This window comes from Oncorhynchus kisutch, linkage group LG5 (genome assembly GCF_002021735.2).
Source record: "Oncorhynchus kisutch isolate 150728-3 linkage group LG5, Okis_V2, whole genome shotgun sequence".
In the NCBI taxonomy this organism is placed as follows: Eukaryota; Metazoa; Chordata; class Actinopteri; order Salmoniformes; family Salmonidae; genus Oncorhynchus; species Oncorhynchus kisutch.
The window spans coordinates 8,662,724-8,734,812 of NC_034178.2; the positions used below are offsets into that span (position 1 = coordinate 8,662,724).

The following is a 72,089-nucleotide window of genomic DNA, read 5'->3' on the forward strand; positions in this document are numbered from 1 at the left end:
GCGTTTCATCCTCCCAAAAATATTTGTTTTTCTACCTTGTCTGAGCCTCTGACGCTGCTTCCTTATTTCAAGTGCTATTTAGGACTGTGGGGTATGATTAAAATGCATGTGCCTATGCAGGGACATCTCATCCAGGGGACACAATGCACTCAGTGTTTCCTGGTCATGTGAACGGCATGTTTATGCCCCATGAATGGAGGAAGGGATCTGAGAGAGTCGATGCAGGTGGTTGTTGGGATATACGACCCGAGCCACTGGCAATCTGCCAAAATGGACCTTGCCCAAAGAGGTCCCACATTTAGCCAATACTGCTGATGGAATTTTGATCCACGAATCGTGATGCATATCAAGGCATTACCAAATCGTATGTTATTTGCAATGACTGCAATGACGTATATGTATAGTCTGTCATACCACTACAGACTGTGATGTCATTGACATTTTAACAGCAGTCTAACATCGCTAAATTCTAACAATTGATGGTTAATGTAACCAATCACATCCTAAATTGATGGAGAGTTTTGCATGTTTTATAAGTAGACCCCTTACAGAGGTGAAGGTGACACTTAGCATATAACACTTCTTTATTTATCTGGGGTGAAAACACAAAACCTCTCTTGGGCTTTTCATTGTCATCTCAGCAGTTAAGCTGGACATAGACCACACACTTCTAAACACTAAGCATTACCATATCACACCTGGGGAGATAATCAATAATGCCTCGAGGTCATGCACTGTCTGTTACATAAATGTGCCTTCCATCACTAAAACAATTAACAACAGGAAGAATCTGTCAGTCAACCTTCACCCTTCCCTTGCCTCAGCCCCCCTCCACCTCCCAACGCAATGCCCACACAATTGGGTAATGGTGGGTGTGCTAGCCAATCCCCTTCAATAGTCCCAGCCCCTGCATCGCCCTCAAATGAGTGCTGTGGCGCTAAGCCTCTGTTTGCCCCCACAGCTTAGCCATTAATAATGGGAAGGGATCCACCCCGCGGTGACCTGGGAGATGTAGTCTGTTCCGTCACAGTGGTGTTGCCAACTAAGTGCGGCTAATTGAGAGGGACGGATGGGGGTATCGCTGTGTCTGGGTGTGGGGAGAGGGAGTGAGTGTCTTGCTGCATTATGTGCTATGACGATCCTGGGAGCACTCTAAAGATGGAAAAATAATGATGATATTGTAGTAAAAAAAAATTGGGGGGGGGGGTAGCCCCAACTGGGACTCCAACCCGGATCTAGCAACTGTCAAGCCAACACCTTAAACATTATGCCACGATGTCTGAACCAAGTCACTAGGTGTTGGTTTAAGGTTGCTACACTGGTGTCAGAAGTGGGAAGGCTCCCATGATGACATCGGAGAGGTGTACACAAGGGAGGGACTATGTCCTTCCTTCAAGAGAGCGTGTCCCCATACCTCTCTGTACCAAGTCCCTCTCGTGTACACACCTCTCCGATGACCTCACGGGAGCCTTCCCACTTTTGACAACAATGTAACAAATTTCGGCGGTAGCCCTGACAGGGACTCAAAACTGGGTCCAGCGACCGTCAAGTCATCACCTTAACCATTACGCCAAGAGGTCAAAACCTCTTCACGAGGTCACTAGGAGTTAAAACTGCAATATGGACCTTTATGGAAGACCTGACCAAATTAGGCAAACTATTCTAATTTTGGCAACTAGGAAATGGCTGAACGAAGAAGCTACAACATACAGATTTACGAATGCGCACACACACGCACAAACACCCTCCACCCCACACACACTCTCAAAAAGCCTACACCCCACACACACAAACACTCTCCACCCCACACACACAAACATCCTCCACCACACACACACAAACACCCTCCAACCCACACACACACACAAACACAAACACCCTCCACCCCACCCACTCACACAAACACCCTCCACCCCACCACTCACACACACACACACACACAAACACACTTCGCCCCACACACACACACACACAAGCACCCTCCACCCCACACACACGAACGCACACACACACACACACACACACACACAAACATGTACATCCTCTAAATGCATGTACTTAGAGTATTTATATTCTCCACAGCCACATGGTAAGTGCTTTGAGCACAGCCACTACAGTGACTGATGTATTTATGCATTCCCTGACCAGGGTGCAAAGACAGGAGATGAGCCGCTATCCAGGGGAGCCCAGGCTCCAATGTACGTCCCACTTCCTCCCATCATTCACTCTGCTGCCTCTCTCATCGCTATGTGTTCACTCATCTGGGCACTCTACTTACAGCTGTACTCGGGCCAGTCACCATGAGCCACCAACGACTTCTGTAACATCCGTTTTGAGCAGTGCCTTCATCCGAAAGCTACAGTACCCACGATAAGGATGGCTGTATTTGTTTCTGTTGATGTTGTTTGTCGTTGAAGGAAATCCTGCTCACTACGTGAATGTGGCATTACAGGTTACAGTGTGGAATAGACTTGTATATTGTGTTGTGTTATCATCTAACTAATCATTGTGCAGGTCCTTTGTTATCTAGAGGGAAAACAAATGCAAACATCCAATCTGGCAATGCGGTAGGCTACTATATTTTATTATTCCTCACTCCATGGTCCCCACAGCATGACATACAGGGTTCCTTTTCAACTGCCGAGTGTCAGCAAACAGCTATGGGCATCTTAAGTCTCCAAACACCCTGGAGAGCCTAATAGCTGTCTGTCATCAACCAGGAGTGTGTCAGCTCTCAGCACTTAATCAAAGTGATGAAATCAAACTGGCTCTGGCCTGACAACGCTTATGCCTTAAGGGGAGGATGGTAACTGTCCTATAGATGCTCCTCAATGTCACCAGTGATGTGAAACTCAATTGTTGGATGTGTTTGATTTAAAACGCTGTCAGTAAAATTGGGGGAATTAAAATCTAATTCTAATTTTGTTTAGTTGAGAAAGGAAGATGACAGGGGGGGGGGGGGTTGTGTGTGTGTGTGTATGTGTGCTCATATGTGTGTACATAACATGTGTAGGGGAGGGATTTAATCCTCTATGACTTCATTATTTCAAATATTTTGGGAAATTCAACAGTGCCCTCTCCTGTACACTGATGGTATCCTCTCCAAAATGTCCTTTTCCAGGACAGTAAAATCACCCAACACATATTCGCTTAGGGTTTTGCTCAAGTGAGAAGAATACAAAACAAATCACATGAATGTAGCCCTGTAAATCTTCTAGTCTTAGGAAAGAACATAGAGGACTGAACAAGTGGGTCTTGTGTTACTGGTTGACCTGAACGAGTCGATCTTTAAAGCTCCATTTCCACCAGATGTAGCTGAGTACACTTCAGGTTCCCCCGTTGACATTGTTCTATTGAGCCACCTATTATCCGACAATGCAAATGTAGAAGATTGAAAGGATTCAAAGCCGCACAAAGGCAGAGTTGCTCTGTTGACAAATGGATACACTCAAGTACATGTCCTTGTCGACTATACAATTTAAATACATACTGGTAAGACAGTGTACCATAACATATGGATACATCTATGCAGACAAACCAAAAAAAGACAACAACAATCACTCGATTTGTCCTGAAAAAGCTCATCCACAATCTACTCTGTCCCACGTTCAAGACATAACAGATCACACCCACTGGACACAGACGTCAGTTCAACATCTAGTTTTGATTAACATTTGGTTGAGTTGTCAACTAACCAGTGAATTCAATGGGAAATCAACAACAAATGTCACCATGTCATTAGAGTTAGGTTAAAAGTTACGTGAAAAAAAACAAAATGCCCTTACTTTGATGACTTTTTGCAAATCCAATCAGTTTTCCACGTTGATACAACATCATCACATAGATTTGGGGGTTTGAAATGACTTGGAAACAACATTGATTCAACCAGTTTTTGCACAGTGGGCAGTGTCTCAAACTACAGAATATTAGATGAGGTAATTGACAATCCCTAAACCAGCATGTATCCAATTTGAATACAGTGTGAAAAAACAAAACATGAACTGTAGTGTTGTAGACAAACAGATACCGCTGTTGTCAGCCTGATCTGCTCCAGGCCCCAAACGCCACGTTTTACATCATGTTTTCCTGGTGTTCGCCTGTAATTAGGTGACAGATATCGGGCATTTGAAGAGGCTAGGCAAATCACCTTCATTACCAATGCTGCTCATTATCGTAATGAGCCGATTTCATTATCGTTTGGGGGACTTTTTTTTTATCTCTGCCACCAAACGAGGCTTGTTGTTCAGCTCTCCAGGGGAGCTACTTGAGTTGACTCACAAGGGGGTTCGGGTCATGGTGATGACAGGTGTTGTGAGGAGTTTCTGACTGCAAATAACTAACTATAATCCCCTCCTGTTGGACTCTAGTGACAACTGTACTGCTTTCAGCGGGAATAGTCCTACTACATTGGGCCCCGTTGAGCTCTCTGAGACTCTGATAAGTAGTCCATCTGTTTTATGACCTTTAATGGCAGATCAAACTGCTTAACATTGAACAATTTTCAAACCCCACCACACATGCCTCCAAACCAAATCTTTGGCTTAATCTCCTCTCCCCGACGACCTTTTCTCTTTGTTTGCCTCGTCTGTCGCTAATTGTCCTCAAAACGCTCTCCATTAGCATCACAAACAAATCACAGCCGACGCCAGGTCTTATCTTTTGGACTGATCTTTTCTCCCTGTGTTCCCATTCACTGGCTGGCTCTAAAGAGCAAGGCCTCAGCTGGAGTGACCCGCGCAGTCGTGCAGGGAACGCTAGGTACCAAAGCCGCTGAGGTGCATTTAGGAGGATTTAACATTTGATGGGGGCTCAGAGGAAGTGATGGGAAGCTATGGTAGACGACCTCTAAAGCCAGAACAGCCTGAGCCGGGTATTAGCATTCAACAGTGTGCCAGTCAGGGTCCCTGGGGATGACTTCCTGGTCACAGTCGGCAGATGAAGGTCATTGGTAATAGGAGGTGGAGGTGTACCTGCAGCAGAGGCCCTGTGTGTGTGGATGGAGGGGTAAAGAAGGGCTACAGGAGCTGGGACTCATTGGGCAGGTTTTGCAGCACAAGAATCTGAGACAAGGTATACATGCACACACAGACGGAGAGAGAGAGAGAGAGAGAGAGAGAGAGAGAGAGAGAGAGAGAGAGAGAGAGAGAGAGAGAGAAAATCACAGCGTGTACATTAAAATGTGCAGCAACTATACTGCAAATACGCCCTATATGGAACAGGTTGTGGGTGCACTATGTCAATGTAAACAGTAGCTAAACATTGTAATATTAGTTCAAATTGATTCAAGAGCTTTACCAAACAGAAGCAGCCCCTTACTGTGTACATATACTGTACGTATTTTAGATGAGGGCAAATACATCCAGAAATGGTTCTGCACACAATCACCATGCCTGAGAACATGCAGTATTTCCAGCACTCGTCCACAGTGTGCACTGTGCAGTGTATACACAGGTAATTGCTGTGATTAAGCTTTGCAGTTGACAGAGCTGTCAAAAGTGTGTATTTCCTCTCACTACGGGTCCCCTACACACATATAATGTATTTGAATGTAAATAGTATGGATTTGAAGGCTTTACTGACTCTTAACTTTAAGATTAGCAAATTGTCACATGATATACGGTATTGTGTTATATAAGTTATATAAAATGTATTTCTTCACATCCAACCCTTGTTTTTGTTTGACTAGCAACATCAAAATCAAATAGCAAACAGACAGACAGACAGACAGACACAATTAAATGGCAGGATTGAATTATTGGAATATATTAATAAGTGCATATGTAGTTCAGACACAAAGTTCTAAAAGCTCAAATGCTATCCCAAATAAACAGTTCTCTGCTGTGCTTTGTTTTGTACACTGTTTGAGTAGATACGGTTCAATCAGTAGGTGCAAGCAGCCAATGTAGTTTTGGATCCCTCACCCCCGAAACTGCTCTCTGTTTGAATTTGTACGGCAAATCACCAGAAGGGGGCAATGCAAACCAATGGAAATACCATGCTTCCTGTGAATTTGATTTAGAAATGTCAAGCTTTACAAAAGGGAGCATTAATCAAATCATCTGTGTCGTTGAGAAAGCAACTACCATACTACTGGAGACATGTGCCTATTGTGCAAGCTGACAAAAACGTTGAAAAATACATGTTTGCCCATAATGTCACCGACTGAACCTACAGTAGATGTACCTTTAGATAAGCAAGGTTTGTCTGATGTGGTCAACCACGGGCAGGCTCTCAAGACTATGGTGATTCAGTTGCAACCTAAGCCCCTTTAATTAACACACAACCTGTCTGCTTGCGGGACCGATGGTCCGCGCCGCCCCACCCATTACACAATGACCTAAATGGGACTGGAGAGGAGTCTATTACGAGAAGGGAGGACAGGCCAGGACCAACAGAGATCGAGCAGCATGTGGTGTGAGGCCTTACCCTGAGGCTGTCCAGCCCTTCTACACGACCAATACAAGCTGTCCACACTCACTGATCTGCTTCTGTCCACAATAGGCCACTTCCTGTCTAGAAAGAGGAAGAGGGTGATGGGGGGACACAAGTCAGTAAACAACGTAAAGTACACACAAAGGGCTTTCATTCACGTACAATAGAACACCAATTGTATTGGCGACCTTGGACCATAAAGAGGTGTTTATTTTTAATTAAACAAGCCTCAGTGGGACAATAAACAGGATATTGCCAGGTAGTCCTCTTTTGTCCTCATCGGTGGAAGGGGAGATATTGCCAGGTGCTCAAATTTTTGTTCTATTCAGTGAAAGGGGAGGTACAGTCTGTCACACGACTATTAGTGAGTAGCGTATCAAGTGAACGTCTCTGGGGTAATAAGTGTGTAGACAGGTGTCTCGTTGTCCAATCTTCTGGAAAATGACCACAAAAAAGCTATATCAATCTTACTTTACATGCTGTTCTTATTGTTCGCATAGTATGATTCAGCACATAGAAAGCCTATATGTGAGCTTGCTAAGTCAATAATAGTTTCATATTCAGCAGTGTGTAGCAAAGGTAATTTGGCGAACGAGGCCTGAATGATGACTATCCTCAAACCTGGAGCCTGGAGACTTTTGTTCACTTCAAGTCAGAGTTAGTCTGGAGTCGCCTGGGTGACTCTCGTTTGATATTCGGTCAGTCTCGTTGGTGCATGTGACTCAGATCACACAAGTGATATCTGTCAGCTGCTGCAGAGAGGGGGAAGAGATGAAAGAGGGTTTAAGTGTAGCACGGGGTGCTTCCAAGGCATAGGCATTAGCTCTGGGAGCTAAGAAGAGTCTTCAGTCCTCATGCAAGGTTACCCACCACAAATCTCAATTCTCTTTCCTTGATTCCACAAGTCCTCTCTCTCCACGCCTCCTTCTCAAATCGCATTGGAGGTTCCTTCCGTCTGGCCTTGTCCGACGCAATTTGCGAAGGAGATGAGGAGAGAGGACAGGAAGAATAAAGGAAATACAATTGAGATTTACCCATATACTCGTGTGGTGGGCAGCTTTGCATGAGACCTGAAGACTCGTGTTAGCTGCCAGGGCTAATGCTTACGTCTTAAATTGTTCAGGGTTCAATACATGCCACAGGTTTGATTAGTCACATTAAGCAGTAAACAAGAGCTCAACAGATCCAAAACTGATCAGCTGATGTGCAACAATATCCTGAAATAAGTCCTAACAGCCAACCTACTGTTTTGCACCATTGCAGCCTGAACATGACCTGAAAATATCACATTGTGTCCTAGTGTCAGTGGGCCTGTGTAATCATGCCTATCTATCCCTGTTGATGGAACAATTTTACCCAACTTCCTCTTTCTCCCCCTTGCCCGTTAATGGTATTCTACAAAATGCTTAATTTATTTCAAATGTTGCACTTCTGGTGATGTTGCTGTGTTTATCCATTTTGTCTTTAATGTTGTCATTTCCCAGTAGTGTCCTGCAATTTGTGTATGCTTTTGGCAATCATATTATTTGAGTGTTTTTCTACCTTGTGCTTTCCCAAATGAAAGCAGAGCTAACTTGGTCACACGCCGTGACGCTCATGGAAAACTTTTGTTTTCTCACAGGTCACCTACCCAAAGCTTTTCTGGACACAAAGATTGTTTTCCCCATAATTTCCCTTTATCTCTGTTCTCTATTTGCAGATAACATATTTGTTCTGCCAACAATTTCTCTCACTGAAGATTACATCCCAACAGATTCGCAACCACTGCAATGACCCAGACTGAAAGTGCAGTTGAGCTGATAGACCAGCCACACAAACTTCAAGGACAAATGTAGATGTTTTTGCATTATAGTATTATAAACACTATTTTCTCACAGCAGGTTTTCAAATTAATTGTGTAATTCCATACAATAAAGACAACAGAATCTTCTTAGAGTGCTATATTTTATCCACTCTTATCTATTAGTAATGTCTATATGATGCTGCCTATGTGTGCAAGGGGTTCTACAATGAATTGATGCTCAAAGGTAATACTGCATCAATGAGTGGCACCTCAAAACATATTGAATTACGACAACTAGACTTGCTTAACATCTGCATCTACTTAAAATGTTCAATGGGAATACTATACCAGATAAATCAAATAAAGTGTAACTACAAACAATCATGATACGAAGAAGGAGAAAGATAACTCTTAGAGATGTTATTTGCTATTGGGCAGGAAACACAACTCACTATGCCAAACCTTCACGTTCACTTCCCTCATCATTGGTAGCCTTTGAGCTCATTTGAACTTTGACACAAGCAACATCATAAAGAGACAGCATGCTACAGCCTAGTGTTTTGTTGATATGCATCATACTATAGTTAAATGCTTTAGATTTTTTGAAAACAATCAGAAAGCAACAAAGTCAAATTTCACATACTCTGTTGTAACTTTTATGGATTTAAGAATAGATCACAGAACAATCTGTTTACAATCTTTCAGAAATACTTTTTGTTTGATGCGGAGATGTTCCACTGTTTTATTCCAAATGGTCCTCAACTGATGCTTCAGAAAAAACTAATCAAACAAATCGAAACAAAATCAACCATATCAGTGACAAGGCAGCAGTAGGCCTGGGGTATATTCACAAGGGACCAAACTGAAGCAATGTGGCCGAAACGAGAAGGGAACTTTCTGACCTTTGTGGTCCAATAACAATAATAACGCTTGTTTTTTGATTTTCTGTTGCAAAACATTTGTTACGACGCAAAGACAAATGAATAAACACATGGGCCGGCAGAATCCCTTTCTTGAGATGTACACTGAGTGTGCAAAACATTAAGGATACCCCCACCCCACTTTTGCCCTCAGAACAGCCTCAATTCGCCAGGGCATTGACTCTACAAGGTGTCGAAAGCGTTCCACAGGGATGCTGGCCCATGCTGACTCCAATGCTTCCCATCAGTTATGTCAAGTTGTCTGGATGTCCTTTGGGCGGTGGACCCTTCTTGATACACACAGGAAACTGTTGAGTGGCACCTACTACCATACCCCGTTCAAAGGCACTTCAATTTTTTGTATTGCTTAAATCTTTTGTCTTGCCCATTCCCCCTCTGAATGGTGCACATACACAATCCATGTCTCAATTCTATTCAAGCTTAAAAGTCCTTCTTTAACCTGTCGTCTCCCCTTCGTCTACACTGATTGAAGTGGATGTAACAAGTGACATCAATAGGGGATCATAGCTTTCACCTGTATTCACCTCATCAGTCTGTCATTGAAAGAGCAGGTGTCCTTAATGTTTTGTGCACTCAGTGTTGGTCTGCAGTGCAACACATCTCCCATTAATATTGACATTGGGATTTACAATACAATTATGTGGAAGTCTGAGTCACATAATCACATCTTAAGTCGGTATCCACAAAGTGTCTCAGAGTAGAAAATTGGTTGTAAGTGCGGAAAATAGAGACATTGTACTCCCACCTCTTATAGGTGAAAATAAAAGATATGCGTGAAGCCTCTTTCGTCATAAGACTCCCACCCAGTCGACAGATATTTAGGAGCCCTCTTGACCTGGCCTAACCAGTGAAGAGTTAGCAGCAAGTGTCTTGATAATCGAAAAAGGGGGTGAGGCAGTGGCTCCTGTGGTATATGCAATTGCTTTGGAGTTGTTGACAGAACGTTTTGATATTTCTATATGATCAACCCATAAGTCATCTAGACCTACACGCAACACTTGTCTCTTGCACTTGACAATGATTACACACGAGGCCTGTTCCACACGATAGGCCTAAATACCTATAACCGCTAGGCTAATACATGAACAGGTAGATTATTTTTCATCAGATTATTGCATTTCATACGTTATGTTAATTCAAGTTATACCTCCTGAGTGCAATATCACATTGTTATAAAATATGCCTAAGTTGAGCATGCCAACTGAAGCCATCTATGGCTTATGTTAACTTTGATTCTGTTTGAAGAATATGATAGACCTTTCAAACGCTGTGTGTAACATTATCGGCTTGTTACTCGACGCCTAGTGTGCCAAAGCGATTTTAGAGTTATTCAATGGTGTGTTGTTTGAAGAGCGTCTTGTTGTATCGGTGATATTGTCAAGATTTCGCTTTTGACAACCATCAGAATTGGAACGGTAAAAAAGGTTATGCATGCCAACATATCAGGCAAGAATAAAGGGCAGGCACAGTGATCAACCAACATTATTGACCCCTTTAATGAAAAGAAATGTTAGACATTATGGACTAAATGTTTCAATCCTGTTGATACTGGATCATTTTTGCTGTGACAATACAGGGCAAATTAAGATCCTGTCACCGTGGTAACTTTGTGGTGCCTCAAACTGTCATGAGAGAGATGAGAGTCGACTTTACTGTCTGAGCAGTGTCTTAACATCCTCCTAAAACCTACTCTGAGCTGGGAGTTTTTTTGGTCTTTAAAACAGGTTTTAACAGGATTCCTGCTAGGACCTTTTTTTGAAACCGTTTTGTGGATGTGGCCCCTGGATTTATAGGACCTGTATGTCACATTGTTAGTGCCTGCCTCTGATGATTGAAACTGAAAAGGTCAGAATTTCAGGACATGTCTTTCCGCATTGCTGTGTGCTGAGAATCTGGTATTGCACCGTCAATACCCATAACCCATATATTTTGTTGTAATATTTGCTACTGGTGGGTGCATGATTTCTATGCGATTGGTATTAACATTTTTATCAAATATTACGGTAATATAATACCATTATGATTTTCTCAAACGTTTACATTGTGATGACAAATTCCATCTAATTACTACAATAAATCAAACGTTCCCACACTTCTGGCATCGGAGAGAAGTAAAGGAATGTTTATTTATCTTTTCCTACTCTACTGTAGGACCATCAACTACATAGAAAACAATCCTCTGTCAGTGTGGCTAATGCATTACTGGACTGTGAAACTCTGCCAGGACAGGTTATTCTGCTAGTTACTGAGAATGCGACAAGTTGGGACCTGCTTCCTGTGCATTTGTCTCTTATCATGGGAAATGATGTGCTCACCTCACTAACCTCACTCATCTCACATCCCTCATCGTCATAATTTCATGTTTGATGAAGGCTGGTTCTTGAAACCAGTTACGTAGACAGGCTCTCCGTCGTGTCACCAAGATGTCTCTGTAAACGAAACAGAGAAAATAAATAATGGAACTGTCAGAAGAAGCTGTCATCTAAAGCTTTGAACTGACATATATAATACTTAATGTATATAGGCATCAGTTGATACCATTTTTCATCACAAATAAAGACAGGCGACCACCTTGACTGTCCCCTAAAGATACATATATTAGTGCACATTCGGTACATACTGTAATTGATTGTCTGTGATCTCTACTATCAAAATGATATCTACAATATCAGTGTGTTAGGGCACAAGTTTAACATGCATACCCTGAATATGATCTCTGAACTCATTTGGGGGGGGGGGTTGACGTTATACCAGTTTACAGACACCTGTGTTGCCTACTCAGATTAAAATCCCAGTGTTTCCCAGATTGTCTTATTTCTACAGGGTAAACTTGGGTTCTCATGTAAAATGGCCAGTAGTGACATGCCTACGTGGAAGACAAAGAGGATCAGTGTGGGGTAACACGGTTGAGTCAGACTGTGACAGTGTGTGGGGAGAGTCAACAAAAACAATGAGGCCCATCGTGCCTTCAGGTCAAAACAAACAAACTCTCAACAAATGTAGAACTTCCAGTGAGATTCAGTTTTCACAAAGGTGCTATATTTGCATCACCATAAGAAAACACTGGAGCTAGACAGCTGGGCTCTAAACTTTCTGTGATACCTACATATTGATATTTTGTCAGATATTTACCTGAAAGACTGAAATTCAATCAATAGCGGATAATGCCTCAAACCACAGAAAACATAAACGTGCGTTAATGCACACAAACGTAAACAGTCCACATCTGTGATTCAAACGACAAGCCCCAATGGCTTACCGTGCAACTTTGATTGAATTCTAGCTATATCTTCAAATATTGAACCAGTCTCATTCAAATACCTCCAAGACCTCTACTTTCGAAAGCTGTTCATGAGGATTCGGATAACTGTAATTTACTTAACTTGGGGACCAATTCTGAATCAAATGAGATGTTTACGAAGCAGTAAACCAAATGAACAAATGTTGGACTAAATAATCTAACTACAGATTGATTATTCCAGGTGTTACCTAAATATCTTACCCCATGAGAGTATAATATTGTAAGTGAAGCCCAATGCATCTTCAGATCAGAGAATCATTCTTTGATCATCTTCAGATCAGAGAATCATTCTTTGAGCATCTTCAGATCAGAGAATCATTCTTTGAACAGTTTCCAAATGTGCCTGACACAATCAGACAGAGATATAGTAATGGTATAGAACTGAGGTTCAATTAGAGTCAGATCCCATCCAAGCTCAGGCACTACTGACCAGAAAATCTAACCATTGATCTTTCACTTAGGATGAAGTATGCACAGAGTTCAATCTGTTTGTGTGTATAGGCCATTGTATCATAGACTGTGTACGGACAGTCGTTTTAAGGATGATTCCTTAGCTGTCTTAGCTTCACACCTTCACACATAACTTCCCACTGTATGAGGCCTCAGTGAGTGACAGGTAGAATTGTAATGGAAAGAATACACTAAGTGGTAGTGTTGATGGAATGTAAATAACCAATAATGTGTATCTATGTGCTTTCAGGATGAGAACACATTGTCAATGCGGGTGTCCTAAACACATTTACATTGCATTATTCATGACAACTGTCAAACATGTCAACTGTCTTTAATATCTAGTGGGTGAAACCATATCCATTGTCTCCTGTTATTTTGAGCATGAATAAAATATGATGTGTTGAACACCTAGCATACTGCTAGCTTCCCTGATAGGAACTGTAAAAAGCCAGCCAAGGTGAGGCTTTATTTTACTGTAAAACAGAGAGTTCAAGAGACCAGGAAACATATGTAAACACCTTTACAAGGTAACCCCTGCACAGTAAACATTCCTTGTAGTTCACTTGAAATATTAGGTTTCATGCTTACCACACATAGCCATAAAGCACACGTCTGCACACGCCTACACACGCCCACACACACACGCCCACACACACACACACACACACACACACACACACACACACACACACACACACACACACACACACACACACACACACACACACACACACACACACCATTTAAATACTTTAGAATCTGCGATTTCTGACAGTTGCATGACCCAAAGTGATATTCACTGTGATCATGGCTCCCCAAAACAGTCATCTTCACACAAACAAAACCATAAATAAAGCAGATGAATAAGTGACATTACAGATGCAGGTGAATCTCCAATGAATCTATATATACACATTAGAAATAATTATATTATATCAACATTCGTAGGGTTACTGTGGGCAATCTGACCTTCAGAACCAGATACCTTCTCCTAAACGCGTTCCACAACACCATGCAATGCCATAAAAGTCCGTGAGTCTCGGGGGGAGGAGCCCAGAACAACTACAATACTTCGGAGCTTTCCACCGCTCAAAAGCATGCAAATTCTAAGGCTCAGTATTCCAAAAAGGCTCTACAGTTACACTCACCCTTTAGTGGCTGGTAACTTAGCACAGAAGAAGTTAACAGAGAGGACTGACCAGGTTAGACTAATAAGGATCTACATGAATCAATGAATTAATCAAAGATAAAGTGGAAAGGCCAACACATCCCAAATTGCTTCGGACGGGTCGCGTCGGGTTGAACTCTTTGCAATACCGGATTGTAAACGCCGACAGTCTAATACTAAAACAAGAGGTGACAAAAGTAAACGTTATTTACACCAGTATGCCTAGCCTATTCTCTAAAGAAGATGCTGTAAAATTTAAATAAACGGTTTGAGGGGACTTTTGATGCCTCGCATCCTTACGTCTCCACATGGATCAACCTCTCTAACCCAAGCATCATTTGGATTAGCCACAGTCTTTCCCACTCTGCACAACGGGTAAGTAGCCTATCATATCATCCGAATGAGAAGTCTCACAACTGTTATAAATTCGTTACTTTCTATAATTAGTTTGTTGACAACCTTTCTTTAGACTGGTAGGACATATAGTCACTTTAACTTCCTGCGTCTATCTTGTGTGGTATCCAGGTGTCCGTTCGATATGTCGAGGTTTGATCGGACTAGCTGAGGCTGTGAGCACGCTTTCCTCCAAATAACCTACATATATCAATTTTTATTTAAACGTCCGGAAGTGTTCTGGCCAAAGCGCTTGTGTTTTTAGAGTTTTAGAGCAGTTGGAAAGACAACTTCAACAATTGTTATCCTCCATTTGCAAATTGGATTGTCTGATTAAATAATTATTTAGTGTGTGAGGGCAGTTGAATTAGTCGAAATAAAATTGCTAAAGTAACGTTACACCTGGGTCGACAAGACACATTCAGGTATTTTACGCGCACCTGGCGCACCGCCATGCATTAAATTCAGATGCACGTACTACAAATCTCCAGCAACGCATTGATTTAGCCTACTACAATCAATCGTCCTTGGAACATGATTCAGCATATGCTCACCTAAACTGTTCCCGAGCGATTTCTATTGGTAATAATAGCACACACGAGTCTTACCAGCTTACTTGACTCAAAATGTATTTGTGCAGACGTTCTAATTTCAACATGTTTTGTGTGTAAATCAGTTAAGTTAGGCTACCTCATAACTGGGGGCATTTATGACATCGCTCTAACATGGAAGGTACCTCCATGCAACCAGAATGCAATTACTCAGCTGTGCACTGTAACTGCAGATGAAATATTGTTTGAGAATGTGTCAAATAAAATACACAGGCCTAGGTTTTAAATGTAATGACATTTTAGTCATATGTGTAGAAGAATATAAATAATGCATTGGGAACAGAATAAAATGTGACTATGGATTCCATGTAAGTGCATGGTCTTTGAGCTAAAGGATGACCAAGTTGAGTTGGTCATCACATTTATGCACTCACTGTGCATTGAAATCTAACTTAAAGCATGAAGAAAGTGGTTACAATATATGGTTATTGTGCTAGATTGTATTCCTGCTCTGGTAGGATCATGTAAATTCCCATTTGGACTTATCACCCGTGAACACCCACTAACTGTATTCCTGATTCGGCAAGTCATTGAGTATTAATTAATGGAGGTGCAAATCACCCCCACCCCCAAGAACAGGGGGGGAAAAAACAATCAAACACACACACATGCAGACCTTATGTAATAGTTGCAATGGGACAGAGTGAGTGACCTTTCGTCAGTCTTGAATGATCGAATGTAAATATCATCCGTGGACTGTGGGACTGAGGACCATGGTGACGTCTCTATAGATGTATGTGGGAGTAGTGGTTTCCCTGTAGGACAAGCACATCACTTCTAATACACTGGAATAGGGAACTGTCCTTCCATTAGTTGGCCTGGGAACATTGCGCAGAGGTCCTCCACCGGTTGCATTTTCATGCACTGCACAATATAGTGTGCAGAAGCTCCTAATTTGCTCTCATGGCTTTCGAGTTGAGTTTCTCTCTGCCTTGCCTCCCTTAGAGTCCTTCAGCCATGAGCGTGGCATCCGGTGTGCAGCAGTAACAACCCCTAGTCTAGCCTTCAGTCTACTGGCTAATCTACTTCTGTACAGAGACACTGTGGTCCTTAGCTTTCAACACTATGGCTCCATAATATAACTAAATAAGCAGTTAGAGGTCATATTGCAAATGGTGAACATACACTGAGTATTCCAAACATTAGGAACACCTTCCTAATACTGAGTTGTGCCCCCCCTTTTGCCCGTAGAACCGCCTCATTTCATTGGTGGCATAGACTCTACAAGGTGTCGAAAGCGTTCCACAGGGATGCTGGGATGCTCCAATGCTTGGCACCTACTACCATACCCTGTTCAAAGGCACTTAAATATGTTGTCATGCCCATTCACCCTCTGGATGGCACATATACACAATCCATGTCTCAATTGTCTCTAGTCTTAAAACTCCTTCTTTAACCTGTCTCCTCCCCTTCATCTACACTGAATAAAGTGGATTTAACAAGTGACCGGTCTGTCGAAGTCTTCATCTGGTCAGTCTATGTCATGGAAAGAGCAGGTGTCCTTAATGCTTTGGCCACTCAGTGTGTATGTCAATACACAAATGCCAATACCATACACCATGCAGAAATACATAATCATAAACTAACAGCACTTATCTATCCAGAGGGGTCATTTGAATCATGGTGTTGATTTGAGACTGTAAGGTGGTGTATGTGACTTGAAAATGTCATGTTTATGTTGTACAAAGTGATTATACTGAAATCATAGCCTTTTGTTTTGGGTTTAAAGTGTTCTAATCTTGGTTTGTGTAATGGATCTACACAGATTAAAAGGATACCAACGACTAGGCTACGTTAGGATATTTCAACATCCCGTCATTTTGGATGATGCTTCTGTAGAAAACCAAATTTGTTGTTGAGACTTTTACTCTCCCTACTTTGTGTGGCGGGGAAAGATAGTGACTTGTCAAAGTTATTTATCATGAGTCATTTAAAGTTGACTAGTTTTACAAGATCTCCCAGGTTTGGGCATGTCTGTGGTTCTGGTCATGTAGCTCAGTGCTATTATGGAAGATATTCTTCCCTTTTACCTTAATGACTTGAGTAAAGACAACTCTTAAACAAATCACGTTCCCTATATAACCCAATGACGGCTTCTGTAAGTGTGTGTGATGTTCTCAAATGGCCTCATCCAAAGTCTCCTTTAAAACAGAATAATAATACATTTCTGGTCTAACTAGAGAGTAAGGGAGGGGTATTCCTTTGGTCCAGATTCTGCTATGTACTGTTTTACATTACTGCAGAGCCAAGTGCCTTGATTGTGACAATGTTTCGCACGTCTGCAGATGTCTATCTTGCTAAACATATTTAAAGTCACTTGGTACATCTGACTGATAATCCTTGTGGAAAAACAATTGCACCAAATTAGTTAAAACAGACCTTTTGAAATGCGCGCCTGCTAAAATCGTCTTTATCAGGGGAATTGGTGTCGTGCTGCTATTATTAGCATATCACGCATATGCTCGCTATCAACGAGGTGGGCCGCACCAGCCGAGCACACTGTATAGGTATGTGCTGCATTGTTTATTGTGGCAAGCCCTGTGCACGGTGGCGTTTAACAATCAGGCACCAATTATAGCTATCTCATCGGGGGATCAGCTGTGTGTGTGTGTGTGTGTGTGTGTGTGTGTGTGTGTGTGTGTGTGTGTGTGTGTGTGTGTGTGTGTGTGTGTGTGCCGCAAGATTGGCCACCTGAGTGGAGCTTTGCAGCATCATGGACGCCTGCTATCGCTCAGCCACTGTGTGTCCTCCGTTATCAATGCTGTGGTGGGGCATCAGTGTTTGGTTGTATAATGGATGACATTGCTTTGGAAGACCACCTGCTCTGGAAGAAATGCCAAAATGTGGAATATATTGCGTATATTTCTGTGAAAGTCAAAGCCTCTGTTCATAGTGATTTAAGAGAAATCTTGGCCATTCAATTATTATGTAAAATACATAATAATACATTCATAACCACCCATAATTATACACTGAGTGTACAAAACAGTAGGAACACCTTCCTAATATTGAGTTGCACACTCTTTTGCCCTCAGAACAGCCTCAATTGGGGTGGCAGGGTAGCCTAGTGGTTAGAGCGTTGGACTAGTAACCGGAAGGTTGCGAGTTCAAACCCCCGAGCTGACAAGGTACAAATCTGTCGTTCTGCCCCTGAACAGGCAGTTAACCCACTGTTCCCAGGCAGTCATTGAAAATAAGAATGTGTTCTTAACTGACTTGCCTGGTTAAATAAAGGTAAAATTAAATAAATAAAAAATTTGTTGGGACATAGACTCTACAAGATGTTGAAAGCGTTCCACAGGGATCCTGGCCCTTGTTGACTCCAATGCTTCCCACAGTTGTGTCATGTTGGCTGGATATCCTTTGGGAGGTGTACTATTCTTGATACACACGGGGAGCTGTTGAGCATGAAAAACCCAGCAGCGCTGCAGTTCTTGACACACTCAAATCAGTGCGCCTGGCACCTACTACCATATGCGGTTCAAAGGCACTCCACAATCCATGTCTCAAGGGTTAAACATCCTTCTTTAACCTGTCTCTTCCCCTTCATCTACACTGATTTAAAGTGGATTTAACAGATGACATCAATAAGGGATCATAGCTTTCACCTGGTTAGTCTGTCATGGAAAGAGCATGTTTTGTACACTTAGGGAATACAATAGTAGTCTTGTTAGTGTTGTTGATGGTGGTATTAGTAGAAGTAACAGTAACAGTAGTGGTAGAAGTAAAGGTAGTGGTAGGAGTAGCGGTAGTGGTAGGAGTAGCAGTAGCGGTAGCAGTAGAAGTAACAGTAGAAGTAACAGTGGTAGCGGTAGAAGTAACAGTGGTAGAAGTAACAGTGGTAGCAGTAGTGGTGGCAGTAGTGGTAGCAGTAGAAGTAACGGTGGTTGTAGAAGTAGCGATAGTGGTAGCAGTTTGAAGTAACGGTAGAGGTAGTGGTAGTGGTAGCAGTAGCAGTAGAAGTAGCGGTAGAAGTAGTGGTAGCCATAGAAGTAGCAGTATCGTTTGTATCCTGCGTCTACAATGCTTATAGGCAGAAAAGAGCCGCTATATGAGATAATGATTAAAGCTTTAGCATGTATGTCATTCCCCTTTACCGAGGATGAGTCTTCAAGGCTATATCAGTGCCATGTAAACTGCTCTGCTCGGGCAGAGGAGAAGTATTAGGAGCATCAGTCACCGCAAATCAGCTATACCAATTTAAATGGACAAACAATGGTCTCAAATGGCAATAGCTGTATTTTCCAAAAGCTATGATTTGCTATGACTTAATAACAGGGTTGATATACTACATTGTGAATATTCCACATCACTGTGACATTTACATTAGAGTCATTTAGCAGACACGCTTATCTACAACGACTTACAGGGGCAATTAGGGTTAAGTGCCTTGCTCAACGACACTTTGACAGATTTTTCACCTAGTCAGCTCAGGGATTCGAACCAACTACCTTCTGGTTACTGGCCCAACACCCTTAACCGCTAGACTACCTGCTGCAGTTGTGTTAAAACACAATCAGTGATGCAGGATAAGGGTGCTATGGAATCATAAAGCGGGAACCCCATTTTGGCGCGAGCACTCTGCCTAACAGATTGCACTTGAGCGCAATAGGAAGTACATGGAACAAACAGTGTGAATGACCTATTTGTCTGGCGATATATGGACAAGGATCATTGTGTATATTACAAGGGCTGCAGGGGACGAGTGATACACGTTTTTATTTCCAAGGTTTTTCGCTATTTTTTCCTTCGTTCAGAGTGCACTATTTTCCCAGTACATTTTTTTTATGACCTCCCACTAGCAGAGTAACTGCTTGGTGATGAGTTGGCCTTGCTTACATGCATGAGAAGGCATTATAAGGCTTCACTGGCCTCCAATGGATCTGTGTAGTTGCTTCACCACAAGCTATACACATTTGATTCTGAAAATAGATGTGGGGCTGTTTTTTTCCACTCTCCTGACCCTGTTGTCATCCATTGTATAATACACCCAGTCACTTTTCAATGGTATATATTTCATTTTTTTTATCTTGTAATTTTTTTCTACCCCCCCATCCACATAAAGCATTTAGTGATACAGCATTTAGTGATAAAGCATTCAGTCTTTGATCTGTGTATTTTTTTAAATCCACCAATGCAGTGCAGCGCTGTCATCCAACAGTGTGAGGCCTGTCATACCTCACAATACACCCAACCTACAGTATCAAGCTAGTTCGGCATCTAGGGAGAATCAATGAAATCGCATCTCTTCGTGTGATGATCACACATTGTTGTGTGAAAGATTTCGAAAAGGAAAATCGCGTGGGTGAGAAAATACATGTTTGCTCATTTGAGGAAAAAAAATATTTTATTGACGCTGGCTCTTCTTGGGTTAAAAACATGGATCAAATCTATTCTAGGCCATACCCAAGTGTATTATTTAAACAGATGAAGTTTTCTACATTACCTTGTATATGAGGTATTGTGGCCATGTAAACAAGATTCCAATGTTCACTAGGCCATGCATGTTTTAAAGAATATGAATTCCTCACATTCCTTCAAAGATAACTGTATGCTCCCTTCATGCATATGATACATCAATGCATAATTCATTTAAAGTTGATTGTGAATTCAGTTTCAACTTCATTTTCTATACTGTGAGAATTGCATTGATCTTATGATCCAGGATTAAAAGTATATATGCACAGTTCGGAAAGAATCGGTCCATGTATTTCTATAATAGGAGACCATGCTTTATTGTCTGTCTAAAGGGACTGATAATCTAATCAAAGTAGTTAAGATACTTATAGCAAAAATATGTGAACAAATGCTTGTGATTATTGACTTAATCCATGTTTTTGTTGTTTTCCAAGTCCATTACATTTTGGTAACATCTTTCTCTCTCTCTCTCTTCCCTCCCTCCGTCCTTCTTTTTTATGCTTTGCAGATACAACGGACAGAAAATGCTACCCCGCATCCTTTTCCTTTGCTCATTTTTCGCTGCTGCTTGTTTCCAAGACATCCACCCCTCCAAGGTATTTCTGAGTGAATCCTGTGACTCATTGTGTACTTGTGAAGAAAAAGATGGCATCCTGTATCTTAACTGTGAGGAGAGAAATATCAGCAAGATCTCCCAAATCAAAGTGCCGTCAGCTCTACCTTTCCACCTCAATCTGTACAAAAACGACTTGGTGGAGTTGAATGCAGAAGACTTGGAAGGTTTAAAGAATGCCGTTTCACTTCATCTCGGGGCTAATAGCATACAAGAGCTTGAACCTGGGGTCTTTAGTGCACTGGGCTCCTTGAAGAAGCTCCACATCAACAGTAATTTCCTGGTCACGTTGAAGGAAGACACTTTTCACGGCTTGGTAAATTTGGAGTTTCTCCAAGCGGACACAAACTTCATCCGCGTGGTCGAGCCGGGGGCATTCAGCAAACTCATCCGCCTCAAAGTTCTGATCCTCAACGACAACGCCATCGAGTTTCTTCCCAGCAATATTTTCCGGTTTGTTCCGCTCACCCACTTGGACCTGCGGGGGAACCAGTTACAGACCCTGCCTTACGTTGGCTTCCTGGAGCACATTGGGCGGATCATGGAGCTTCTTCTGGAGGACAACGACTGGATGTGCGATTGTGAGATCCTTCACCTGAAGATCTGGATGGAGAACATGCGGGCCCAGTCGGCCATTGGGGAGGTGGTCTGCAGCAGCCCCCACCACCTCAGGGGCACCATCCTGGCCAAAATCAAACGGGATGTTCTCTGCCCCTCTCACGCTGATATCAACTTAGAGGAGCCTTCCAAGTCACTGGACATGGTGGTCACTCCGTCTTCCAAAGTGGCAGAGATTCCGAAGTTAGATGATGTCGTAAAGTTTCCGACACCTTCTTATGTTCCAGGGAGTCCTTGTGTGGAGCACTGTTCTTGTCACAATCACCCTGTGGCTGGGTTTTTAATGCATTGTCAGGATAGAGGGATTCAACGGATTTCAGATATTGGAATACTTGAGCAAAGCCCTACCAAGCTGGTGCTCACAGGAAACATGATTCAGAGACTGTTGAAATATGACTTTGTCACATATGACAGTTTAGAGTTATTGAATTTAGCCAACAATCGAATTGATTACATTGACAATGAAACTTTTCTCAGCTTAAGCAATTTGAAAAAACTTTATCTCAACGGCAACAGAATTGAAACCCTTTCCGCGACCATGTTCATTGGACTCCACAACCTTGAATACCTATATTTGGAATATAACATTATCAAAGAAATTGTTCCAGGAGCTTTTAATCCTTTGCCAAATCTCAAACTCTTGTCTTTGAATAACAATCTGCTGACTAGTCTCCCATTGCAGATATTTCGCAACGTGCCCCTCACCAAACTGAACCTGAGAAAAAATCTGCTCATGCACCTGCCTGTAAGCAACGTGCTGGACCAGCTTGACTCTTTAGAGCAGATTTATTTAGAGGACAACCCCTGGGACTGCAGCTGTGACTTAATCAGTCTCAAACAGTGGGTTGAGAAGCTGAGGAAGGACACAGTCGTAGGTTCCATTTTGTGTCACACACCGAGAAAAGTGGAGAAGGCTGAGTTGAGGGCCCTTAGAAATGAGTTGCTGTGCCGCGGCCTAGTGACCTACTCCTTGCCCACGGATGAGGACGAGACAACCACAGTGGCGACTGACGGCTCTAGGAGCGGTTTCTTCAGCTCAATCACGGACTCAGTTCCGCTCTCCGTTCTGATCCTTAGCTTGCTCGTCATCTTCCTCATGGTCATCTTCTGTTCAGCAGGGATTGTGGCATTCCTCGTGCACAGACAGCGAAGGAGGGTGAAGAAGAAACAGGCGGAGGAGCAGCCGCGGGAGAGCAGCAGCCCCATCCACCTGCAATACAGTATGTACGGCCAGAAAACCACCCACCACACACTGGGGCAGAGGACCGGAAGCACCGTGTACGATGAGCGCTCACACAGCCCCATCGTCCAGATCTGCCGCAACCCCACCTACTGCACTCAGCATAAAGAATATGAGTCCGACCTCAATGAACTGGACGAACCAAAGCACATCTGTCGTAGCATCATGGAGACAGAGAATACTTCCCCTCTTACAGGCTCTAATTTGAAGTTCAGAGCTGTGACGTCAGACTGCCCAACTGAGTTCGTAACACTCGGAGACGCGAGCTCCCTCTATAAAAACATACTAGAGAGGGAGAGGGTTAGGGAGCTGCAGCAGCTCGGAATTACTGAATACCTCAGGAAAAACATGGCCCAGCTACAACCAACGGTAGAGATGCAGGTTCCAGGACACCACGAGGAACTGAAATTAATGGAGACTATTATGCTGTCGAGACCGAGGAAGGTCATGGTGGAACAAACGAAAAACGAGTACTTTGAACTCAAAGCTAACCTACACACCGAGCCAGATTATTTGGAGGTTCTGGAGCATCAAACTGCATTTAACTGATATAAAAAGACAATTAATGGTTTTATATTCAACTCCACAAGTGCCTTGTCCAAAACTGCCATCTTATATTTTCAGTCGAAGACCTACATATCCCACAGCGGTCTTGGACATACAAGTCATTTGTAGCACAGAATGTAATGTATATTTGGCAATTTCTTTGTTTTGTTTTCCTATACAGTGCCTTGCAAAAGTATTCATCCCCCTTGGTGTTTTTTTTTCTATTTTGTTGCATTACAACCTGTAATTTAAATAGATTTGAATTTGGATTTCATGTAATGGACATACTCAAAATTGGTGAAGTGAAATAAAATAAAAAGAACTTGTTTCATAAAATTCAAAAAAAGAGAGAACGGAAAAGTGGTGCGTGCATATGAATTCACTCCCTTTGCTATGAAGCCCCTAAATAATATCTGGTGCAACCAATTACTTTCAGAAGTCACATAATTAGTTAGATTGCACACAGGTGGACTTTATTTAAGTGTCACATGATCTGTCACATGATCTCAGTGTATATACACTGGTTTAAGGGGAAACATTTAAATGTCTTGGAATGGCCTAGTCAAAGCCCAGACCTCAATCCAATTGAGAATTTGTGGTATAACTTAAAGATTGCTGTACACCAGCGGAACCCATCCAACTTGAAGGAGCTGGAGCAGTTTTGCCTTGAAGAATGAGCAAAAATCCCAGTGGCTAGATGTGACAAGCTTATAGAGACATACCCCAAGAGACTGTCAGCTGTAATTGCTGCAAAAGGTGGATCTGCAAAGTATTGATTTTGGGGGGGGTGAATAGTTATGCACACTAAATTTTTCTGTTTTTCTTTGTCTTATTTCTTGTTTGTTTCACAAGAAAGAAATATTTAGTATCTTCAAAGTGGTAGTAGGCATGTTGTGTAAATCAAATGATACAAATCCCCCCCCCCCAAAAAAAAAAAAATCTATTTTATTTCCAGGTTGTAAGGCAACAAAATGGAAAAATGTTAAGGGGAGTGAATACTTTCGCAAGCCACTGTAGACAGACAGCACTTGAAGTTGCTGATATAACATATCTTTCCCAAATGTAATTATCGGGAAGGCAAATAAGTACGGCAGGGGTAAGTTTTCGTTACCAGTTTAGCTTAGATCTTTGGCAGGCCTCATTGTTTTCCATAAATTCTGTCAGGCTGTTTCAATCATATGCCATAATCAGCATGCTCAAAATGCCGTAGACTCAACAAAATGCCAACATGTATTCTGAGTCGCAATGATGGAGTGCACATTAGTGCTGTCGTTCATTAGATTTAGCCCTTGCATTATTTCAATACCACATTTTGTATTCCAACCAGTGGGAACGTGTTTATACAAATCCATTTTCCCCAAACTTAGCACTTAAAAGTCCCAGTACATATATAAATCACATCTTGCATCTGTACAGAAGAAATGCATTGCACTAATCAAATGCCATTTAAAAAGATGGTGCATGACAATCGACTTACTTTTCAACAGCAATTTCTGTTTATCATTGTTCCTTTCCTGCTACTGAAGGGGACAGAACTACTGATGTGTATACGAACCTTTTTGTATGAGTGTCATTTTTACAAATCACAACTGACCAGTTTCTCTCAGCATGATAAATGTTCAGGATATATGCGTTCGCTTTATTATTCTGATCGAGTAAGCAACCCTGTTCAACTCTGAAAATGTTTTATGTAAACTTTATTTTATACCAATGTAGATAAAATTATTTATTCTGTAATTTTTGTATATATGTCACACATTCTATGTTATTTTGTGCCTTCGGTGTTGTGCAGGTGAACATGTATTAAATGTAAATAAAGAATTGCAATACTGCAAACTTTGAACAATCAAGATGCAATACAATAGGTACGCTCTTCAGTCCTCTAAACAGGTTGCTTGCAGGTATATTGCAAAGCCTGTTGCAAAAAGACTACATTAGGTCATGAGTTTAGCATAAAAGTGACCAAACATCTAATATTATAGCACATTATGTGCTCAACAGGTGAGTGGGTGAAATCATGATGCTATCCTGCACAGAGGGCACTTAAGATAGTAATGACATTACATTTGTTATTCACACTCTTATGCATGTCCCCAATGCTGCTGCATGTTCTGTATTCCTCCCATGGACATAAAGCACAGCATTATATACCATCTGTGTGCTTGTTTGAATAAATCAAGCTGATAGGTAGGTTCATCCTGGTCATTTTACTCTAAGTAGAATTTCAAATGAATTGCTATATATATCCACACAGACGCACACACCGAAAATCTCTTTCGTGTCAAATCCATGCTCAAGCCTGGCTTCCCTCATCGCCCAATATGGCATGTCGAGTCTTTCCAGTTCTCTGCCTTGCAAACACAAGTCTGTCATTTCCCCCTTGCATTATTGGACCCCCTTCTGAGATTGCTTATCCACAGTGCTTAATTACTGCACAACAATGGGGTATAGAAAATCCCCTCTGCACTGCTCCACACGACTTCCATTTCCATCCTAGCTGGTGATTTAGTAGGCTGTTCCGGTGCTTCCATTATACATCATAATTGACAACTAAAACTGCTCACACGGCCCCCCCCCCCCCCCCTCGGTGAACTGGGGTTGGAATACGGACACAGCGATAAGGCTTGGGATTTTCTCCTTTGAGAATTAAGGGAAATGTGCTCCGGTCGGTCGTTCTCTGTGACGTTTACCAAAGTGCAAAACAATGTTCCTTTGGGGGGAAATGTTTTCAGTATTTTGTGCTCATGAAACCCTTGTCGGTGTTAATATTTCAGCAACAGTCGAAGTTAGAAGTCGAAACTGCTCAACATACAGAGTGCCGACAGGGGAGTAGAAAAAGTTCATTTTATGTCAACATTGGAGTAGAGATAAAATATGATAAAAAACTGGCTCCACCTTCAGTCTATATGAAATGAATCCAGCCCAATGTCTATTATGGATGACTAAGCATGAGGGCAAGGGGCTATTCGTGGAAAATTCTAAACATGTGCAGGTATATTCTTTCCAGATGCTACATTTTGGTGCAAACTAGCATGTACAGTAGACATTCCCAGCCCTACCATTTTTCACACTACATTATACATGAAATACAAACCACAATATGTGTGGTGAAAAATAATATCAAAACAAATATTTTCTATGGGCGGAGACCACGGCACATGTTGTTTATATAGTAGTTCAAACTTCAAACCTGTTATTTAAAGAGACCTTGGCCGACTTGAAACCTCTAGTTCAGCTACTGACGTGCCGACAGTTCGGTGTTTGGAGGACGTAACAAAATATACATGCTTTCGGCACTGCCACTGACAGCCGGAACTGCAACAAAAGCTGACGTTAATATTGGAACACACACAAGACGTAGGCCTCTACTGTAAAATCAATCTTACATTACATTTCTTCTCATCTAGAAATCAACTATTGTACCCCGAGTCAGAGTAACTACATGAAAGTGTCAGTGCTGAATATCTTACCCCTCTCCTTTATACTCAAAGGTACATTTTATTTCAGTAATAGACCTACTTGTACAGCGAGCTAAAGTCAATCACATGAGCCATACATAGTGGGATGTGAAATTGCCAACCCATTTGCTAATAGCTACTTTTCCGACAATCTACAGTGGATCTCTGGACAGTAGACTTTGTAAAGTAAGTGGCTAATGTCTTGTCTTTACCATTTTCTTTTACAGAATGCCCTCTGCCCTGCAGTTTTGAGCAGTACACTGGTGCCTATAGTTCCACCATGACCCAGCTGAGAGTTACAGTATTTGTACCGTATCACTGCTTTCAGTGGTGTAGAGAAGCTAGACTCATGACCCCAAATGTAACTGTGAATTATGAATATTTCGTCTGTTGGTTTGGACAAGAGCACTCTACCAGAAATGGTCTAGTTGGATTATGTAAACCTTTGAAAGGAAGGCACCAGGGTCACTGCTGTTTATATACTCCTACTTAACAAAGTTATCAGAACATCAACGTTTCACATCCAGTCACAAAACAGACAACTGAATTTGAACCCTGGTAATATAAGTGTATATACAGCCATTTTAGAGGTTCGTTTGTAGGTGATGTCACCTCATTATTTGTAGAACGTGCCAACCTTGCACCGCAGTAAACATTCTGAAAAAGCTCTATTTAACCACTCTAAAGCGTCAGTCGATACGATACACTTTTTATGCTTGAATTCATCCATTGAAGTGAATTCCACAGAGGTTTCATTAGAACACATTATTGATTTTCATCTTGTTCATGAATAGTTCAGGCTATCAACAGCCCCTTATACAGTAAGCTAATGAATCCATAGCCTTTAGTGAAGCCAAATGCATACATGCATTCATCGTCTAATGTACGCCGCCACAGGGAACCTTCATCAATATATACTGATTACCTTCACACGGGTTCCTTAACCTAGAGGAGTAGCTAACGTTAGCTAGATATAGATTAGCTTACACACAGCATAAATCCATGGAAATGTTGGAAATATGAATAGAAAGCTATTTTCAGTACCCCCTCCCCACACACACACCCTGCATATGACATTAAATTATTTGTAGAAGCCCTTGCAGCTACTGATATGGCTGAAACAGTGCACACGTATCACATATTGTCTTGTTAACATGAGGTTCATATACTACAGCCCTGCATGCTCAAAGCTTCCATGACCCACATGAAACATCTCTCTCCACATTGTAAACTGTGAAAAAGACTAATACATTAACCGAGCATACTATTGTGTGGCCGTGAGGACTGACTCTAGTGTTCGGCCCTGCGCGCGCTACAATGTTCTGCATGTTCAACTTAATGTGCATTCGTGTACGACATGCCTGCCCATGAGGAGACAGAAGTCACATTGCTGAAGTCACACCTGTGCCTTATGCTTCGAAACGAGACATTCCTCATAAGATGATCGAACAGTGAAACTATGACATTGCCCACAGTGTTTCTAATAATATTACAAGAGTAATGATCCACTTAGATGAGGTCTGGATTTTTGGATTTTTTTCAAGTGATCACTGATGCTCTTTCACGGCTGAGACTGGAGAGTGTAAAGCACCCTTTCTTGTACCCGACCGATGATGCAATTAAATGTTTAATGGTTTGCCAACATATTACTATCTGTGCTCGCTCCCAGCTATCTCATTCACAAGCCATAGTCACGCACAGCACAAAGAGGCGGCGTGCATGTCTCTCTCCCTCTCTCTCACTCTTCCCCTCTCTCTCTCTCTTCCTTTCTTCTCTCTTTGTCTCTCTCTCTCTCTCTCTCTCAATCCATTTTTTGGGGGTGTGGATGTTGAGGTTTTCTGTATGTGGAATGCTCATAGCTCTGCAGCAATGTTCTGGCAAACATGCCTTAGATCTTGTCTGTGTTCCATCACTTTTGAGGAATACGTTTTTTTCAATATTTTCAATAGGCTATCATGTAGTATTGGCCTGCAGCAACCTGAAGCAGGATTGTACATGTATCTTCTCTTTTAAAACAGCTAACCCTGATAAATGTATGTAGTTCGCAGATATAGATTATTGCATTGCTTTTTTAGTAAACCTATGCAAAGCTAAAGGTCGAAGCCATTCGAGTAATATCTGATCCAATGTAACGTACTGTGTGGCCTTCGTTTGTCTTACCTTCAACAATGACATGTTGGGTCCTTCTTAGTGTGTATTTTTGTCCTGACAAAAAGGAGATGAAATTTTGGTGAGGCGTTCGTGACTCATCCCAGATGTTCCAGCTCATAATCACCATTGTCACTCGCATCCGTGTTGCCGGATGCTAAACTGTACATATTCCTTGAAACATTTTTCACTTATCTATTTCTACATCTTGGTATAGCTTTAATACTTGTGTTGTTGTTTTATTTTATTTTTGTAAGTATTTTATATTACAATAGTTATGTAATTATACTCATTTTCCCTTCAAATGTAACTACATTATGATAATTCAAACATCCTATGTGATGTGTCTGAATCTGGAACAACTACTACTGTGTTTTTGCCATTCTGTTTTGTTGGCATGCTGATAGTCATTTTATAATGAGCAGCCCTCAGGACCGCAATGGTACTCTGATTGACATCATATGGATTCTGTGCATTTCACATATAATTTGCTAGATTAGCAAGCAACCACTATGGAACACTACAAAAACAGTGTTGTATGTCAGTTGTGCTGCCACATTCATACTGGCTGGAAAGCTAGAATCCTCATTATCTCACAGTACTATCTCAGTTATTCGTTTTAGTCCATCATATTTGTTACTCCCTGCATAAGTTCAGAGTGAATGTCTCTTTGAGCATATGCAGCTTTAAGCATTAAGGGTCCCAGCTATACACAGTACTTCTGACATCACAAGTCACAACAATGAAGTCAGCCCTCACTTGTTTAGAGACCCCCAGATTTCACTAACAGTTTAATTTACTCTCTCTTGACAGAGACGGATGTATAAGTAAGCAACAACGCTAGCCTTCCTGTGCCGTTGTCGCTTGCAAATGTGTTCTACCTACAGCTGTAATTGATGTTGTTTCTCCAGGAGTTTGGGGCGGATGTAAACACTTAATGGGAAGCGTGGCCGTGTTACCATCCCCACCCGACTGGCGTGTTGTTGTATCCAGGGTGCAACGAGCGGTCGGCTTCAGTTTACACCATCGCGAGTTTCAGGTTGTTTAGAGATGAATTGTTGGGCCTCATTGCTACATGGCCCCGTCCATATCCTGCACACACAGGCACCATCGGGGCCCCCTTCTATGACATTCCGCCATGATAGAAACCAAAACATGTGTTCTCTATCCCGCCAAAGCTCTCAGCTGAGTATAATTTGTTCATGATGAGGCATTTTGAGGAGTAAGCTGGAAGTTAAAGGGGGCTGTTGTCGAGAGTGGTGTGCGGGTGTTATTTGGAGGGACTACTGATTTGAAGTGTTAGGTAAAACCCTGCTTGCGACACACATGCCTTTTTTTCTGACCCAACCTGATTTGAATGTGGTGTGTGTGTGCCGGGGTGAAGAGGACACGGTTAACACCGTTGACACTGTGCTGACATCTATCTCCGGCTGTGTTCCACCCCCACCCCTCCCTACCAACCCACTCATCTCCTCTGTAACCCCTCTTCTCTGCTGGAGACTAGCCTGTCTTGTCTGTGATGGCTGCAGTGAGAACCAGAGTTAGACTCCTCCTCTACCCTCCTCCACCAAGCCCCATGCCCCACGCCCCATCTCTGCTGTGTTCCTCCCCTCCCCACCAACCCACCAACCCACTCATCTCCTTTGTAACCCCTCTTCTCTACGGGAGACAGGCCTGTCAGTGCTGTGATGGCTGCAGTGAGCACCAGAGTTAGACCCCCCCCCCCTGTTTGAGGAAGCTCCACGTGGACTGTCTGCTCTGTCACCCCCCCCCCCGAAGCTATTTTTAGCCGCCTCACTGCACCTTCAAAATGAGCTATAACCTCCCCAACTTATATTGAATGTGATTATGCAGTCGCGATGCCTCCTTGAGAAGTTAGATTGGTAAAAGATTAGCTCTCCTTGAGATACAATGCTGGAAGGTCGTCGACTCTGAATTCCTTTGTAACGTTGGAACTTGTTTGGCATCTCTTTGTGTACTGTACCTCACTTAGTCGAAATAACTTAGGCATGTGAACAATTTGTAAAACCTTACTCTAAGCTGTCCAGGCATCTCAGCGTTCCTGTCACCTTGAGAACGTTCCACGGAGGCCTTTTCATCCTTCAGTCATAACATAGTTTTCCTTACTGTAGCCTTGTTGTCAGCTATTAGACGATGGTGAGATAAGGAAGATATTTGTCATGTGTTTGGAGTGTGTTAGCATCTGAGAACACAAATGTAAGTTCGACCTTTGTTTTAATATTAACATTATTTTATTATTTTTGCCTCTAGCTTGGAGGCACATGTATTTTGGGATGTGTTCTGCTCTCACAGAATGAACTCTAAGGAAGAATATTGGTGTAAAAGCATTGGACGGCTAGGACTATACAAACTGAACCACTAACTGAGGCACTGCAGATAAATGGAGAATGTTTAGTCGAGGCTCAATGGCACAAATCTATTCAGGTAGAAACTGAATATGAAGCATGGACTCAATGCTCTGTCATATGAAATAGAGAATTGTGTCCTTTCAGTTTCCCAATTATATCAAAAACATTATGTAAGATTTAGCCTGTTAAATATGACCACATTTTGGATTTGTCTTCTTCACATGTGCTTACATCTCAGTACCCAGTGCCCAAGCCCACTCATTTCTGTGGAACACGTCACATCACAAATGTTCAGACAAGGCATGGCTGTGTTATCCTGTCAGCTGTAAGGCTGCATTAATGTTTCGCAGGTGTGCCTCATGTTCAACTAATGACAGCTGCCCTTTCATAGAGGAACAAAGGCTAAATCCCTTGGGGAGATCTCATCCACAAATCACATGCCCAAAGGTAGAACAACATAGGAGATGTACTCCCTTTACCTCAAGACACCAAGAAAGACTATTACATATGGAGGTATGGTGTATTTTTTGATAGAAGAAGAATATCGTTTTTTTTTTTAAATAACAGCCAAGAGGCAAGGCAAGCAGATGTGTATATTCATTCTGTGTTGTTCGGGTCAGTGGTGACTGAAAGATAGCAAATCAATTGTGGGAAATGTAATCCCATGCAGGCACTCTGATGTACATGTACAGAATCATTTGTTTGGCAATTTACAGTTATAAATGAGATTTGAATGATGCAACGAAAGGTTTCTGTCCTTTTCTCTGCTCGCTAATTTCTTGACGGACGTATCTTATTTCAGCCAAGTGGTTGTGAGGGTTTGAGGTGTTACGTGGAGATTATGGCTCAATGGCGTCCTTCTTCTTTCCACCAATTTTCTTGTTCAAAGATTATTCAAGTGGAAAAGCTACATTTGCAGCTTCACTCAGCTGGAATGCTGTGAAAGGAGAGAAGATGATCAACGCTCGGTCTGTGTTTGTGTGTGTGTGGGTGTTTGTGTGTCACAGTGGCATCATTCCCATAAGGGGCACAAAGGCACATGCCCCCACAGATTTGTCCTGTTTTAAAACATTTCAGATGTTGAATTAATTACTAAACTTCATTGTTAAGCCCACTTCTTATCATAATTATTTCTAAAAACATCTTTCGGTGGTATTTTGTGGAGGAGGCACCCTGTCTGGATCAGGCAAAGAGTACCCCCCCTTTTCTCCCTAGTAAATGGTTTCATCCAAGGTGCAAGGAGCACAGATTCCTAGGCAGAGAGCTAGATGCTCTAGTCCTTGCAGTATCGTCAGTGGAAGAGGAGAGAGAGTGGACTGTAGAGTAGATTGACAAACACAGCATTTGATTTGATTTGAGCTATGAATTTGATCAAGCTATGTAGCCTATTGATTCCTTCTTGATGAATAAATCAAATGAAAACAATTTGTTGTTCCTCTGTCTAGGAATTCATGGACATTTTCCAACGTGACATTCACAGACAGAGCTTTACATGCAAAGATTGACAGATATTTATATTATTCTTCTCAAAAATCAAATGGCAATAAGATACACAATTGACTAAAATTGCTTTAAATCTTGGGTTATGGTACTATAGACCAGCGGCGCAGTTGTTAATTAAAGAATCAATGTTTTACGGTTTTTATGATTACACATATAATTGGCTGTATTGTTACTCTGTATGTGTATGTTAGATGTTTTTATACAAACAGCTGTGCACCTACAAGGGCCAGGATATCCTGGGTTCGATAATTGGACCTCCTTCTAATCTATATTTTCCTTCTTTTTTTTCTTTCTTTTTTTTACATGTTAGTAATTTAGCAGACGCTCTTATCCAGAGCAATTTGCAAGAACAATTAGGGTTAAGTGCCTTTCTCAAGGGCACAGACAGATTTTTCACCTAGTCAGCTTGGGGATTCAAACCAGCAACCTTTCGGTTACTGGCCAAATGTTATTAACTGCTAGGCTACCTATATCCATAGCCTTGCTGCTGTGTCTTCTACCGTACTTCTCACACTCTTTGCTGATGATACCAATGTGATTTTTATCACACAATCATTTTTATTCACCAATTAATGAAGCCAACTCAGGCATGGCCACATTTTCAGAATGGTTCCAGATAAACAAATGATCTTTAAATGTTAAAGAATCCAATTTTATTGTATTCACTAATAAGAATAAGAAATATTGTTTTTTTTTAAAAGCCAGAATCTCAATTGGTGAGAATGAAATGGAACAAGCCACATCCACTAGATTCCTCTGAGCTATAATTAATGAAAAGTTATCCTGGAAAGATCATATTTGTCTGCAGCAAAAGTGATGAAATATGTTGGTATCATCAGAAAGATTAGTGGTTCATTCATCTTAACTCTATACTATAGCTTCATTTATCCATATCTCATTTACTGTAATATTATCTGGGCCAGTATATATATCTCCTACCTACACATATTATTGATCATCCAAATCAATTTGCAAGACTAGTCACCTCCTCTAATTACTTGGCTCCATCTGCACCTTTATTTAAGAAACACCATATCTTGTCTATTTACGACATTAGTTTACTAAAATCATGCACTTTCATCGAAAAAATACTCATACCTGTCAAACAGTTTACCTAAGACCTTCAATGGATTCTTCCAGGTTAATTCTAAAATCCATCTATATAACACCAGACACTGCGATAACCTTCACCCTCCCCCCTGCCGCACCTCACATACTCTATCAGATATAGAGGTACCATACTCTGGAATTCTTATCTTCACATTGCCAAAATGTCATCATCCCTCAATAGCTTCAAGTGAAGACTGGGGGTCAGCCTGATGAACAAAATTACTCAGTAATCTCCTCCATATAGCCCAACTCTCACACACTCACATGCACACACACCCATTTAAATAAAACGAATATATATATATATGTGATTACTGATTAATTCATTCATCCATTTAAAGTTAGTAGGTTTTGTTCTCTGTTTTAGCAAACCTTATTTTATTTTTCTACTTATGTATTGTATATTGTTTTTGTGTGGTGTGGTTTTCATATAAGCCCTTGGGCTTCCAACCACAACTGCACAGCATTTCATTTTGATTGTATTTATTATTATTTTCTGTATTGTTGTCTATCATTTGTTTTCTTTGGTGCAAATAAATAAATATATAAAATACATTTGCATCATTAATTAAAAGGTAAAGGTATGCTTAGATAACCTGAGACAAATATATATATATATATATATATTTTACATACATACATACATACATACATACATAGAATTAGGCTCTAGATTGGAGGAAAGGGCTGTTTCAGGTGTTACAAAAATGCAAAAATCTCCAAATTCCAAACCACCCCCGTCCATCTTCACAAACTTTGAGCCCCCACTAAAATAATGGGCGTGTGTGTCTGTGTGTGCGTGTGCTTTGTAAGACTCTGTCTGAGCTCAGACTGCAACTGTATATCAACCCTTTACATAAAATCTTTACATAAATCTGAATGAATAACTCAAAATCATAACAACATTCATGACACTTTCTACATCATCCTGCCATTTGAGAGCTTTTGGCTGTAGCCTAAAAGCTGTTGCTAACACAGTCGCCGTGACAGGCCACGCCGAGTCATCAATGACGAAGAGGCAGCGTCTCCCTGTGAAGGGACTTCATGCACTCAACATCCAAGGGATTAGCCACGTGAATTGTGTGAACTCAGTGAGAAGCCCAGTTACATTTGATTCACACATTCTGTGATGGATCTTGTAATTGAGTCCTGGGGAAAAAGGACACGTGTGACATGGACAGAAACGTGTCTCTTGAGTCATTTTCACGCTGTTGTCTGCCAGCAGGAAGTGGCAACATTGTCCAATGGAGACTCTCTTGGCTTGTTTGCGGACTACTAAGTTGGACGGTGGTCTGGGCTAAGGAAATAGGTTCAGTACACCATGCTGTAAAGATGATGGACTCAAGAGGGATGTGGAAATACATTTTTTGATTAATAGTTGTACCCATGTGGCCCATTTTGCCTTATAAAGTCCACCTCGCCAGACCATGAAATCTTTTGTTTCGTTTTTTCCAAATGTGGGACAAAAGTGTCAGCGTGAGGCGACATAATGTGCCGTAATAATACCACAATTGTCCTCGTCACCCACGTTACATCCTGCTATCATTAGTTTGTGCTAGATAATGACCTTGTTGTTTGTGTGTTCTGGGGCTGTCACTGGTTATCTTTCTAATGGCCCTCAAGAATATCTCTCAGACTCTTGCTGACGCCTTGGCTCCTTCCCTCAAGGATTGACTAGCCGGTGGCCGAATAACACTCTGCCCAGTCCACTGATACCCTGTCACAACCCTTCTGACCATCTATCTCACTTCCATTACACACTCTAAAATAACTCATGTTATTAATGTGACGCTCTTTATCACAGGGCTGATTGTGATTGTGGAATTGGCAGGGTGTCGTGGAGGGAAGTGTGTCTGCAAGAGCGTGGAAAATAAGGTTGTTTACACCTTGAGGCTCTGTTTGAGAAAAAGAGAACTGTCAATTGACAAGTATGAGTTCCATTTGACTGTATGTGTGTATCTCTCTGAGTTAAGCTCCTGCATGATTGGCATAAAAAGCAATGAAACAATGGAACCTGTCCAACTTCTGCTGTTGTGAGTAGACATTAATTGCAGGGCCTGTGCATTTCCCCCCATAAGTCTACAGACTAACTGTCAATCTGCTGTATTCCATATGCAAAGCCAAGTCCATTTCGGTGGAAACGGTCAAGAAGGTGAGGTTCCATATCAGCTGTCAAAATGTAGCAGGACTGCTATATAACACAACACAACACTTTCCAGAATACAACACCTTTAACAATCCAACACTGGGACCTTTATTTCCCACACAATAACATTGGTTGGGTGTAATAGAGGTAGTGGGAAGGGAACACAGTCGCTACCTCGCTATCCAAACAAGCTACATGAATTGAGATGCAAACTGAAGTGAAAAATAAATTCAGCACCTCTCAGAGGGCAGAGGAGGTTGACAAAAACGCGCCTTTACTGATAAAACAAATGCATTTCAGCCCTCAGCCTTCGTCACCTTAGCCTTAATCAAACCCTGATGAAGGCTAAGAGTCTAAAAAATAAAATAGAAGTTAGTGAAAGTTAAACTCAGAGAGTGACTTCTTCCTTCCTGCATCACTCGTCAGTGCAATGAGGTGCGATTTAATGAGTATAGACCGACCCGGATGGAGGATGGCACTACCTTGTCCTCTCACATTATCCTGACAAAGAGAACTGCATTTAATATTTCAAGACTGTCCTTCCTTGTAACCCCCTGAAGGTTTCATGAGGTATTAGCGGTGCCTGGACTCAGTGTATCACTCTGGGGGGTTTGAAGACAGATACAACATCTGCCCGTTGTTTACACCTAACCTCTAAATTGCATTTTTTTTCTCCAATTATTTGAGGTTTTCATGCCGTTCTCCTCTTAAGGATCGGACCCTTTTTTAAATTTCAGCCTAAAATGACATACCCAAATCTAACTTCCTGTTGCTCAGGACCTGAAGCAAGTATATACATATGCTTGATATCATTTGAAAGGAAACACTCTCTCGTTTGTGGAAACGTGAAATGAATGTAGGAGAATATAACACATTAGATCTGGTAAAAGATAATAGAAACAAAAAAACATGTTTTCAATTTTTTGGTTTTGTTCCATCATCTTTGAAATGCAAGAGAGGGGCCATAATATAATATTGCTGTTTGGATGGCAGCAGTGTGTGTGCAAAGTTTCAGATTGATCCAGCGAAGCATTGCAATACTGGACAATATTTTGTATCAAGTCTGCCACGTGCCGAATTGGTCAGTTGATACATTTTCAAGTACATAACTATAGAGAACATACAAACATGATATGATAATACAAAACGTAAGCTGACACACTCCGAGGAATGTCATACGTGATGGATCATTTGCTTTTACACTAACTTTCACAAATCTAGATTGCAGGATGTGGAGCCAGAGTCAGCAGGGGTTCAAACTGTAGAACCCAGTTCATACATTTGAATGTAAAAAGGGATTTTATCAAACAAAACTATGCTACATTATATCTCTGGGACCCTCAACGATGACAAATCAGAGAAAGATTACTGAAACATTATTTACCTTCCGAGGTGAATGTATCAAACCAGTTGCTGTGATAAACGTTTTTTGGTTGTTGTGCACTCTCCTCAAACAATAGCATGGTCTTTTTTTCACTGTAATAGCTACTGTAAATTGGACAGTGCAGTTAGAATAACAAGAATCTAAGCTTTCTGCCAGTATCAGATATGTCTATGTCCTGGAATGTTTGCTGTTACTTACAACGTCAATGCTAATCACATTAGCACTAATCACGTTAGCTCAACCGTCCCGGTATAGGGACACCAATCGCGTAGAGGTTCATAGGGTGGATTTAACTGGACAATACTGCCAAGTCACAAGGAACCAACTATGAGACCTCAGTTAATTAATGGGGCAATTGATGAATTGTAGTTGAAAATTCGTATTATTACATCCTTGGATTGTTTATGAACCGATTCACACAATGGCATAGTAGTGTGACTGAAGTGTGCCTGTTAAGGGTTAAAACATAGACCTACACTTTGTGCTTGTGGTTAGCTAGGTACCCTGTGTGTGAATTTCAGTGGCAAACATGTTTTGCTCTAGGGACGAGCTGGCCCTCAGCTTTCCCATGATACCAGTTAGGGTATCATGACTTCCCATGATACCCTAACTGTAACCATTACGAGTGAAACCGCTAACCTGACCACGGTCAAGTGAATAAATGGAACTCTAATCCACACCAACCGTTTTGAACTACATTCTCTTAATCAGAGTCTGTTTTTAGAATATCTCTGGGGCAATCGCATGCATACAATTTTGTTATTACCCCAAATCCAATATTTCCATTAAGCCATATGAAGATCGAACCTGGGTATTGTATTGTTGTAAACAAAAGTCAACTTGGAATGATTGAACCCAGATGAGAGGGGACACACATCCAGGGAGATTACTTAAAGGAAGTAGCCATAGAACTGTGGGAAAAGGGCACTCAGCCTTCCAGATGGCTGCTCTGCAATACCTATGCACAATTACCTTCAGACATCTGGGGCCCATGCTAGACCCCATCCCCCCTCTCTTTGACTCTCTTCTCTTCTTCCATCAAGGTTTACCTTTCTCTCTTTCTACTTTTCCCCCCAGCTTTCACAGACTTGCTGCTCTCACTTTCCTCTCCTTTGACCCCTGTCATAACACTCGTCCCAGAGCAGCAATAACATAGCTACTTTGCTGTTCAAATGACCTTGTTATGTTTTGCCTTCAGTGTGTTTCTAGGGACTTTATGTGTCCGTGGTTGACTGTATTGGTAATGGACATCAGGCAAAGATAAATTTATCCGGAGATAATGCAATGTTCTTATCACATGGGGGAACATGTGGGATTTTTTTTATCTTATTTGCTCATTTCTTTATTTATTTGATTTTGATCAGCATTGTTGGGAAAGGGCGCATGTATTCGGCGCATGTGACAAATATAATGTGATTTGATATTTCAATTGATTCACTGAACTACCTAATTTAGTTTAATCACTTATGGCATGCCGGCGTCACGTAATACCATTTATTAAAGGTAACAGTGCTTAACAATCAACGATTGTGTGCTACAATCATTTAAAACAACATTCTGGAAGATTAACCAATTACTAATTTCAATCTATTTTATGGATTCTCAAGCATTGGTTTATTCTGGTTACAAAAACACTGAGATCTGAACGTTGAGGCAAACCAAATAAAGTAGCGGAAAAACTCTCAAAAGGTATAGTAAGACAAACACGCTTCGGTAGGGGGGATTTGGACTAAAAATAAAGAAAGAGGCTTGAAGCAAACGCGTCCTGCTTGTGCCTCGGCAAAGAGAATAATAAATAATTTCTCAGTCACAGGAGGTTACATCTCCTTGTGATGATTATAGGAGCCAGAGGAGTAAACCTATCCCAGGAAAGTTTACCATGGCCCAGATAGCACAGGTAGCTGTCCTTACCATCTAAATTAAACCACAGAGGAAAAGTCTGCATGATCTAGCATTTTCTTTAGGTTCTGGTTGATAAACAGCACACTCGAAAAGTTTAGTTGACTCAAAGTTCTTACTTAAGTTCTTACTCAAGTTTACTCTTTGCTCAGTGTGTGGTTTTAGGATAGCGGGAACATTCCAATCGAGGACCATGGTAACCCTGAGTTGATAAACACTAGTCAGAGTTTGTGAGTTCCACAATGATAAATTAGCTTTAGAACTGGAGCCTGGAAAAGGAGTGTCTTCACCTACAAGAGTATTGACCCTTCTGTTCCCCGATGGCTTTCATGAAAATGGGACATTTATTCTTAGATACTTTAGGGAGTAATTGAGCCATATGTCATCAGCATTTTCATCTCAAACACCTTCCTTTGCCTTATGTTTCAGTGCAAGCACCTCCCAACTACATACGGATTTCAAACATCTACATCATTGTCTATATCTGTAATCACTAATGAAAGAAAGAATACATAACGGATGTAAAGTGTAAGATCTATTTCCTTCATTCAACAAGACAACCAGCATATCATATGCCACTGGGGACATATTATATTAAGGTTAATGAATTGTGGAAATATTGAACCCTCACAAAATATTGAATTATTATGCCATATCGAAACATTATTTAATATGTGCAAATACCAGATTCTAATGTGAAGGGTCTGATGTCTCGTATAGATCAAGCTTGGATAGGCTTAAAGGGATGGATCAACGTATCTGTTAACGGATCAAAGGCCAGCAGCCAATGGCATTGCCAAGGAGCCTGCTAAGCTCAGTTGCTTGTGCTGTTCATGTAGGGATGTCTAAATAAGCTCCCTCTTACCAGGGTTGGGTTACTCTAAAATAGCTTTTACTCTTTGTCTCCTTTCCTTCACGAAAACAGATACATAAAGCTGTCACTCTGATTCCTTTAAACCTATCAACTGCTCTTATAGCAATGGCCAAAGAGGAAACGGGATGAAAAGAGTGAACTGTCTAAGACTGTTGGGACATGGCCCAGGTGTCTATTTCCAGAAATGGGATAGTGAGGCTGTCAGGTCTGTCACGTGACTCCCTGACCTTTGACTCCTGACAGTGGCAGGAAGTAGGGAATGTGAAAGGCCAAGGGCAGAGTAAATTATCTCTAAAGGAAATCGGTCCCAAGTGCGAGGAAAAATCATTGAAAGAGTAGCATGTTGCCCATGTCATCATAATACCCCTTTGGAAGTGGATTGAAGTCCAATGGAAACCATGCCCATTCTGACTGACTGTCATTCTACATCATTGTAATGCACCATGTAGGCTAGTCAAGGTGCTTCAGCCACATACTGCAGAAAAATAACACTGAAGTGGTCAGGATATTGTTATATTTATTGTAAACATTTAATAGATCTACTAGACCTTAGAATATATCTACTAGACCTTACAGCATAATATATATCTACTAGACCTTAGAATATATCTACTAGACCTTACAGCATAATATATATCTACTAGACCTTAGAATATATCTACTAGACCTTATAATATATCTACTAGACCTTATAATAGATATCTCTTAGACCTTACAGCATAATATATATCTACTAGACCGTAGAATATATCTACTAGACCTTAGAATATATCTACTAGACCTTACAGCATAATATATATCTACTAGACCATATAATAGATATCTACTAGACGTTATAATATATATCTACTAGACCTTAGAATATATCTACTAGACCTTAGAATATATCTACTAGACCTTAGAATATATATACTAGACCTTATAATAGATCTACTAGACCTTAGAATAGATATCTACTAGACCTTATAATAGTTATCTACTAGACCTTATAGTATATATCTACTAGACCTTATAAAAGATATCTACTAGACCTTAGAATATATATCTACTAGACCTTAGAATAGATATCTACTATACCTTACAGCATAATATATCTACTAGACCTTATAATAGATATCTACTAGACCTTACAGTATAATATATCTACTAGACCTTATAATAGATATCTACTAGACCTTATAATAGATATCTACTAGACCTTATACTATAAATCTACTAGACCTTATAATATATGTCTACTAGACCTTATAGTAGATATCTACTAGACCTTATAATATATATCTACTAGACCTTACAGCATAATATATATCTACTAGACCTTAGAAAATATCTACTAGACCTCATAATAGATATCTATTAGATATTACAGTATAATATATCTACTAAACCTTATAATATATATCTACTAGACCTTATAATAGATATATAATATACCTTATAATAGATATCTACTAGACCTTATAATAGATATCTACTAGATTTTACAGTATAATATATCTACTAGACCTTATAATAGATATCTACTAGACCTTATAGTAGATATCTACTAGACCTTATAATATATATCTACTAGACCTTACAGCATAATATATATCTACTAGACCTCATAATAGATATCTATTAGATATTACAGTATAATATATCTACTAGACCTTAGAATATATCTACTAGACCTTATAATATATATTATAGACCTTAGAATATATCTACTAGACCTTAGAATAGATTTACGTGGCCCTAGAATAAAACAGGTCTCAAAGGACCTACAAGGTATCAAACGACCGCTTGTGCTCATTGCTGAAAGTTGCTTAAAGTGGCTTCAGAACATCCTCCAATGAGCAAGCCTCAGGTACAGTAGGACTTTTTTTGTGTCCTACAATTGCTTTAGAATAGGTTCAAGTGGCTTCAATGAGATGATTTATGCATGCAGGCCCAGTTCAGCAGAAGAGATGACACCAAGTGACAGTCCACTCTATGACTAATGTATGAGTCACACCAAAGCATGTTTATTTAAGTCAGTGTAAATGTGAGCTTCTCTCATGTAGGGATTGGTTCATTTACAAGAGGAATGAGCAACTTTGATGAGGGGCCGCTTTGGCTTGCGGGTCTGCGTACCCACATAGCAGTCAGAGCCGGCCCTAGTCTTTCGGAGGCTCTACGCCAAATGTTGTTGGGAGCCTAAAAACCCTGGGATCAGTGAAGAGATTTTTAAAAACAATTTTAAAGTTCCTTTCCTGAAAAAAAAATGTTTTGCCATGGTGCGTAGAGAAAATGTTACCAGTTTTAAAGCAAGTTTGCTGCAAATCTACACATTTTGCCAACGGGTGGAGAGAAGATTTTGCAATATTAAAACTAAGTTCATGCAATTCATCAAATTTTTCCATGGAGCGGAGAAAAAAATGCAGTTTTACAGGTTATTTCCTGCTTATTATACACATTTTTATACCCTGATGGAGACAGTTTGTCTGTCGAAACTTTGGACATAAATATTTTTGCATCTGAGCTCCTAGAGTGTGCGGCTCTCCTTTATTTTTAAAGGGTTCCACTCCGCTAGCCAGCACCTCGCCTAAATAGGTGTGCGTTTCTTTCGCCTCTAGATTATTATACACATTTTACCATAGGGCGGAGACAAATGTTTGCAGTTTTTAATATGATATCTGATGATCGATGCCCCCAGCCCCCCATGTCTGACTGACGTGCCCAAAGTAAACTGTTGGTTACTCAGGCCCAGAAGCCAGGATATACATATAATTGGTACCATTGGACACTTTGAAGTTTGTAGAAATGTTAAAATAATGAATGTGACTATAACACAATTGAAGGGTAGGAGAAAATCCAAAGAAAACCAACTGAATGTTTGTTTTTTTGAGAGCCCATGCTCTTTCAAAGGAAAGCTATGGGTCCTATGCAATTCCAGCTCCCAGGTTGCAATTCCTATAGCTTCCACTAGATGTCAACAGTCTTTGTTCAAGGTTTCAGGCTTGCTTCTTCCCAAACGAGGAAGAATTTTGAGTTTTGGTACTGGGAGTCAGAGTTGGAATTCAGTCTGTGCGCACATGACGAAGAGGACGCGCACTTTCTGTTTGAAATATTATAGTTTAATTACAATTTAGGGTAGAAATGTATTCTGACTTGTTTTAACAAAGTCTAGCAGTAGCTTTTTGGATTCCTTTCTCTGCATGTTGAATGAGTGGATTACTCAAATCGATGGCGCCAACTAAATAGACTTTTTGGGATATAAAGTACAATTTTATCTAACAAAACGACCATGCAGGTTGTAGCTGGAACACTTGGGATTGAATATCAGAGGAAGATTTGTCAAAAAGTAAGTGAATATTTCATCGCTATTAGTGATTTTTACGAAGCCTGTGCTGGTTGAAAAATATTTTGATGTGTGGCATTGTCTCAAACAATCTCATGGCATGCTTTAGCTGTAAAGCCTATTGTAAATCGGACAGTGCCGTTAGATTAACAAGAATTTAAGCTTTAAACCAATAAAAAACACTTGTATGTACCTTGATGTTTAAAATCCATAATGTTTATGATTATTTATTTGAATTGCGCACCCTCCAATTTCACCGGAAGTTGTCGACAGGTGTCCCGTTGACGGGACCCCTAGCCCTACGATCCCACCGTGTCTGTCACGATTTACTAGGAGTGGTGGGTGGAATCAGGCGCAGAGAGCAGGGTTCAGTAGATTGTCAATTTATTCTCCGGCGCACAAAAACTGTCACGCCAACACACAGGGTGCATACAATTGACCAGCCCAAACACAGGACCAAAATAGTCCGGAGAATAACCACACGAAAACCACCATACAACAGAGTAACAAAAACAATCCCGCACAAAACAAGGGCGGGACAACCTACTATATATAAGGACGCTAATTAAACTAAAATACACACAGGTGAAACTAATAAGACAAAACCAACAGACAAACGAAAAAAGGATCGGTAGTGGCTAGTAGGACGGTGACGACGACCGCCGAGCACCGCCCGAACAGGCAGGGGAGCGAACTTCGGCGGAAGTCGTGACAGTGTCAAACAAACAAATTGTCTGTGGGCACTTGTAAATTGTACTTGCATTGCATGATTCTATCAGCCCGGTTGTGACTTTTTTAATGCGTCAGGTAATTTAATGCGCATGAAATGGTTGGAAATGGTTAGTGACTGAGAAAAACTGCTGATGAATTTTATTGAAAAATAAACTATTGTAAAAATAGATAATTCACCCAAAGCTTAACATCTGTCATTATTCCACTGTTATGGCTCCACAGCTACAACCGGTAACGGTAAGCAAGTCTATTATTACCCCTGTATGTAGCCTAGCCTACTCTGGATGGAGGCCAGGTACAGAGTCCTTCATGGGAACTTCCTGGTTGTGTAAACCAACTAACTCATGTTTGAGGGGAAAAACAAAAGCAGATCAGTCTCCTGGCTGTGACTTAAAACAGACCCCACCACTCCATATGACCATATAGACTCGCTGTCGACTGTAAACGTCATCCATTTTTAGAACCGTTAACAGTCGACATGAACCAGAACACGGTTTAAAGCCTTGTATAAGGGAACAGTCTGATCTGATCTGTGAAGCGCTATTAGATCCTGTTTTATTATTGTAATGGCACTTCAGAAACATTTATGAAAAAAGCAGAACTGTCATCCAATGGTGATGAATGCAAAAGGAAATGGTTTATTCTTGACGTTTGTAATGATTGTTGCTTTAGCTATTAAAGGTGCAATCAGTAGTTGAAAAAATAACAAAGTGGTTTCCCCCCTCTGTTTTAGTAAAACGCTGATGAATGGGCCTGGAAAAATGTAGGCTAAGCACTCTAAAATGCATAAACAGTGCTATGGACTGACAATTTCATATACAGTGCCTTCAAAAAGTGTTCAGACCCTTTGACTTTTTCCACATGTTGTTACATTAGTCTCATTCTAAAATAGATTAAATTAAAACATGTAAAACCCGGCAAACTACACACAGCACCCCACAATAATAAAGTCAAAACTGCTTTTTTGAATGTTTGCAAATGTATTAAAATGTTAAACAGAAATACCTTATTTACATAAGTGTTTATGCTATGAGACTTGAAATTGAGCTCAGGTGCATCCTGTTTCCATTGATCATTCTTGAGATGTTTCTACAACTTGATTGGAGTCCACCTGTGGTAAATTCAATTGATTGGACATGATTTGGAAATGCACACACCTGTCTATATAAGGTCCCACAGTTAACAGTGAATGTCAGAGCAAATACCAAGCCATGAGGTCGAAGGAATTGTTCGTAGAGTTCCGAGACAGGATTTTGTTGAGGCACAGATCTGGGGAAGGGTACCAACACATTCCTGCAGCATTGAATGGCCCCAAGAACTCAGTGGCCTCCATCATTCTTAAAAGGAAGAAGTTTGGAACCATCAAGGCTCTTCCTAGAGCTGGCCGCCCGGCAAAACTGAACATTCGGGGGAGAAGGGCCTTGGTCAGGGAAGTGACCAAGAACTTCTAATTAATTTAAAATTAAAAGCTGAAATGTATTGAGTCAAAGTATTCAACCCCTTTGTTATGGCAAGCCTAAATTAATTCAGTAGTAAGTCACATAATTGGTTACACGGACTCACTCTGTGTACAATAATAGTGTTCAACATGATTTTTCAATGACTACCAGATCTCTGTGCCCCACATACAATTATCTGTATGGTCCCTCAGTCGAGAATTTCAAACACAGATTCAACCACAAAGACGAGGGAGGTTTTCCAATGCCTCGCAAAGAAGGGCACCTATTGGTAGATGGGTACAGATGAAAAAAGCAGACATTGAATATAACTTTGAGCATTGTGAAGTTATTCATTGAATTACACTTTGGAAAGAATCATAGGGAATAAGGTTTTGAAGTGTCTGTCCTACATCTCGGAGATATCAGAAAGGTAAGAAAGTATTTTGGTTTTATGGACACATATTTTACATCTTTTTTTGTCACAAACCTAGCTCCATATTTCCATTAAAAATGTTAACTTGTTCCAGGTTACCTTCAGATGAGTCCTGTGACAGATATGGGGGCCGTAGAGCAAAATGGAGAACACCATCGTGTTCGAGAGAGTTTAATCAGTCCATAGAGTGGTCATATTTTGAGATGCAGCCCATGCAAAAAAACCATATCTCTAGCTTAAACTGACCGATTTTGATGTGGATTCTTTTATTATGTTAAATAAATTGATGCACGGGTGAGTCAATAGACTCTTATTGAATAAAGTATGGTAAAACAGACATTGTACAACACAAGCCAAAGTATAACACAATGCACTCTCAAAATAGCCATATATTTGGATTTTTGACATATTTTTCGTTTGATATGACACATTTATTTCAGTTGACATCCTGAGCTCATTCGTCATCCATATATTTTTTTTGTTGATGACATAACTGTCAATTTGCCATGCCCTAGCCATATTGCCTATGGTGGGTTCTGGAACAGAAGCCTGTGTCTCACTATGGCATTTCCTGTGAACACTGGTGCCCATTCATTCACAGCTAAATCACTTTGAAATCAACAGCAATGATCTGCGGTCATCTGTGTGACTGCATGAGAAAGCCCCCAATGCTTATCACATCAAAAGAAGGGGAGTTCCATAGACAGGCAATGGCATGGAAAACCCTATCATGACATATACAGTACAGTGTATTGATGTGATCTCAGAATAATTACGTATTGATGTCCAAACAAAAAGAGACAGAATAGCCTACTAACAGTAACACATTGAGTAAAAACTGCAATGAACAATGACCAGTTTAGTGATCTTCTAAACTGCAATGAAATTATTCAATTGATCTTAAGTAATTGCCTTTTGATCATGTGATGCGTCCTACCTTAAAACACAACAGAGAACAGCAGTGTTTGATAGAGTATGTAAGCTACTTCTCAGCCGCAGTCACCAGTCACGTATTAAGACAATATGAGAACGACAAAGGGAGATATTTTCCTCAGTCTGACCCGTCAACTGACTGGTGCCTGCTCAGAGGGACACTCCAGGGGCATCTCCGAACACTGGCATGACAAGTATTGTGCAGATCGGCAGTTTTTGCATAAATCTCATGGAATGGTCTAAATGACTTGTGCTCGCCATGAATATCAATGTCAGCCATGTCAGATGATATTAGATCTGGGATGGCTTGATGTGTGTCATCCAGCTGCATAATTAAGTCAAGATGTGACTCTGCCTGGGCAGGAAGAGTGATGTTGATGTTGATGCAGACCTATGACATGACATGCATCTTAACATATTATGTATTATGTATGATTTATAATAGCCACCTAGTACATTGAGACATTGATCTGATCATTTGCATATAGTCATTTTAAGGACTTAGCTTTCACTTATCAGTCAAATCAAGTTCATATCTTTGGGACAAAATGTGAAAACATGTGATTTGCATTAATCAAGAATAGAATATATCCGTGGTTGCCATGGCACTGTGAGGTCGCCTGGGCAGAGAGCTCTGTAAATATTGTACATATTTTTGTTATTTAAGTGTTTTTTGTTAATTCATGAATTAATTACATTTGTAAAGCACTTTTCATTGTACAGAATTATCTCAAAGTGCATAAAATAAAAAATAATAACCAAATAGAAAATGTTTCACAAATAGGCAGGGAAACTGACACAAAGAATACAAGGGACAAGGACACTAAGGTATCAACAGAAAGTTTTCCTAAAGAGAACGGTCTTTAGGCTTGTTTTAAATGAGCCTAGAGTCTGTGGGGCCTGCAGGTGGTCCGGGAGGGCATTCCAGAGGCTGGGAGGCTTGTTGCATTTTTTTAATTATCGTTTGGGGGTTGACTGCTCTCGGGTTTGATCACTTACATTGTGTGGTCTCGACTCTCCGAATTGCAGAATTGGAATGAAAAGTCTACCTTTTGGGCTTATAGCTAGCTAGCTATCTGGCTGTTTGGCTGTTTGGATTTAAAATAATGCAGCCCCAGCTTTTTTCTTTCATCTGTCAGGAAGAATAACACTCAAGGACTGTATGTTTTGTCCAGAGGTGGCAGAGGCTCAGAGGCTGATCTTAACCACTGCCAGGATATAGTGGCTTTTGTGCACTTTTCATTAGCCGTGGCATCGCCCAGGTAGGTGCTACATGTTCAGCCATGGAGGACCAGTACATACAGAGGAGCGGCCCCTATGGCAGAACTGACCGTCGGTGGAAGGAGTTGTGGTGCACTAATAAAGAGCCTCGGGCCTGTCTGTCAGACTGTCTTTCTTTCTCCCTGGCTTAACCATCAATGCCCCCTCCGTTGAAGCTACACTTAATTCCCAATCCAAACGACCTTTTTGTGATCTTAAGCCAACTAGAGACATTGAATCTCCATCTCCATCGTCTTCATCGAACTGTTTCTTCGTTAGTTTTTCTCTATGCACTTTAGGGACTAAAATGGAAATAAGCCTTTGACTTTGTGTTATACCTGTCATGTTTTTAAAATGTATGTACACTGTATATGTTTTTTTTTTAAAACTGTAAATACTATAAATTGAAATAAAAATCAGATTATTTTTGGGACTGGGAAGCCATGGGTAGACTTAGAACCAGTGCCCTTTGAATAGTCTGTTCATGCCAACTCTCAACAAGCAAGGCCACAGGCTCTGGCCTTATTTCCTTTTGACCTCTTTTAAGAGCTGTAGAGTACATCATGCATTCACGATTATAACAGTAGGGCTGGTGACGCAGTCTTAAACGTTACTTTCATCTGTAAAAAAAGATGCCTTACTAATTTCATATTGTGATATCAAAACACTTGGGTGAGACTGAAATAAGCAAAGCCAGAGAAAGTAACTATCTTAATTCTGTTGTGCCTTTAAAAACATAGACCAAAGCTGCCTTGAGCTATTTATAGTCATTCTATGCAGTTGTCATTGCAGTGATTTTGTTAGATATTCAAATGAACCAAGATGGTCCATCTGCAGAAACTACACCATGTCTCCAGGGAGATGTTCTACCTTGTATTATTGGTTCTGACAGTATTTCAAGGAAGATTCACTGCCCCTGTGGTTATTTTTTAAGTTAAAATGAAAAGTTAGGACCTTGTTTTCGCCCTCGGTCCAATTGTTGTGTGCACACTATCCCTCTCCGGGTTAATTGCAAAGACAAGCACACAGTGTGAAACGTGAAGAAGTATCTAGAATTTTGGCGATCTCGTCCTATGTCAGAGTTTAGGAACAGTGGCTTTTGTGATGGATTACTATTATTTAAAATGCATACAGTACACATCTTTGCCTATAAACGCAGCAGGAACAAGGCATTTAGCTACATATAGAGCATGACGAAAGCTTTATGAAGGAATGTAATCCTTACAATGTTATTACTTACAATTGCATGGATAGTACCCTTTGGTCAATATTATGTAAGCTTGTTTACCTGTGGACTTCACGCTGTGTGTATAGTTATATAATGCATGCAGTATGAATGTAAGCTGTGTTAAGACTTTTTCAGATGTAAAGTGTTCCTCATTCTGTCTTCTCGCAGGCCTTTATAGTGTCTTTCAGGTGAATGATATTTTGAACAAGCAATTAATAATTCATTGCATTTTAAGTTAGAACAAGCTGTGATAACCTTCAAAGAGAATTGTGTATTCTCACAAACATTTCCTTCCAAACCTTCATTTAAGACTTGTTCGGGGCTTCTTGGTCCTGGTAGACTAGTAAACTTAAATGTTTACTAAATTCTATTTCCTTTACTCTCATTTACTTTTCAGTCCAAACAAATTGCAGCTTTCAGTGCTAGCTTTTGAACAGTTAACAGTGAAAATGAATGGTAGCATATTGTGTAAATGTATGTAACATACACAGTCATTTCAGCCAACCATAACCACAGTGATACTGATTTTTATGCAAGGGAAAAGGGCATATTATATAATGTTTTTTTTTGCAACCAAGATCAGGGTACTTTTTCATGGAGCAACAGCATCAGTTGAGCATCACAATTCTGAGGAGGAACAGAGTAAACCCTGATTTAATTAACTATGGATTAAATCCTGCGCAATAGAAACATAGAGATAAAGGAAAGCTATGAAATGCTACGGTCCAATTTATCATTCATGTTGTATATTTACACTCTGAAAAGGGGGCCTCAGTGAGCAATGAGCAAAATACACTGGAAATGTGCCACCCAAAATCAGCTATTTGTGCAAAAACAGAACTGTAACATCAACTAGTTGAAGAGTAGCCCTGTGTTGACAACTCATACTAATAGTATAAGGCAAATGTATGTATGCTTCTCAAATGTTCTAGAATATCTCCATAACTGGAGTGATTAGTCCTCAATACAACTGACACAGTTATAGAACACATGAAAGGAAGATAAACGATACGTATCAAACTATGTTATACAGTACTCTACACATGCATTTGAAATGTAGAACCATGATAAGCTATACTACATATCCTTCCTTCTTCTTCTTCTTCTTCTTCCCCCCCATAAGTGAGTCCAGTTTCTCTGGAGGAGCTGGGCTGACATGTATTTTACATGATACAGTACATGTTGGACGAAGTGGCCACCAACCACTGCAATGCATATACTCTAAAAGGCAAGACATGGCCCAAGCATACAGTTGGGGCCTGTACAGTAGATTACACATGACGTCTTTCCCATTGCTCATAGCGTTTGTGCTGTGGATCATGCGTTACTTTCCCATGGAGCTTGGGAACCTTTTAATGTCACAACGTCAGGGAGAATGGACGAGAACCAATAGGAGCCTACATTAGGGATGGGCAACTGGCGGCCCCCCCTTTTGAAGGCCCTCGGCCCTCGGAAGTTAGAATAGTAGAATACTTACTGTTGCAAGTTAGAATAGTCAAATAATAGAATACACAAGGTGCAACTTCAACATTTGGTTGTGAATCTAGAGTTTTTCTCTTGTTATGTCAGTCACTGACAGTCACTCAATTAGCCTTGTCAGCTAACGCACATGTGGGATCACAGACCTGCATGATGAGTTCCGATTTTTTTGTGGCCCCCACCCCCATCAAAGTTGCCCATCCCTGGCCTAGATCATGATAGGATGTTGCCTTTGAGGACCAGAGGAATTATATACCCACTTTATATTTGTAGATACAGTGTAAATACAGTCCTTTATTGCTATGCAACTATCTCTATTACTTCTAATAGTGATTCATGTACTGCACTGTTGAGGGAGCTAGCACATGCTGTAAACTGTGTATGTGATGAATACAATTTGATTTGATTTGATTACGTAAAGTAGAGGGAACGACAGTGCAATTGCTGCCATTTCCCTTAGCCCCATCTCGATTGTATTAATCTATTGTTTAACCTCTACGAGATCGGTGCAACCCCCCCCCCCCCCCTTCCCCACCTGCGGGACGGTTGAGCTAACGTAGGCTAATGTGATTGGCATGAGGATGTAAGTAACCCAAAAACATTTCAGGACATAGACATATCTGATATGGGCAGAAAGCTTAAATTCCTGTCAATCTATCTGCACTGTCCAATTCACAGTAGCTATTACAGTGAAATAATACCATGCTATTGTTTGAGGAGAGTGCACAATTATGAACTTGAAAATGTATTAATAAACCAAATAGGCACATTTGGGCAGTCTTGATAGAACATTTTCAACATACAATACAGGTTCATTGGATCAGTCTAAAAACCTTCACATACACTGCTCCCATCTAGTGGGCAAAATCTAAATTGCAGCTGGGTTAGAATAATACATTATGGCCTTTCTCTTGTATTTCAAAGATTATGGTATTATCTTTTCCAAGATCTAATTTGCTATATTCTCCTTCACATTTCCACAAACTTCAAAGTGTTTTCTTTCGGTATCAAGAATATGCATATCCTTGCTTCAGGTCCTGAGCTACAGGCAGTTAGATTTGGGAATGTCATTTTAGGTGTAAATTTAAAAAAAGGGGCCGGGATGCTCCTTAAAGAGTGAGTTGCTGTTCCGTTTATAGTGAAACGAGGCATATTTAAAAAGCTGCCTCGTCTTGTATCAACGACGACAAATGGAGAACTGAAAGCCTCAAGTAAAGGGAAATGCTTCCTGTGATAACATAACTGTGATATCACAAAAGTAAATTAAGATATGTGTAATTGGAAACTTTTCCTGGCAAGATATGATGATGACATATCATACAGCGGGGAGAACAAGTATTTGATACACTGCCGATTTTGCAGGTTTTCCTACTTACAAAGCATGTAGAGGTCTGTAATTTTCAAAATCCAGAAAATCACATTGTATGATTTTTAAATAATTAATTTGCATTTTATTGCATGACATAAGTATTTGATACATCAGAAAAGCAGAACTTAATATTTGGTACAGAAACCTTTGCTTGCAATTACAGAGATTATACGTTTCCTGTAGTTTTTGACCAGGTTTGCACACACCGCAGCAGGGATTTTGGCCCACTCCTCCATACAGACCTTCTCCAGATCCTTCAGGTTTCGGGGCTGTCGCTGGGCAATACGGACCACTCCAGGACCTTGAGATACTTATTACGGAGCCACTCCTTAGATGCCCTGGCTGTGTGTTTTGGGTCGTTGTCATGCTGGAAGACCCAGCCACGACCCATCTTCAATGCTCTTACTGAGGGATGGAGGTTGTGGGCCAAGATCTCGCGATACATGGCCCCATCCATCCTCCCCTCAATACGGTGCAGTCATCCTGTCCCCTTTGCAGAAAAGCATCTCAAAAGAATGATGTTTCCACCTCCATGCTTCACGGTTGGGATGGTGTTCTTGGGGTTGTACTCATCCTTCGTCTTCATCCAAACATGGCGAGTGGATTTTCGACCAAAAAAGCTCTATTTTTGTCTCATCAGACCACATGACATTCTCCCATTCCTCCTCTGGATCATCCAGATGGTCATTGGCAAACTTCAGACGAGCCTGGACATGCGCTGGCTTGAGCAGGGGGACCTTGCGTGCGCTGCAGGATTTTAATCAATGACGGCATAGTGTGTTACTAATGGTTTTCTTTGAGACTGTGGTCCCAGCTCTCTTCAGGTCATTGACCAGGTCCTGCCGTGTAGTTCTGGGCTGATCCCTCACCTTCCTCATGATCATTGATGCCCCACGAGGTGAGATCTTGCGTGGAGCCCCAGACCGAGGGTGATTGACCGTCATCTTGAACTTCTTCCATTTTCTAATAATTGCGCCAACAGTTGTTGCCTTCTCACCAAGCTGCTTGCCTATTGTCTTGTAGCCCATCCCAGCATTGTGCAGGTCTGCAATTTGATCCCTGATGAACTTACACAGCTCTCTGGTCTTGGCCATTGTGGACCGTTTGGAGTCTGTTTGATTGAGTGTGTGGACAGGTGTCTTTTATACAGGTAACGAGTTCAAACAGGTGCAGTCAATACAGGTAATGAGTGGAGAACAGGGGGGATTCTTAAAGAAAAACTAACAGGTCTGTGAGAGCCGGAATTCTTACTGTTTGGTAGGTGATCAAATAATTATGTCATGCAATAAAATGCAAATTAATTACTTAAAAATCATACAATGTGATTTTCTGGTCTTTTGTTTTAGATTCCGTCTCTCACAGTTGAAGTGTACCTATGATAAAACATTACAGACCTCTACATGCTTTGTAAGTAGGAAAACCTGCAAAATTGGCAATGTATCAAATACTTGTTCTCCCCACTGTATATGACATGCTTTGTGTTGAAATAGTAGTCTCACAGGCGTTTACTGTAGACATTCTTGTTTATGTGTTCAGGAGCAGATTTGTGCTATAGCCTGTGAAATGTCATAACCCAGAGGGGAAGCAAAGTCTGCAACAACCACCTCCCGAAAGTGACCAGACGGTCCAACACACTCTCTCAGAAGTTCCCTTGGTCCGGAACTCAACGTCTCCAGCAAGAGAAACAGAAAAAGTTTAATGTTTGATGTGTAGTTTTGTCTTCTTTCTCTGTTACCTCAAGACAGTACTTTGTTCCTTCTCATTGGTTAAAGTGAACCACGTGTCTTCAAAATGTGTTTATTAACGACATTCTCAAATCAAAATCAAATCAAAAAATGTTATTTGTCACCTACACGTGTTTACCAGATGTTATTGCGGGTGTAGTGAAATGCTTGTGTTTCTCGCCCCAACAGTGCGGTAATATCTAACAAGTCATATCTAACAATTTCACAATACATACATATCTAAAGTAAAGGTATGGAATTAAGAATATATTAATACGTGGGTGAGCATTGTCCGAGCGGCATAGACTAAGATACAGTAGAATAGGATATGTTTCAGCTGGAGTGTATAAACATATCAGAAATATCAAGTCCTTTCTCTTTCACTTATCCTCAACCAAGACAGAAGCCATAACATGCTCAATGATTGCTTCAAGACTGTTTTGGGCCGTGTTGTAAATAGAGAACATTTAGCTCTGTTGACGTTAGGTGAGAGGATTTTGGGCCTATTAACATGAAACCCAAAGCGTAGAGATTATGAAGCAATTTGCTTGTTTTAGGGCTATTTTGGGGAAGACAGGATTAATCGTTTTCCTCGTTGCTTTCCACTGAAGATTAGCATGTTGGAGTCGTGAGTTGGGCAATCTAATTTGATTTACATAACATCAATTTCCCTTTTTCCAATTTTAGAAATATTAGAATATGCATAATATTTAATCACAATCAATTAACCACAAGATTAGTATGACACGCCTTTAAATATACCCTTTCTTCCCTGCAGAAAAAAATAGCTTAAGGCTTAAACAGAAAAAATAGACACTTTGAATTTACACTAATTTTAATGCGTGAACAGCCCTCAAGGGCCTAGTCCCTGAGAACATACTGTATCTAAGTGAGTTGTGTAAGTGAGTTGCGTTTGTTAAGATTTGGTTGGGATTAGCTTGTATTTAGTTTCAGCTAGTTATGATTGGAGAAACAGGATTTATCCATATCATGTTTCTCCTGTATACGTGCACTGCTATGTGCAATATGCTTACTACAGAGGTACTTCATCTTTATAAGTCACACAGAACCGTGGTCCAGTTGCATTACACACATTTACCACAATGTCATGCGATACTGTAATTGTACAACAAACTCTTCTCTAGGAGTCACTTTCAAAGCCACATAACCTTGTAAGACTATTGTAGACACAAGGCTGTTGGTAAGGGATCCACATTTCTATTCTCCCCAGTGAAATGCAAGCCTCAAAAGGGATTGCTGGAAGGTGAAAGTCAAACTGAAAAGCATTCCACAGGTTCGGGGGCTGTTGACCATATCAAAGCTCTATACCTAGGCGGTGGCATGAAACAGATACTGTGTTTCATTGCTGTCATCTTTGTTCCAGATGATCAGGTTTTGCCGTGTATTATGGCACTCTGTGGTTTAATGGTTTGGTGAGACTTGGTTTGACCCAACATGACTGAGGGGGGTTTTAAGGCACATTTAACTGTATTGGCTAAGTGCCATTGGTTACCAACAATCTGTGTCTTTCCAGAATGTCACGTACTTGCCATAGTGTGGTTGAATGTCAACCTAATTTTACTTGGTGTGTGTGTTTCTGTGTGTACAGTGCATTTGGAAAGTATTCAGACCCCTTGACTTGTTCCACGTTTTGTTATGTTACAGCCTTGTTCTAAAATGTATTCAATTGTATTTTTTTTTCTCATCAATCTACACAATACTCTATAATGACCAAGCAAATTTATAAAATAAAAAAAACTTAAATATCACATTGACATAAGTATTCAGACCCTTTGCTCAGTACTTTGTTGAAGCACCTTTGGCAGTGATTACAGCATCGAGTCTTCTTGGGTATGACGCTACAAGTTTGGCATACCTGTATTTGGGTAGTTTCTCCCATTCTTCTCGGCAGATCCTCTCAAGCTCGGTCAGGTGTGATACGGAGCGTTCCTGCACAGCTATTTTAAGGTCTCTCCAGAGATGTACAAATACAGAGATCCGGGCTCTGGCTGGGACACACAAGGACATTCAGAGACTTGTCCCGAAGCCACTCTTGCGTTGTCTAAGGTTGTTATCCTGTTGGAAGGTGAACCTTCACCCCAGTCTGAGGTACTGAGCGCTCCAGGGCAGGTTTTTATCAAGGATCTCTCTGTACTTTGCTCCATTCATCTTTCCCTCGATCCTGACTAGTCTCCCAGTCCAAGCAGCTGAAAAACACCCCCGCAGCATGATGCTGCCACTGTTTTTCATGAATCTGAGAGTCTTTAGGTGCCTTTTGGAGAATTCCAAGCTTGCTGTCATGTGCCTTTTATTGAGGAGTGGCTTCCATCTGGTGACTCTACCATAAAGGCCTGATTGGTGGAGTACTGCAGAGATGGTTTTCCTTCTGGAAGGTTCTATCATCTCCACAGAGGAACTCTAGAGCTCTGTCAAAGTGACAATCATGTTCTTGGTCACCTCCCTGACCAAGGCCCTTCTCCCCCGAATGCTTAGTTTGGCCAGGGCGCCAGCTCTAGGAAGAGTCTTGGTGGTTCAAAACTTCTTCCATTTAAGAATGATGGTGGCCACTATAGTCTTGGGGATCTTCAATGCTGCAGACATGTTTTGGTACCCTTCCCCAGATCTGTACCTCAACACAATCCTGTCTCAGAGCTCTATGGACAATTCCTTCGAGGTATTATGTGTAAATGGATGAGGATGTATTTTTATTTGATCCATTTTAGAATAAGGCTGTAACTAAACAAAATGTGAAAAAGTCAAATGGTCTGAACAATTTCTGAAGGCACTGTATGTATGTGCATGTGCGGGTGGGTATATGTGTGTGTGTGTTTGTGGGAATGTGTGTTTGTGTGTGTGTGTGTGTGTGTGTGTGTGTGCACGCGTGTGCATATGCTTTTGTTGCCTTAGCGTAAACCTAGAGGACAACAACAATTGTCGTGCTTTCACTATAGATGGTCGATGCACTTTCAGTTGTGAAGAAGTTGTTTCACTTCCTCCATGCCAGTGATACTGTCACTTGTCATCATAGTAATACACCTTAATGTCGTTCCTTCAGATAAGTGTTCTAAACTCAAGGGCATTTAATGACAAAAACATCAGATGTAGAAAAATGCTGCAACATATCTAAGAACATAAGTCATCTTTACTTCTGCTCGTCCCTCAACAACAGTGGTGTTGGAAGTAGACAGTTGACTTTTAGAACAAAAGCACAATGATTCAAGAAGTGATTTTAAGGATAAAGAACATTTTCAACATTCAAATGAATTTATATTCCGAAGACAAGCTGACCATCCCATGCAGTCTCCTTTGCTCGGAAATAACGAATAACAAAATGTGGGTATGATAAAATCCCCTTATGAATATATTACACTTGTATTGTTTGTTTGCAGATACATTTTTATCTCTTTACATCTAGCCTTTGGGCTATGTTTTGCTGCTAATCTGTGATGAGAGGTCAAAATACACAAGACAGGTTACACTATTTAGTACAGATTTAGGTCCACACTCACGGCACTGAGCCTTCGGTCTACTGTACCTAAACTCACGCACACTGTGCACACCTAATTGCCTGGGTCAGTCTCCTCTGATTCACAATGCAAATCTAATGCAGAGTGACAACTCATTTGGGGCGAGAGGCTGTCCCCAGTACTCCAGGTCAATCAAGACAATTAGCATGAGAGACCAAAATACCCAGATGGAATACCCAAGTAAGAAGCTCATGATGAGGGATGATATCTTTCTGTTGCTATTTTTAGTCATACATTAGAATGTAATTTATTGTGGGTTTATTGGGTATATCGTATTTTACGTGAAATTCATTACGGAAAATTATGTAACCACGGTGACATGAGCTAATGTACAGTTTTTGTTGTTGTCATTTTACAAATCCATGGTTTGTTCATCTGTCCTTGTTGAGATCAAGTAGCAGGTCATGGAGTTTTTTCAGAGCTTGCACTAAAGCCAAAGTCCTCAGACATGCTGACGTCTCTATACACCATGACATTACAGAGGGCCTTTTTTTAATACTGGCACTAGTTTGAATGCAAAGCTGAAAGTTAGCCTATTGACTGGAGGGAATGAGATCTGGCCGGATACTCTCCTGGCAGCACTGCATCGTGTCCTCTTTGTTTTGTATGCCTTATTTGCATAGACTGAACAAACAGTACTAAGTGTGTCAATACAAGTCAAACCTGAGTAGCATAGTGTTTATTTATATTCTTTAATACTTCCTCTTGCACATATGTTAGCTAGAATACTAATTCCAACACAAAAGGTAGGAACATTGATTGATCTCTCGAAATTCAGCTTTTTCTTTTTTTCAACTGGGGATATCCAGCACCAGACCAGTGTCTACATATGTGAAAATGGCACGTTTCTACGATCTGTGGTTAAAATGATAAGAAAATGATAAGTAAAAATAAATAAAAATGCTTCTCTGTGACATCACAGAGTAGGATTAAATGTAAAAAATTGTGATTTTCAAAACCTGCAACAAGTGAGGGTATTTTCTTCCTCCTCACGTCACTGAAAATCAATGTTTTTAAAATGTTTTGAAACTTTTGATGATTTCATCGGGCAGAACTTTTGAACTTTATATATATTTTTTAGAAATGCTCAGTTTTCACATATGTTGACAGTGGTATTGTGTCGGAAGATGATGAAAATGAGGTTTAAAAGTGGTGGAGTTGACCTATAAGGGTATTCTCTTACCTAGACTCTTTGTGCGTATGAGTTGCTGTTGCTGCCTCATCTGTCCATGATGCATCATAACTCTCCTCCCTTTGACACCTAAAATAACTTGTCTCATTATTCTAATCAGGGTGGGTCTTTCAAATCGAGGGGTGTGGACACTTGGGACAGATTCCAGGGCAGAACTATTCCAAAGAACAAAAGTTCCTTTGCCAATTAGAACATTTCAATTCACTTTTTTAAAACCGCAACAGACTTTTTAAAAATCAGCTTGACAGCATAGTCCAATTCTTATCAAAAGTCAGAACTGTGGCAGAAATACCGTTTGACTCAGTTTGACAGATGGCTATGCTCCGTCCCAGGATGGCGAAATGAGACACAAGGCAAAAAAAAATTGAGAGGAACTGAAACTCGAGCGAGCTGGAGAGGCGTTGTATTTCTCAGTGAAGTGTGTTCTCTTTTCCAGTGTGTTTGGGGACCTGACAGATTAAAGACGTGTATTTATAGTTGGATATCTGTAGTTTGGAAATGTTGCAAAGAAGACACCATGTGGCGCAGAACAATAGTTGCAGAGGGACACTCTGGCCAGCAGAATGTCTAAAGTAGATCTTTACTGATAGTAGATGGTTCTGGGCTTGGTGGATGGTACCTTTTATGGTACTATCTAAGAGACCTTTGAAGAACAGTGCCAGAGAAACAGGCTCAATGTGTTTGACCAAGCTGATGTACTGCTTGCGTCACCTGTCATATCTTTATTAGGTAGTGCATACATGTTTAATATTATCAAGCACTCTTGAGAGTGCAGGCCTTTGTTCCAGCCCAGTACTAATATACCACCAACTTTCCAACTATTAATAAGATGAGTTGGTATTGGGCTGAAATACAAGCCTGCGCACCTTATGGGATGGATATATTTTATAGTTACTTCGTAAGCATATTTAATTCCAACGTGTATCATTTATATTGTGTACTTAAACTTTAAAGCCGTGCCCAAAAAAGGATAACAAATGTTGTAAAGCAGAGGATAGACTTTGGTTGTTGAATAATTCAAGCTAATGTCAGACACAGAAAATTCTAGAAGAAGGTGAACACCAAATGTGCATCAGGACAACAAGTTTAATTGTCTTATGGAAGGTGTCTTGCCATGCTGAATTGGAGGATTTGACTCATGTATGTTTGACTTTGTTTATTAATCAATTACATTTACATATTAGAAACCGTGGTTTACTATTTCCAGAGCAAGCCTTGCCTTTCATCTGCTCGCAGCCATTCTTTATAAAATTATGGCCCAACAAGAGTATTGCTCATCATTTTAGTGAAGAGGCTTTCTCTGAGCATTCATGGTTGGCTATACGTTCTCAATTATGGAATTTTTAATGACTTAGCTTTTTTATGTCTGCCTTTCCGCACTCAACAATAAAACCAGCATTAGGAAGATTTAGATTTTTGGAATCTGGGTGAAAACATGTATTGGCTCTGAACAATTATGTCTGACCTCAGATTAGTAAACATAAGGCTTGCACCTGGCCCTAAATGGAGGCATGTTGTAAGGGGTGCGTAACTGGTGGCGGCGAAGTCAGACGCAGGAGAGCAGAACTGGGTAATAACCGGAGCAGTTTAATATATATATATAACCACCGGCATCCAGAATAATAAAGAATGGGTACAAACCCCTTTGCGCACCAGAACAACAATGAGCACAAGCACATAGAACAAACAATACCACACAAAGACATAGGGGGTACAGAGTTTTTTAAAATTTTATTTTATTTTTATTTCACCTTTATTTAACCAGGTAGGCTAGTTGAGAACAAGTTCTCATTTGCAACTGCGACCTGGCCAAGATAAAGCATAGCAGTGTGAACAGACAACACAGAGTTACACATGGAGTAAACCATTAACAAGTCAATAACACAGTAGAAAAAAAAGGGGAGTCTATATACATTGTGTGCAAAAGGCATGAGGAGGTAGGCGAATAATTACAAATTTGCAGATTAACACTGGAGTGATAAATGATCAGATGGTCATGTACAGGTAGAGATATTGGTGTGCAAAAGAGCAGAAAAGTAAATAAATAAAAACAGTATGGGGATGAGGTAGGTAAAAATGGGTGGGCTATTTACCGATAGACTATGTACAGCTGCAGCGATCGGTTAGCTGCTCAGATAGCAGATGTTTGAAGTTGGTGAGGGAGATAAAAGTCTCCAACTTCAGCGATTTTTGCAATTCGTTCCAGTCACAGGCAGCAGAGAACTGGAACGAAAGGCGGCCAAATGAGGTGTTGGCTTTAGGGATGATCAGTGAGATGCACCTGCTGGAGCGCGTGCTACGGATGGGTGTTGCCATCGTGACCAGTGAACTGAGATAAGGCGGAGCTTTACCTAGCATGGACTTGTAGATGACCTGGAGCCAGTGAGTCTGGCGACGAATATGTAGCGAGGGCCAGCCGACTAGAGCATACAAGTCGCAGTGGTGGGTGGTATAAGGTGCTTTAGTGACAAAACGGATGGCACTGTGATAAACTGCATCCAGTTTGATGAGTAGAGTGTTGGAAGCAATTTTGTAGATGACATCGCCGGTTAAATACACAACATGTAATCAGGGAATGAAAACCAGGTGTGTGGGAAAACAAGACAAACAAATGGAAATGGAAATGAAAAATGGCTCGGCGGTGGCTAGAAGACCGGTGACGTCGACCTCCGAACACCGCCCGAACAAGGAGAGGAACCGACTTCGGCAGAAGTCGTGACACACTTCTGGTGCATGTGGCAAGAAAAGGAGGTCATTATTTTATTGTCAAAATTTGTTTGAATGTAGAAAATTATTGTAATTTTCAGTTTTGTTTGAAGAATAAAGATCCTGTGATCCTTGGTGTGTGTATGTGTATGTGTGTGTGTATTTGCTCTAATTACAATAGCCCTATGATGATTCCATGCTGCAAATGTTAGCCCTTCATTGTCTCTGCACTGCTTTGTGTTGGCGTCACTTTTCTTCACACACAGCACATAATCTGATTTTCCAGCACAGAAGAAATTAAGCTGAGGAAGATTTGGCTGTTCAGTATCTTTTGACTCACATTTCTTCCCTTTTAGGCACAGTAAACCCCTCCTACAATACAGGGTAATTCATACCCTGCCACCCTCTGCATCCCATATGAAGCAGCATTGAGAAAGACACCACACATACAGAGAAAGGAAACTACAGGACAGTCTATACTCTAAAATGTGCTTTCTGTGGCAGTTTGTGACTGATATTTTGGACATTATGGAGTTCAAGGGTGTAATGGATGTTTTGAACTGATCTATCTAATAGTATCATGATATCCTGACTTTCTATGAATACATTATTGAACTTCTGAACATTTAGTGATGAATTCATGCGTCATCGGACAGCATGGAGATACTATCATTTCAATTAACTGGTACATGAAACAACACTGCTTTGCATATTACTTTCAACATCACTATCTTTGCTAACATCTACAGCAGCGTAGTCCTTACCAGAAATGCCAAATGAAAGTATGTTTGTTTGTGTGTGTGTGCTGGTAGAGCATGGCGCTAGGAACGCAAGGGTTGTGGGTTCGATTCCCACGGGGGACCGTGGCGCTAGGCGCTAGGAACGCAAGGGTTGTGGGTTCGATTCCCACGGGGGACCGGTTGGAACATGCATGCACTCACTACTAAGTCGCTCTGGATAAGAGCGTCGGCTAAATGCCTAAAATGTAAATGCAATATTTCTGCACACGTGCCTGCCTGAGTGTGTATGGGAACAGCGTGCCAGGTGCACACGGTAATTTAGAAAGTGAAAACAACACAACTTCTTTCTTGGTCTCATAACAGAGCTGAGACTGCTAGGCACCTTTTGGCACTTAACAATTCATGTTTACACAGGACAAGACAATTTATGGCCTAAGATTCCTCCATTTTTTGAAAAGGGTGTCCACAGACACGAGTGTTCAGCACAATCACACACTACAACACACACTTACATTAATGCACACACACACACACACACACACACACACACACACACACACACACACACACACACACACACACACACACACACACACACACACACACACACACACACACACACACAAACACAGAGAGAGAGAGAGAGCTGGGTTGATATACACTACAAAAGGTCAAAATGAACATGGATTTCAGTGTTCTCGGGAGAGATTTTTGCTGTTGCTGTGCAATCCTACTTTACTCTATACATAACACCTGTTCTAGGACCAGTAGAAACCAGAGCACTCACCGTGTGCATATTTGATATGGAATATTCTGTGTGTGTGTGTGTGCCCACAGACACAGATTTGCCACATAATCACACATTACAACACACAGTTGCATAAATGCACACACACACACACGCGCTTACACACGCACGCACACACCAGCAAATGGGTGCGCACACAGAGTAATGCAAACTGTTCAGAGTTTGCGGAGCATTAAGCTTGTGCGCATAGCCTTGCTGAGCCGTGCGACTGTTGCCTAAAGTGCAGCTCAGATTCCAAAGTAGAGCAGTTGAAATGAAATGCTGACCCACTTGGCTTTGTTGTTTAGGAAGAAAGGTTGTGTGGGAAAAGGCTTCCTCTGTAATTTAAACATACGCCCCCACATCCTTCACAAACAAACACAGCTGCAAGTTGTAAATATGTTGTTGCAAAATAACACAACATTCATTGATTTGTGGGCGCGTTTTTGTTGTTGTTTCATTCAGTGGAAATGGCGACTTCAAAGGGATGAAGCCTCTATCAGCCTCCGAGCCACCAACACCATGTTATTCCTTTGATATGAGTTGGTCTGTATGTTTCCCTGAGGGTGTACAGCCCTTTGAATGATCTCGGTGTGGGTACTCAAACCACTTTGTGACCAGAGGACTCTGAAACCCCTGCTGACCCAAGTAATGGCATGTTCATGTTCTAAAATTGAGTGACATAGTAAAAACAAGTCAAGTGGCACCATGCACCTCGTCTGTCTGTCTGCCTGTCCACCCGTCTGCCTGTCTGTCTGCCGCCCATCTGTCTGCCCGCCCATCTGTCTTTCTGCCCGTCTGCCCATCTGTCTGTCTCTCTGCCCGTCAGTCCGTCTGCCCGTCTGCCCCAGTGTGTGTCTAGTCTATGGAAAATACCTAATCATTTGGGAAGGCATAAAATCAGTTTAAGTTTCTGTGGTGCTATTCAATCTGGGTTAATCTCTCTGCCTCACAAATCAGGATGTTATTCTATTGCATTCCTCTATCCCCCCCTTTTCTCTGGTGATTGGTCTCTGCTTGGCAAGAAGAGCTGATCTTTGGGCTCAGAGAAACAATGGCAGATGGGCAGCATGAGAGATTACAAAGCTAAGGCAGCTGGCATAGCTAATAGGATATCCCAACCATTTCCTATACTCAAACCCATGCACTGTACTGGATGTTGTAAAAAAAAGTTACATGGTGGGAGTGACAAGGCCCATTAAGAGTCATTACATGCATTTCAATGGGAATTAATTTTTCAAACGTAAAAGTAGCTAGTTCTCCGCACAGCATTATCGCTGGCGTTTTGAGTAAACCCTGGTGCGTAAGAGAAAGAAGCATTGAGTAGACCAATCAGTGCATGAAATGTACAATGTGTGTAGCCGCTTCAGCCTAATTTAACAATGTGCTATTCAGAGAAGGAGGGAAAAAGCCAACTGACATTTACTCCTGAGGTGCTGAACTGCTGCATTTTCTATAACCACTGTGGTTATCATTAGACCCTGCTGGTCATCTATGAACGTTTGAACGTCTCGAAGAACTATATGGCCATATACTCTCATAAATCGCCATCTGGCACAGCCTGAAGAGGGTGGAAACCCCTAAGAGCCAGGTTCCTCTCTAGGTTACTGCGTTTCTAGGGAGATTTTCCTAGCCACTGTGCTTCTGTAAATGCATTGCTTGCACTTTGGGTGTTTCTGGCTGGGTATCTGATTAATTAAAATGTACAGTTACATTTTAGCAGACGCTCTTATCCAGAGTAACTTACAGAAGCAATTAGGGTTAAGTGCCTTGCTCAAGGGCTCATCTGAATATTTCCGGGGATTCGAACCAGCAACCTTTTGGTTACTGGCCCAACACTTTTAACCGCTAGAATACCTGCCTCCCCATTGAATGATTGATTAGCCCAATAATTAAGCTATAATACACTGAGTACACCAAACATTAGAAACACCTGGTAACACTTTACTTGACACCCAGTGGTCATAACCATGTCATAATATGTCATAACACTGTCATAACCCATATATCTACACCTGTTGTGACATATATTGCATTAATTTAGGGCTGGTTATGATACCTACATAATAGTGTCAAAATCCACATGTATTCAAATGAGTTTTTTCCCTCCCAAGAACTTTCCTTTCGGTTGAAAGTTTGTTTCTTAAATCCTTTGTTGTTGTTGTAATAAATTACTTACAGTCATGTTTTTTTTCATCATATTTTAATTAACTTGAAAAAAAATTGGTTTCATAACCAGCCATAAGATAACAGAGAATCAGACAAATTATGTTACCCTCTGCCCATTGGCTACTTTGCTTATTCAACCCTGCCTCAAAATACAACACTGCCCCTTTAAGACAAAAAAAGCTCTTTACCTGCCTTGCTTTTCAAACATGTCTAGAAATGTAGACGTTTTGTGCTGTTGTAAGAAGCAATCACTTCCCTACAGATGACTACAAATTATCTAACTGTCTATAATTAACTAAATGTGCACATGTGGCTACATGCAGCTCTTGTTTTGACCTCAAATCAAACGCATCTACTCATGCTGTAAACACAGTTCTGTTCAAAGTTGACGGCACAGAGAGATATACGGCAATAGTTGACGTCTGTGTAGAGTACAGGCTGAGAATTGCGTGTCAATGCAATAGGGCTGAGTCGTGCGTTCTGCCTACAACAAAATCTCGGATATTTCTTCTGCAGCTTAGAGGGAACATTGATTATGACCATGTCATAACGTGTTACGATGGCGCTGAAGAGGATGTCTGTCGTTTTACATGCCCGTAACCAATTGTGCTATTTTTTGACTTTATTTTTGTGTTGTTTGTTACTTATTTTGTGCATAATGTTGCTGCTACCGTCTCTTATGACCGAAAATAACTTCTGGACATCTGAACTGGGATTACTCACCACGAACTGGAACAAGCTTTTGCCTATAACAAGTCAGATGAGAAAGATATACTGCTCTCCCGGGAACAGGACCAGATCCCCAATATTTGCGTGAAGAAAAGACGGAGGAAAAGAGGATGCAGATTGGGCTGCCTTTTGAAAATCCATAGGGGAGCGAGTAAATTCCCACTGCCATCAATTATACTTGCTAACATGTAATCATTGGAAAATAAAATTGATGACCTACGATTACGATTATCCTACCGACAGGACATTAAGAACTGTAATATCTTATGTTTCACTGAGTCATGGCTGAGCGACAAAACAGATAATATAGAGCTGGAGGGATTTTCAATGCACTGGCAGAACAGAGAAGCTACGTCTGGTAAGACAAGGGGTGGTGGTATGTGTCTTTTTGCCAATAACAGCTGGTGCATTGATGTCTAATATTAAATAAGTCTGAGGTAGAGTACCTTATGATGTAGACCACACTATCTACCAAGAGATTTCTCATCTATATTATTCATAGCTGTCTATTTACCACCACAGACCGAAGCTGGCACTAAAACCGCACTCAACAAACTCTATAAGGCCATAGGCAAACAAGAAAATGCTCACCCAGAAGCGGCGCTCCTAGTGTCCGAGGACTTTAATGCAGGCAAACTTAAATCAGTTTTACCAAATTTCTACCAGCATGTCATGTGCAACCAGAAGGGAAAAAAACTCTAGACCACCTTTACTCCACACAGAGATGCATACAAAGCTGTCCCCCGCATTCCATTTGGCCAAACATGACTCAAACACTATCATTAAGTTGCTGATGACACAATAGTGGTCAGCCTGATCATCGACAACGATGAGACAGCCTATAGGGAGGAGGTCTGGCAGTGTGGTGCCAGGACAACTACCACTCCGTCAATGTAAGCAAGACAAATTAGCTGATTGTGGACTACAGGAAAAGACGGGCCGAATATGCCCCCATTAACATCAACGAGGCTGTAGGGGAGCGGGTCGAGAGTTTCAAGTTCCTTGGTGCCCACATCACCAACGAGCTAACACGGTCCAAACACACCAAGAGTCGTGAAGAGGGCACAACAACACCTTTCCCCCCTCAGGAGACTTTGAAAGATTTGGCATGGGTCCCCAGATCCTCAAAAAGTTCTACAGCTGCACCATCGATAGCATCCACGGTAAGGTTTACACTTGTTGTATTTGGAGAATGTGACAAATAAAGTTTGATTTGATTTGAAGCTAGGTGTCATGTAAAGTGCTACCGAACACTTTCCTAATATTGAGTTGCAACACCCGCTTTTGCCCTCAGAACAGCTGCAATTATTAAGGGAATGGACTCTATAAGGTGTTGAAAGCGTTCCACAGGGATGCTGGCCCATGTTTACTCCAATGCTTGCCACAGTTGTGTCAAGTTGTCTGAATGTCCTTTGGGTAGTCGACCATTCTTTATACACACGGGAAATAGTTTAGAATGAAAAACCCAGTAGCGTTGCAGTTCTTAACAATAACCGTTGTGCCTGGCACCTTCTACCACACCCCATTCAAAGGCACTTAAATCTTTTGTCTTGCCCATTCCCCCTCTGAATGGCACACATACACAATCCATGTCTCAATTGTCTGAACGCTTAAAAATCCTTCTTTTAACCTGTCTCTTCCCCTTCATCTACACTGATTGAAGTGGACTTTACAAGTGACATCAATAAGGGATTATATCTTTCACCTGAATTCACCTGGTCAGTCTACAGTATATAATGGAAAGAGTTCTTAATGTTTTGTATACTCAGTGTATAGTACCAGTCTCAGTAGCAGACCATCATTATAACCAATGTTGAATATGTAAAACAAAATTCTTTAGGTGTTCGTACTTGTTTATGTGCCCTAAAACCAATCACATCTTGTACATACCTCAACAACAAACTTTGCAAAGGGACGCAACTATGCTCTCCAATATATCTTGTCAGTGCAGGTTAAGTGGTTAGATGGGCAGAACTCAGGAAGTAGTGACTGCAATGTATGAAATCTAAGCCAAAGGCAATGCAGCTAGGTGCAGATTCCAAAAGGCTGTTTCTCTAAGCAAACATCAAATCAAATTATTTATATAGCCCTTCGTACATCACCTGATGTCTCAAAGTGCTGTACAGAAACCCAGCCTAAAACCCCAAACAGCAAGCAATGCAGGTGTTGAAGCACGTTGGCTTGGAAAAACTCCCTAGAAAGGCCAAAACCTAGGAAGAAACCCAGAGAGGAACCAGGCTATTAGGGGTGGCTAGATTATAACAGAACATGGCCAAGATGTTCAAATGTTCATAAATGACCAGCATGGTCAAATAACAATAATCACAGTAGTTGTTGAGGGTGCAGCAAGTTCGCACCTCAGGAGTAAATGTCAGTTGGCTTTTCATAGCCGACCATTAAAAGTATCTCTACCACTCCTGCTGTCTCTAGAGAGTTGAAAACAGCAGGTCTGGGACAGGTAGAACGTCCGGTGAACAGGTCAGGATTCCATAGCCGCAGGCAGAACAGTTGAAACTGGAGCAGCAGCACAGCCAGGTGGACTGGGGACTGCAAGGAGTCCTCATGCCAGGTAGTCCTGGGGCATGATCCTAGGGCTCAGGTCCTCCTCCGAGAGAAAGAGAGAATTAGAGAGAGCATACTTAAATTCACACAGGACACCAGATAAGACAGGAGAAAGAACTCCAGATATAAAAAACTGACCGCCGCCCCCCAACACATAAAATACTGCAGCACAATACTGGAGGCTGAGACAGGAGGGGTCAGGAGACACTGTGGCCCCATCCGATGATACCCCCGGACAGGGCCAAACAGGAAGGATATAACCCCACCCACTTTGCCAAAGCACAGCCCCCACACCACGAGAGGGATATCTTCAACCACCAACTTACCATCCTGAGACAAGGACGAGTGTAGGCCACAAAGATCTCCGCCACGGCACAACCCAAGGGAGGGCGCCAACCCAGACAGGAAGATCACATCAGTGACTCAACCCACTCAAGTGACGCACCCCTCCTAGGGACGGCATGAAAGAGCACCAGTAAGCCAGTGACTCAGCCCCTGTAATAGGGTTAGAGGCAGAGAATCCCAGTGGAAAGAGGGGAACCGGCCAGGCAGAGACAGCAAGGGCGGTTCGTTGCTCCAGAGCCTTTCCGTTCACCTTCACACTCCTGGGCCAAACTACACTCAATCATATGACCCACTGAAGAGATGAGTCTTCAGTAAAGACTTAAAGGTTGAGACCGAGTTTGCTTCTCTCACATGGGTAGGCAGACCATTCCATAAAAATTGAGCTCTATAGGAGAAAGCCCTGCCTCCAGCAGTTTGCTGAGAAATTCTAGGGATAATTAGGAGGCCTGCGTCTTGTGACCGTAGCGTACGTGTAGGTATGAACAGCAGGACCAAATCAGAGAGATAGCTAGGAGCAAGCCCATGTAATGCTTTGTAGGTTAGCAGTAAAACCTTAATCAGCCCTTGCCTTGACAGGAAGCCAGTGTAGGGAGGCTAGCACTGGAGTAATACGATCACATTTTTTGGTTCTAGACAGGATTCTAGCAGCCGTATTTAGCACTAACTGAAGTTTGTTTCGTGCTTTATCCGGGTAGCCGGAAAGTAGAGCATTGCAGTAATCCAACCCAGATGTAACAAAAGCATGGGTACATTTTTCTGCATAATTTCTGGACAGAAAGTTTCGGATTTTTGCAATGTTACGTAGATGGAAAAAAACTGTCCTTTAAACAGTCTTGATATGTTCGTCAAAAGAGAGATCAGGGTCCAGAGTAACGCCGAGGTCCTTCACAGTTTTATTTGAGACGACTGTACAACCATTAAGATTAATTGTCAGATTCAACAGAAGATCTCTTTGTTTCTTGGGACCTAGAACAAGCAACCTAGAACAAGCATCTCTGTTTCATCCAAGTTTAAAAGTAGAAAGTTTGCAGCCATCCACTTCCTTATGTTTGAAACACAGGCTTCTAGCGAGGGCAATTCTGGGGCTTCACCATGTTTCATTGAAATGTACAGCTGTGTGTCATCCGCATAGCAGTGAAAGTTAACATTATGTTTTTGAATGACATCCCCAAGAGGTCAAATATATAGTGAAAACAATAGTGGTCCTAAAACGGAACCTGGAGGAACACCGAAATTTACAGTTGATTTGTCAGAGGACAAACCATTCACAGAGACAAACCGATATCTTTCCGACAGATATGATCTAAACCAGGCCAGAACTTGTCCGTGTAGACCAATTTGGGTTTCCAATCTCTCCAAAAGAATGTGGTGATCGATGGTATCAAAAGCAGCACTAAAGTCTAGGAGCACGAGGACAGATGCAGAGCCTCGGTCTGATGCCATTAAAAGGTAATTTACCACCTTCACAAGTGCATGCTATGGAAACCTAGGTCATGATATCAATAGAGCAGCATAGCTAACAAGCTAGTTTCCCACTGGCATCACTGAGCTCTATGTATATTGTTACCTTGCTACAGCCAGATTGCAGCCTCTGGGTCAACATATGACCTTATAAGGTCATGAAGGACCTGTTTACATCTGGTTGGTCAGCAAGCCTAACAGCAGGTGTTCCAGGTAAAAGATCACAACTTCTTTGATGTGTTCAACAACCACTATGATAGAGACCACATGGACTTTTACTTTCAATGGCTTGGGTTGAACTATAATTATAAAAAAACACCTATGACTGTATAAATCTGAATATGACTTATGAATTAAATATCCATGTTTATCAACAACATTTCCCCACAATATTAATGTCGGCCTGTTTACAACTTCCCTTTTCCATACAATGTTTATCAGCATCTCTAAATATTATTTTCTATCCTTTGTGTTTTCTGAGAGCCTCAGTAGTCTGATTTATTCAGTAGTGTAAAATGAGATTCATTTGTAAATCGACCACCCAAGATTCCACTGTTTGGAAATAAAATGGTTCTGAGTTTCTCAGCTTGTTTTTAGTCTAGTAATTTGGGTCTCTTTTGTCTAAATTGTCTAAACAATTCACATTCAAGGCACATTTTCAACCTGTTATTGGAATACTTTATGTTTCACTCTCTGTGGACGTTTTTTTCACTCTGAAGAAGAAATCCTGTCGCTCTGTGTTTGGGAAAGAACACATAATGAGGATAGAAAAGTCAATTTTTCAACAGAAGTGTCCATTCCATTGGCTGTGACAATGCACAGTCAAGAAAAAATAATTAGCCTCTTGTTGTCTAGAGTAGAAATGCTGGAATCAGTGGATCAAAAACGTCCATTCATTAATTTAATTGGCTGCGAAGAGATACTGGGGAGTGTTGTATGACTTTGTTAATAGCGATACTTGTGCAGTATGGGAAATAGGATACAGTCATTTTTTGCCCATCAAACAGAGAGAGGGAAACCCTAATCACTTTCTAGGATCGGCTTCTATATAGAATTCGGCTGTTGAAATCTGCGGGAGAACCCCTGACTAGCCTACTCTCGCTATTAGACAGATCAGCATTGGTCTACCCCAGAGTGTAGTCTAGCAGTCATTTCAATGTGTGTGCCTCTCCACACAAAAGGCACCAGTGTTTGACAGAGCATAGAGGGGGCTAACAGCTCACTTTACCAGAATGGGGGCCTATCAGGAGCTGATTCCAGACCGAGTCTCAGAGACAGACAATAGCCCCATCTGATCAAAGAGAGAGGCAGATGTGACACTTGTATTCAAGTCCATGTGTTGTCGATGGCATCATGCCTGAAAGAGATAGGGAACGAGAGAAGGAATGCATAGAGGGCGACACATATGACATACTCGTAAAAGGGCTCGCGTCTATCCTCTTTCGAGACAGATATGGGACCCTTGATTGTTGATAAGTGCCATGGATCTGACCTCATGTGACCTCTCAGATTCCACGGTCCACTTTCTAGACTTTGACTTTAAT

At 41.1% G+C, this 72,089-nt stretch overlaps 1 protein-coding gene across 1 annotated transcript; it reads left to right on the plus strand.

Moving 5' to 3' along the window:
• Positions 1-13,982: 13,982 nt before the first annotated feature.
• On the plus strand, positions 13,983-25,360 carry LOC109886989 (SLIT and NTRK-like protein 6). The gene is made up of 2 exons (XM_031824348.1): positions 13,983-14,453; positions 21,009-25,360. Exons 1-2 carry the CDS (start codon positions 14,362-14,364, stop codon positions 23,518-23,520), a joined length of 2,604 nt encoding a protein of 867 aa, XP_031680208.1. The 5' UTR covers positions 13,983-14,361; the 3' UTR covers positions 23,521-25,360.
• Positions 25,361-72,089: the final 46,729 nt, after the last annotated feature.

Excerpts from the sequence above, each read along its gene's own strand:
- LOC109886989 (XM_031824348.1), top strand. The coding sequence starts at position 14,362 with ATGCCTCGCATCCTTACGTCTCCACATGGATCAACCTCTCTAACCCAA. Across the intron at positions 14,454-21,008 it reads TTTCCCACTCTGCACAACGG|ATACAACGGACAGAAAATGC; the intron begins GTAAGTAGCCTA and ends TATGCTTTGCAG.